General features: G+C 39.7%; 7 protein-coding genes, 1 long non-coding RNA gene and 1 pseudogene across 14 annotated transcripts in view; 4 read left to right on the forward strand and 5 right to left on the reverse strand.

Moving 5' to 3' along the window:
* Positions 1-3,930: 3,930 nt before the first annotated feature.
* Positions 3,931-10,525, forward strand: unc45a (unc-45 myosin chaperone A). The gene is made up of 19 exons (XM_077567177.1): positions 3,931-4,089; positions 4,188-4,380; positions 4,869-5,044; positions 5,130-5,219; positions 5,320-5,487; positions 6,092-6,260; positions 6,504-6,674; positions 6,852-7,023; positions 7,127-7,427; positions 7,503-7,597; positions 7,698-7,839; positions 7,955-8,095; positions 8,249-8,376; positions 8,486-8,552; positions 8,629-8,742; positions 8,823-8,938; positions 9,417-9,534; positions 9,624-9,779; positions 9,849-10,525. Exons 1-19 carry the CDS (start codon positions 4,066-4,068, stop codon positions 10,134-10,136), a joined length of 2,829 nt encoding a protein of 942 aa, XP_077423303.1. The 5' UTR covers positions 3,931-4,065; the 3' UTR covers positions 10,137-10,525.
* Positions 10,526-10,554: 29 nt separating this feature from the next.
* On the forward strand, positions 10,555-13,697 carry rccd1 (RCC1 domain containing 1). Of its 2 annotated transcripts, none has more exons than XM_077567182.1 (8): positions 10,555-10,831; positions 10,917-11,111; positions 11,252-11,417; positions 11,916-12,037; positions 12,284-12,388; positions 12,783-12,932; positions 13,306-13,335; positions 13,439-13,697. In XM_077567182.1, exons 1-8 carry the CDS (start codon positions 10,633-10,635, stop codon positions 13,591-13,593), a joined length of 1,122 nt encoding a protein of 373 aa, XP_077423308.1. In that variant the 5' UTR covers positions 10,555-10,632; the 3' UTR covers positions 13,594-13,697. The 2 variants fall into 2 exon arrangements, with proteins under 2 accessions (XP_077423308.1, XP_077423310.1); XM_077567184.1 differs by having other exon boundaries at positions 12,801-12,932.
* On the reverse strand, positions 12,102-15,249 carry cib1 (calcium and integrin binding 1 (calmyrin)). Of its 2 annotated transcripts, none has more exons than XM_077567187.1 (7): positions 15,102-15,249; positions 14,775-14,809; positions 14,581-14,680; positions 14,314-14,467; positions 14,124-14,242; positions 13,956-14,044; positions 12,102-12,346 (listed from the first exon to the last, which is right to left on the reverse strand). In XM_077567187.1, exons 1-7 carry the CDS (start codon positions 15,150-15,152, stop codon positions 12,340-12,342), a joined length of 555 nt encoding a protein of 184 aa, XP_077423313.1. In that variant the 5' UTR covers positions 15,153-15,249; the 3' UTR covers positions 12,102-12,339. The 2 variants fall into 2 exon arrangements, with proteins under 2 accessions (XP_077423313.1, XP_077423312.1); XM_077567186.1 differs by lacking the exon at positions 12,102-12,346 and adding an exon at positions 13,698-13,886.
* Positions 15,250-17,979: 2,730 nt separating this feature from the next.
* On the reverse strand, positions 17,980-22,747 carry LOC144053150 (titin-like). Its single transcript, XM_077567263.1, has 2 exons — positions 18,391-22,747; positions 17,980-18,211 (listed from the first exon to the last, which is right to left on the reverse strand). The coding sequence occupies exons 1-2, from the start codon at positions 22,745-22,747 to the stop codon at positions 18,177-18,179; spliced, it is 4,392 nt and encodes a 1,463-aa protein (XP_077423389.1). The 3' UTR covers positions 17,980-18,176.
* A 14-nt stretch (positions 22,748-22,761) lies between these two features.
* LOC144053156 (immunoglobulin-like and fibronectin type III domain-containing protein 1) lies at positions 22,762-24,822 on the reverse strand. The gene is made up of 3 exons (XM_077567278.1): positions 24,807-24,822; positions 23,063-24,651; positions 22,762-22,773 (listed from the first exon to the last, which is right to left on the reverse strand). The coding sequence occupies exons 1-3, from the start codon at positions 24,820-24,822 to the stop codon at positions 22,762-22,764; spliced, it is 1,617 nt and encodes a 538-aa protein (XP_077423404.1).
* A 1,666-nt stretch (positions 24,823-26,488) lies between these two features.
* On the forward strand, positions 26,489-27,735 carry gdpgp1 (GDP-D-glucose phosphorylase 1). The gene has a single exon (XM_077567185.1). It carries the CDS (start codon positions 26,668-26,670, stop codon positions 27,733-27,735), a length of 1,068 nt encoding a protein of 355 aa, XP_077423311.1. The 5' UTR covers positions 26,489-26,667.
* On the forward strand, positions 27,671-38,362 carry LOC144053110 (ammonium transporter Rh type C 1). Of its 4 annotated transcripts, none has more exons than XM_077567181.1 (12): positions 27,671-27,748; positions 28,598-28,658; positions 32,326-32,518; positions 33,414-33,564; positions 34,188-34,335; positions 34,421-34,587; positions 34,656-34,793; positions 35,304-35,440; positions 35,523-35,647; positions 35,723-35,796; positions 36,912-36,979; positions 37,946-38,362. In XM_077567181.1, the coding sequence occupies exons 2-12, from the start codon at positions 28,616-28,618 to the stop codon at positions 37,977-37,979; spliced, it is 1,278 nt and encodes a 425-aa protein (XP_077423307.1). In that variant the 5' UTR covers positions 27,671-27,748; positions 28,598-28,615; the 3' UTR covers positions 37,980-38,362. The 4 variants fall into 4 exon arrangements, with proteins under 4 accessions (XP_077423307.1, XP_077423306.1, XP_077423305.1 ...); XM_077567180.1 differs by lacking the exon at positions 27,671-27,748 and adding an exon at positions 27,749-28,517; XM_077567179.1 differs by lacking the exon at positions 27,671-27,748 and having other exon boundaries at positions 27,750-28,658.
* Positions 38,363-49,905: 11,543 nt separating this feature from the next.
* LOC144054296 (uncharacterized) lies at positions 49,906-61,451 on the reverse strand. The gene is made up of 4 exons (XR_013294641.1): positions 61,335-61,451; positions 60,295-60,465; positions 58,445-58,673; positions 49,906-50,094 (listed from the first exon to the last, which is right to left on the reverse strand). It is a non-coding gene; the product is annotated as an uncharacterized LOC144054296 (long non-coding RNA).
* A 4,868-nt stretch (positions 61,452-66,319) lies between these two features.
* Positions 66,320-70,346, reverse strand: part of LOC144053692 (beta-1,3-galactosyltransferase 1-like) — an 8,239-nt pseudogene continuing 4,212 nt past the window's right edge. The window contains exon 2 of the transcript XR_013294492.1: positions 66,320-70,037. The product of XR_013294492.1 is annotated as a beta-1,3-galactosyltransferase 1-like (transcript). The remainder of the gene's footprint in view (positions 70,038-70,346) is intronic.

The following is a 70,346-nucleotide window of genomic DNA, read 5'->3' on the forward strand; positions in this document are numbered from 1 at the left end:
ATAATGTAGCTTTGTATTAAATAAGAGTAAATGTCCCCAAAGCAGATGTCTGTGTAGCCAGGAACCAGGTGAGTCGGACTAACGTTTATCATCATCCCACATCTCATATGGGCTTTGAATAATTTGAATTTCGTAAGAAATACATATATTATGCTTCTCTGTACCCGTGCATGCGCCAAAATTTGTCAACAAGGATCCTCCTATACGTACATATACAGCTCGTAGGCAGTTAGTATAGGGCCAGGGGTAGGGCGGTGGGTGTCACAATTTTTAAACAAGTTAAAAAATAATAATAAGACAGTATGTACTGCTTTGAAGACCCCCTTTTTATTTTATCACTCAGTTCCTTAGACGGGTAGACCCCAATATTAGATTTGGCAGGCATCTTTTGTTGAATTACAGTTATAATTTAAAGAATGAAACTGGCTGAATTCAGAAAGTGTCGGGGGGGAAATGGTGCCTCATTCAAGTGATCCCCACCTCACAACATGATGGCATTACACAGGCACACCCAATATTTCCCCAGAACTGTCTAATCACAAACACAATACACACGTTCGTCACTCAAATGCAGGCACGTGCAGAGGGGGCGGTGGCTATGGGTGCCGACACTGATGCCATTTATTTATTTATCTATTTTATATATTTTTAAAAAGTTTGTGAAAGTAGTTTTGTTGCCTTTCAAAACAAAAATTCAGAAACATACTTCACATAAAACAAATTATTATGGGACGGCTGAGCGTAGCAAGCAGCACATATTACTATCCTAGAAAAAGGGGTTTATTATGGGACTGCTGAGCGTAGCAAGCAGCACATATTACTATTCCTAGAAAAAAGGGTTTATTATTATTATAGCAAATATTCTTATATTATCTTCCACCGATTTTTCCGCAAGAATGCGGCCCGTACCGTAGATCGCACCGGGACAAATGAGGTATCAAACGATGCGGCTCGATCGGACTCGGTGCGGCATTATTTTTCTAGGAATTCCCACTTACCATGGCGACGCAATACCCCAAAAACTACCCCAAAAAGTGCCATAGGAATGAATGGGAAATGGAAAGAAAAAATCACACATCAAGCACCTTTTTCCAAGACACGATGCACACGCATACGTTATCCGACCGATATGAATTTTAGCTCATTTTGTAGGAATTTTTCCCATCTTTAGCTCAGTGTCGAAATTTTTTTTAAGGAATGAAAGCTCTCCACCCTGTGCGGGTTCAAAGACAGTGAGCATTTTAACACACTCTGTTTAGAGTGGCGGGAACAAAGAAAAGTCTACTTCTATTTGGAAAAGTTTCACTTCAACTCGTCACCATGGCCACAATCTTTGCTCACTAGACATCAAATTCTCACATTTTGTAGTCACGAGTGTCTTCTTTCAGACAAACTAACTTTTAGTTGGCTAAGGTGTCATTTAGTACCTTTATTTTCACCTTAAGCAAGAGAAGTCGGACTAATTCGCCTGTCTTTTGCATGTTAATTTCAGGCGCCTTCCTCTCTTCATTTCTGATAAATCATAAGTTTTCAACCTGCTCTCATTTGGTCATTTTTTATCCGATTAAGAAAATGAGAACATGCTCGTGTTCCCCAAACCCTTGCCGTTCTAACGAGCCATTTCTTGAATCTGTATCTTCAACCGTTAAGTCGTGAGAGGCTTTTGTTCAAGGGGTGCTTCTCTCATGCAATCTCAATGGAATGTGGGGCGCGTGACGGCTCCAAGTCAAAAATGTGTGTGCGCTCTTAAAGTGACAGTGACATATTTTTAGATTATGGTTAACTTCCACATTTCTTGACCGATTCCAGTAATTTAAATTTTAAACTGTTCAGCTCATTTACATTTTTTGAAATACATTTTCAGGGACAGTGAGATACTTTTAGTTGATGTTCATTATGGTTAACTTCTACATTTCCTGACCGATTCCAGTCATTTAAATTTTAAACTGTTCAGCTCATTACCAAAGAGTCAGCAGTCCCATTCAAAATTTCCGCGGGAATTTTTCTAGTTATTATTATGTTATCCTTGATGACGTCATACTACGGGACGCACCCCGTTTTGCCAGATCGCTCGCCACTACACTTACGGTCGATAAATTGGTCTCTCCGTTTGTATTTACATAGTCTTACTCACTGTAAACAAAAGCCAAGGTCATAGAATGCAGAAAACTCAAGCAAAACCAATGCCTTTATTTTGATAGATCTTGTAGCCATGATCACAGAGTATGCTTTGTGCTAGCCTAGCTTCAATTGAAATGCAGTGACATAAGTTCTAATGAGCCTCGCAACTATGATGAAGTCTGACATTTGGGCGCAGTTACTTCTGAGGACGCGGGGAAGATGTCCCCCTCAATTTCATAAATACCACGATCCTTTCCATCCACTTTCTCCAGTAAAACTAACGTTCATCTTCCATTGGGACAGGCATGGAGCTTGTGTAGTGTGTACAGCTTCTGCTCTAACTACTGATGCGTTTAATGTACACAGAATATGTCGGAATTTGTAATACTCACTAAGAATTTTAATAAAATCTTCCTGAAAACTCCAACTTGTAGCATGTACTCAATGATAGCTGAATTGAAATATACTTTAAAATGTATGTGGAAATTGCTACATGATCTTTGTTTTTATTTTAACTAAGAGCTCATTTTGGGGGTTTTGCCGTCAGAGTAAGGTCCAAATAGGAAACAGGTAGAAGTGTGTTCAGAAATTAGGGGGACAATGAAGAACCAAATAAAAAAAGAAGAAAAAACAACAACAATCACAGCGTTTTATCAAAATCAAACATTGTAGCTTGCTGAGATGTGGCAGTTACAGTAATTGTTGGGTACAGTCCCAATAATGATATATTAACATCTACACTTGCAGAAAAATAATAAAAGGCATTTGCTCTTACCTGAATCAAGCTAAATGTAAAGTAAGGCATTTTTTATGCTACTTGCGCTATAAAAAAATCCTAATTGTGTTCCTTAAAATGTAAATTTCATATATATTTTACATAATCGTTTTTATTCAAGTAAATTTGTTGTTCATAAATGATTCTTCATACACAAATGTCAAAACGTTTTTATGGTGATTGGCATTGGCATTGCAGACAAACAACAGTTTCATTATGTTTGATTTCTTTTTTAGCCATTATTTTACAATGGTTATCCCCCCCCCCCCCCACACACACACGTACGCACACACATATCTACATAGACACCCTCTAACAATTTCCTGAGCTATTCATCTACTTTAAGCACCCCCCCCCCCCCAACCCTCCACACATGCCGGCTCCGTGGTGTCATGGTTTCAAACCCCCAAGTGGTAGTAGATAATGGGGGGTGAATTGTGTAGTGCCTGGCGATTTGATCCGTATCACGATTCAATTCGATTAATCCCGATACGAATCTATAAATTGATCATTGCTATTTTTTCTTTTACTCAAATTTAGAAAATACTAATCAGTAAACTTGTACATGTACAATGTAAGATTTGTATGAACATTTATTTATCGGAAACTTCAGGCTTATAAGCCACTGTATTTAACAAATAGGTTGCAGTCTGTTTCATGTTTGAACAGCACTGAAATAAAATATTAAGGCTTAATGTTTCATTAATATAACATTCTTTCATGCTTAAAGTGTGAACTCTAACCCAAAGTAAGACATTTTGTTGAATATTTCCACAAAAAGTGATGTTTAAAAATCTATTTGGCCTTCATATTGAATTGATTTTAGAATTGCGCACTTTAATATACCTAGTGGTAGTAGTGACTGTATTTTATATTGAGCTACAGAGGCTTTTAGATTTTTGCTAATCACTGTGCTAATATTTTGCAAAAAAAAATGTTAACTGTAATATATATATTTAATAACTACAGCGTACACTCGGGATTTCCTTTTATGGTAATGTCCTGTAAAGAGGGGGTGTGGTTGGAATGGGACGTCATCATTTCGCGCCAGACACCCGGAAGCGTAGCTCGTTTGTGAGTAGGTTAGCGGTGTTTACGAGTCATTTTTATGAGTAACTTTAAATCAGTTGTCATATACCCAACGCCGAATTGTGCGGAGCAACTTTAAGATGAGCGAGACAGAAAATGAGAAGGTAACAATGGAACACGTAACTGCAGACGCATTTGTTCGATTAGCATTGTGACCGTGAGCTCTTGTTGAATTTTTTGACCATTCGTTATTTTTCTTCAGGGTCCTGCAGCTCTGAGGGAAGAGGGGAACAACCTTTTCAAGGCCGGGGACTTGCAAAGTGCTGTGTGTTGTTACACCAGAGCACTGAAGCTGAGTGACAACAGTCAAGAAAGCGCTGTACTTTACCGCAACCGCTCTGCATGCTACTTGAAACTAGAGGACTATAACAAGGCAGAGGCGGATGCCTCCAAATGTAATATATTCTTTCTTGTGCATGGTGTAATATCTATCCATCTATCTATATATATATAATTATTGTTTTTTAAATATGATTATACTTTATGCAAAATGTATTGGAAACGTCTTTCTTAAAATACACCTAATCTGAAACCCGATTCAAACTTTGGGTAATTCAATGTGATTCAATGTGTTTCTTGTAGCTCGGCAATGTAAACACCCTAGTTAAAACAAAAAAAAAGTTTTTTTTTTTTTTACTACAGTAATTAAATTTTACGCTATTTGTAATTATTGCATTTATGTATTGCTCTATGTGCATGTCTCTTGGCTATCAAAAAGTCAGGATAATTGTCTTTGTAAACTAAGGCAGGTTTTAATATCCAGTACAGTAAGTACAGTTCTGTTACTGGATTGCATTACATTTTGCAGGTGAACATAATCTTATGGCCAGTGTGTGTATGTGTACAATTCACTTTTAGTATTTTTCGTTTATTTGTGCTTTAGCTCTTGATGCTGACCCAAGTGATGTGAAAGCCAGGTTTCGGAGGGCTCAGGCTTTCCAGAAACTTGGACGTCTTGACCAGGCGTTCGTGGATGCACAGAGGTGTGCCCAGCTTGAGCCCAAAAACAAAGCCTTCCAAGATCTCCTCAGACAGCTGGGGGCAAATATCCAGCAGAAGGTGATGTAATGCACGTGATTATTTTGTGATCTTCAAAAAAAAAAGAAGAAGAAAGAGTGCTTTTAAAAAAATCTTATCTTTGTAGTCGCTTCAGTCAAACTCGACAGATGCGCGTGTGCGACAGATGTTCTCACTTCTTGTTGCTACATCTGTGAACGATTCTGACAGACAAAAGGTATGTTTGCCCTCACAGGCAAGAACGCACAAAAGATAATGATTTTTTTCTTCTTCTCGTGGTGTAGTTCTGCCCAAATAATGTTGTCAACTGATTTCAGGCTGCACAGAATCTAGTGGTGTTATCTCGAGAAGACGCAGGAGCTGAGCAGATCTTCCGTAATGATGGTGTGAGGCTGATTGACCAACTTCTTCATTCAAAGCAGGAGGATGTTGTCCTTTCTGCTCTGAGGACGCTGGTTGGCTTGTGTACAGAACATCAGTCCAGAGTAAGTCAAACATTTTGCATCCATTCCTAGTGGACTTTGGTGAAGAGTTGGGTCAAACCTTGGACTTACAATCATGCCAATGGACATATGACTCCAGTTAATTTAAGAAGCATGATTTTGGAATGCGCGTGAAAGCCAGAATACCCAGAGAAAACAAACACAGGAAGAACACGTGCAAGCTCCACCCAGGGGGGTCTATGCTGAGATTTAAACGCAGAACCTCTTGACTCTGAGGCAGTTATGCTAATGACCACTAATTTACCATGCTCTCCTCCCAGCAAGTTATACTGTTTTTTTTTGCAAGTATTATACTAAACTTTTACAATATTTTTTACCAACAGTTCATACACTACATACATTAGATCAATTACCCCAATATTTGAAACGTCTTGTCCAACTTGCAATTTCAACTGCATTAGGAAATCCAGAAAAACCTACAGTCCATTGCTGTTGGCTATGTCCATGATGGTGTACTTCTATTTTGTGGACTTATAATGAATTAACATTATTTATCCACATTATTCAAAGACAATGGCCATCTACCTTATACCACAGGGTTTTGCCTTTTTGTTCTTAATGCTGGAATGTATGGTTTTATTCTTAGACTATGGCAATAGTGAATGAGCTGGGCATGGAGCAACTGTGTGCAGTAATGGGATCAGGAGACTCGGCTGTTTCTCTGGCCACCTGCCACCTGCTGCAGGTGATGTTTGAGGCGCTAACAGAGGGCATGAAGAGAGAGATCAGGGGAAAGGAAGAAGCCATACTTCCTGGTGAGGTTACTTTGGACTCCAGTCATTTTTTTTGTTTCATTAAATGCTTGTTTCTCTTGATTGTTGGAATTTGACTTGAAATTTTAAAGAAAACGTGAGAACTCAAACAGGAATACAGAAAATTGTTACTTAAACAATACCTGCATAATATTTAAACTTTTTATAAATATAAAAGACAGTATTGGTGAGGTGCCTTCTCTCAGGTATGTTCAGTGTTTGTTGGCTGTATTGATTTTAAAACAGAACCATCCAAAGAGCTTCGCTCAATGTTGCGTCACCTCTTGGAGATGTTGCCGGCATCAAATGTGTCAGGACCTGGCAGAGACAACGCCATCAACCTTCTAGTCAAACAAGTACCCCGCAAGTCCTTAAAGAACCCAGACAACTCCCTGACACTATGGGTGATAGACCAGGGTATGTCCGTATCTAAAAGTATTTTATTTCTATTAAGAATCACATTTAACAATTATGAGTCTAGTTGCTTTAATAAGAGATGAGGAAATGGGTGTGCATGCTTGCCATTAGAAAATGAAGGCAATTGGTATTTTGTAGTGCCATGTCTTTACGCAGTTCAATTAATTCCTCTTGCAGGCCTGAAGAAGATTTTGGAGGTGGCTGCATCAGTGCCTGAGCTCTCAGAAGGGCCAACACTCACAGAGAACTCCCACATGAGCTGCTCAGTCTTGCTTAGCAAGCTTTATGATGATCTTCAAAGTGACAAGGAGAGGGAGAACTTTAACAAACTGTGTGAAGACTACGTTCAGTGAGTTGGTCACCCAAGTTTCGCAAAATGATTCCAACTCTGTGACTAAATAGCAAAGAAAATTGCTCTCCCTTTAACTATTGCTGTTTCTATTTTTATTTAGACAACACTTTAACCAAACGGGCCTTGAAGCCAAGCTGCGAGCCATCCAGACCGTATCTGTGCTCCTCCAAGGGCCAAGTGACGTTGGCAACCGAACCTTGGAGATGTCAGGAATGATGAATGCAGTTATAGCCTTGTGTGCCTCAGAAGATGTAATCTACCAGCAGGTGGCAGTAGAGGCTGTTATTCATGCAGCAGGTAAAGCAAAGAGGGCTTCATTGATCACAGCCAAAGGCGTAGCGCTTCTCAAGGACCTCTACAAGAAAAGTGAGAATGACAGGATACGTGTGAGAGCCCTGGTGGTAAGAAAGCTTTCGTAGATGTGAGCGTCCATAAATGAAGAACGGAACTATCATTGGTCTCTGGTGGTTATTCAGGGGTTGTGCAAGCTTGGATCAGCAGGAGGGACCGATTTCAGCATGAAGCAGTTTGCAGAAGGATCAACACTAAAGCTATCCAAACAATGCCGGAAGTATGTATGACTGCTTAATTTTCCAACTGAATACAATTTAGGACTAAGTTGTTGTTGGGGGGGGCAGATAAGTGGTGGTTGATGGATACTTCCCTGTTAGGTGGCTTTGTAATGAGTCTCTGCCCCCTACATCCCGTCGGTGGTCCGTGGAAGGTCTTGCCTATCTCACCTTTGATGCTGATGTGAAAGAGGACTTGGTCGAACACAAGAATGCTCTTCAGGCCATGTTTGAATTGGCAAAGGTTTGAGTGAGACATGTTTTTAGTATCTGAATTTACTATACAATAGTTTTTTGTGTAGTACGTGAAACTACAATCAGTATACTACACATACCAAGCCTTTTTTTTCTTCTTGCAGTCTGAGGACAAAACAGTGCTCTTTGCTGTAGGCTCCACTCTGGTGAATTGCACCAACAGCTATGAGGTGGAAAAGCCTGACCCTCAGATGGTGGAGCTGGCTAAGTATGCAAAGCAGCATGTGCCAGAGGAACACCCAAAGGTATGCCAATACCCTTTTTAAAATGGTTATCCGTATCCGCTTCTATTCCTGAAATATCTGTTAAGATGGCTAGATCCAACGCTTTAACTGTGTATTATTACATCAGCCTTATCCTGTAAAACAAGATAATGTGAAACATATCTGATCTGTCAGGATGCAGCTTCCTATGTAGAGAAGAGGCTAATAAGATTGCTGGAGGCTGGAGTGGTTTCTGCGTTAGTGTGCATGGTCAAACATGAGAGTCCGGCTCTCACAGAAGCTTGTAGAGAATGTATTGCCAGGTATGAAGTTAGTCTGAGTCTTTTTTTATTATTTATTATTATTTTTTTTAAATCTTTGTGCCACCCATCTGTACATTTACTCAGTCTGTTTTTCCATGTTTCATGAAAGGGTGTTCTTGGCTTTGGTGGAGCGACAGGAAGACAGAGGCACTGTAGTGGCACATGGTGGGGGAAAGGTACGTTACACTGATAATCTTATTTGACCCCTACCTGAGGGTTAATGTATTGTATGTTGATTGTTTTCCGAAATAGGCTCTCATCCCACTTGCATCTGATAACACTGAAGTAGGAAAAGTGAAAGCAGCACAAGCACTTTCCAAAATAACCATCACATCCAATCCAGAGATTGCCTTTCCCGGAGAAAGGGTAAAAAAAAAAAATTGACTAATGTACTCTGCTTTTAAAACTACATTTGGTGTTAAAGTAATCTTGTGTTGCTATTTCAGATTTATGAGGTTGTGCGCCCCTTTGTCAGCCTCTTAAATCTTCATTGCACCCTGCTACAGAACTTTGAGGCACTCATGGCTTTGACGAACCTGGCCGGAATCAGTGAGAGACTCAGGTTGGCCACTAGGGAGAAGACTCTCCTAAGAAAGTCACATGAAATGGGAAAAAAAAATCCTCTTGTCTACAAATCTATATCGTCCTGTGTGTGTGTTTTTAAGACAAAAAAGAAAAAACACAGGGTCACATGAAATGGTTTCTCCTACAGATAATCCAGCCGCTGTTTTTTTTTAGTAGCACACAAAAGTGAAATATATACATAATGTATACGTTCTCACGGTAATCTCGCTCTTTTTACCTAAAAATTGTCACTAAAGGGAGCTCTGCTATGTAAGTAAAGTACAAGTAGATGTTACCAGTACCACCAAGTTCGGAAGCCTGTATTAAATAATGTACCGTTTTAGGCCCTTTTTCTTCTCATTAATTTCTAAATACGTATACATTATATCAACTATGTATGGTCGTAACTTTTCCTCAAATGTAGTAATTACACAAAGTCTGATATGGGTTTGTGTTGCTGATTTTGTTGTTCACAGACAAAAGATAATAAAAGAGAAAGCTGTGCCAAAAATTGAAGGCTACATGTTTGAAGAGCACGACCTGGTCCGAGCAGCTGCCACAGAGTGCATGTGTAACCTTATCCTAAGCACAGAGGTTTGGCATACAATCCGTGACGCAGAGGCACGTTCTGAAAGCTGAACTGGAAATCCTAACGGCGAGTTTGCCCTGATGTGTACGGTCAGGTGCAAGAGCTGTACCTTGCCACTGGTAATGATCGCCTGAAGCTGCTTGTCCTCTACTGTGGCGAGGAGGACGAAAGGCTTCGAAGAGCTGCTGCAGGAACACTGGCCATGCTGACTGCCGAGCAGCCTGAGATTTGCGCTCGTATCACCACAACCGTGAGTCCCTCATCTCTACCTGCTCGTTGCACTCAAAATTGCTGCTCTCATGATTCCTGTTTTTTTCAGACCACCCACTGGCTGGAGATCCTGCAGGCACTGCTGCTCAGTGAAATATCCGACTTGCGCCATCGTGGAGCAGTCATCGTTTGTAACATGATTCAAGCCGAGAAGTGTCTGGCAGAGACACTTATTGAGAGTGAAATCCTGGAGATTCTGTCTGTCTTGACAAAGGGAGGACAGGGCAAACCAGAACCAGTCTCAAAGGTAGCTCAGAACTGTCTGGATAAGGCAATGGAGTATGGCATCATCATGAGTAGAGAGGGAAAGGAAAGACTGGAAGTAACTAAAGCCTGAACCACCTCCACTGTGTGAATCTGCATCCTATCAGAGCAATATCCAGCACCTAAACACTTAAGCCATTTCAACTGTGCTGGTCTTCAGTTTTGTATGAATTACAAAGCTCCTTAAAGACCAGAATATTCCTAAATTTAGTCAAAGAAATGACCCCCCCCCCATTTTTTTCACAGCTTTTATACAAGTTTCATTTGTAATAAATACTCTGTATTTATCACTCTATCACAAATATGTTTATGTATGTTGATATATACAATGCATAAAAAAATAATCATGTTTCACTTTTCATACTTGCTTTTCTACACTATTTGAAAATTGTTCATCGTTTGATCGCGTGTGTGTGTTCAGGTGCTGTAATGCACATTGCACAATAAAATGAAGCACTACCACTTTAAGGAATGACTTTGTGAATGCGCATGCGCAATACCGGTCACTTTTGCTGAAAGTCTGCCCTGCACTGTTCCACAGTCCTGGCACAGTAACCTCAGCGGTTCTAATGCGCTGGTTCGGGTTCGGCTTTAACGCCTTTGGACAGATACGTGTAGGAGAACGTGTTGTTGATAAAAACGACACCGCCGAAAGTGTTAAAGTGACAACGCCAGTAGAGTTGAAGTGTCATGTTGACGAAAGCTGCGGTTCGAAAATAAATGGACTCCGAGCGAGTTGGAGTCGAAGAGTAACCCTTCACTCGAATGGTGAGTTAAAGATCAAACGTGTCATTTGATTGTAAATGCAGTATCACAATCTCCGAATAATGACTTAATCTCGCTATGTTGCTAGGTGCCCGCTGTTTGTGCTTTACAGGTTTCAACGCTGCCAGTGGGATTTGTGAGATAGGGTGCACGGACGCCATTGTCGGGGAGTCTTTCTTAATCCTCGCCTTTACAGACAGAGTTGAGTCATGGGACCTAGACAACGAGAAGAAGATCCCAGTATGGAGCATGGAAGTCAAAACTGCACCCGATGGCGCTGCAGGTAACAGCTACTTTACTGTACGGTCAGGGGGGCGTTTAAATGAAGACGCTATTTGCCACAGCGCCACCCTCTGGACTGCCTTGGGTGTTTGGCCCAACGTTGCAAAAATCTTCACTGAAATCCCATTTGTTGGTTTCCAGGTACGCCACTGAATCTGCCATTAATCTCTGATGGTTACATTGCCACAAAACCTCCCTTCTACCGGCCAATATCTCCGCACCTGAAGGCCACCAGGCTGGCACTGGGTGCAGAGCACAGCGTTCTCCTCAGTGCATCTGGAGCTGTGTATACCTGGGGACTGGGCAGGTATCACTCACACACCTGTCAGTTTTGATCATCTAGAACAGTGTTTCTAAGCCTCTATTGAGTCTAGGTATATATTTTACTTAACAAATAACAAGTGGATACACAAAATAATTATGTACTTTACTGGCAAAATTAGATGAACAAAGCTACCTTATTTGTACTAAGGATAACATTTTTGACCAATGAAATGAAATCAGGTAATTTCCCAGAGCACACCTTGTGAGCTTTTTCTGCAATTAGGTTTGGAATTACTGATCTCAAGCAGCCATTGATTCCCAGTGACACTTGATTTGTCCAAAAATTGCAATGTATGTGCTGCAGAGGGTACACGATTAACCTGTTCATCCACCATTTCATGTCATTAGTTTTTTTCCCTGCATGTACCTGTAAAATGTTCCTTGCCCCAATAAAGGTTAGGTATCCCTGATCTCCATAACACATTCATTACAGTATATATATGTATATTTTTTTAATCATTCTTTTTTTTTTTCCCCTCAGTCACGGTCAGTTAGGACACAGTGGTCTCTCATCCGAAGAGCATCCCAGGGTAGTGGAGGCGCTTTGGGGCATGACCATGAGCTGCGTGGCTACAGGAGGCTGGCACACTGTTTGTGTTAGTGGTAAGATGATCTCATAATGAAGTCAGTGTCATTTTAAATGTCTCAAATTCTATGGCAACTTTGTTTGTTCTCTTTAAATATTTTATTATGTGGAGCACATTGGGAAAAAGTTCCCCACGGGGAAAATAAAAGTATATCGTATCGTATCGTACATTGAGGTACCTTGTGTATGAAATGCACATATATACATAAAGCTGACTTGCTTCATCTGCTATGCATATAAATGGTATACCAATGTATTGACAGATGGGGGTGACTTGTATGTGTGGGGCTGGAATGAGAATGGCCAGCTTGGTCTTCCCTCACGGGCTGCGAAGGCACAGAAACATCAAAATAGTCAGACAATAGCAGGTTGGTCAACTACTTAACAAGACTATTTGAATGTGATTTTTTTTTTTTCGTGCTTACTATATCTTAGCAACATGGAAAATATTCTGGGCTACTATACATACACGAGAAGCCAAAGGAACAATAACTTAAAATACTGAATATTTATTATATTATGTCATCCATTCTATTGAGTGTTGGGGTGATGTCCTAGGTTTTCAGCTGCTGTTTACTTGTTGCATGCGTGAGATTCAACATGTATCATGAAAAATATCAACAGCAGGTACCTATTGAAGAATTCATACCTGTATTACAATGACTGTGGTTATATGTGAGTCGTTGACAATACAGTTGGATAAAAAGAATCCAAATGAAGCTAGGTTTACCATCTATTGATCTTTCAACTGTTATGTTACAGACATGTCTTCCTATAAAGACACGCCGGAGGGAGAGCTGGACAAAGAAGTGTTTATTTCCATCCAGGCATTCCCAGCACTAGTGGATGTCACTCCATCGTGTGACATTAAGACAGTTGGCTGTGGCTCTCGACATACAGCTGCAGTGACATGTAAGAAATCTCACTTCCACATGTCCACATCAAATTGTTATTGGAAAGTTTTGTTTTCATTAGGCTGACCACAATTTGTTTTAACAAGTAATAATCCAACTTTTTAATTTATGTCTGTTCACAGTTCGAGCAATGCAGTGCACCTTGCGAATTTTGAACTAAATCAAATAGGAGTCGATTTTAATTGCAAAATGTTTGTGCACAGACCTCTCTTTAAAATAGTCACAAGTAACAAAAATATTAAATTATCAAACTTGTACACACACACACGTTTTTGTTTTTTTTACACATCGCATTGGGTCCCCAGAAGAGCTGACGAGAAGAGTGTGTCAGATTTGAACTAACGTTTTCAATGTGATCTTTCTCATTTTAGCCACAGGTGACCTCTACACCTGGGGTTGGGGTGAGTTTGAGTCAAACTCTTTATATACGCATCAACTGAAATGTACATTTAAATTCACAAAAGAGGCAACTTCCTTGTCCCCCCCCCCCCCTCCTCCTCTCAGGCCAATACGGACAGCTTGGATACGAGACATCCTATTCAGATGAGCCGCGTCGTGTGGAGTTCTTCAGGGAACAACAGATGCGAGTTGTCGATGTGACATGTGGGCCGTGGAATACTTTTGCTGCTGCAGTCAAGGAGGAAGTAGCTGCCACTTAAATTCTTCCTCATACATAGACTTTGCACTATATCAAACAAACTGATAACTTTAAGGCTTGAATTACAAGTATTCAGTATATGCTCAATAAAAAGCTTGGAAATGATGGATTTTGTAAAACATTTTATATGGAAATATAAAGAGAGATTTAAAAATCACAAATGTGTGATATACATATAAGAGTAAAGTCAGTAAAGTCTATAGATAATTTACAGCAAATAACTATATAACTGATTATAAACAATAATAAATGTGGGTGGTGAACTTCTGTCTTCACAGCACAATCTTGAAGGAACTGTGGATAAGTTTTTGGAAATAAGTAAACCGTTTAGACAAACATTTATAATTAGATTATTGTGCTCACCTGACAAAATCCGGTGACCTTGAAATAACGTGCTGAAACTCAGAGAGGTTCACGGTCCCATCCTTGTCAATGTCTGACTCATCAAGAATCTAAATCGCATCCAGTAGAAACTACAATATTATTACACATGTCTATGTTATTTTATCTTTATTGCGGGATGTCACTCACGTTATTGATGAGTTGTCTCATCTCCTCAGTGGTTAGTCTTGTGTCGTCAGTCTCTCCAGTCAGGCAGTTGACAAGTTTCTCCAGATCACCGCAGTCAAGAGTTCCATCATCATCAAAGTCTAAACATGAAAAAATAGCATTAAATATAATGTTTGTGGTTTGTGTGAACCAATCACGTGCGAACTTTTACCAAATATACGGAAGGCGTAGTGGGACTTGATTTCCAGTGTAGCTGAGTCACTGAAGGCACTCAAAAGATCCAGGAAGTCCTCAAAAGTGAGGCTTCCATCTTTCACTTCAGATGTTGAAAACACGTGGCAGATTCTCGTTCTAAAGGGGTTGGACTGGAACAGCAATAAGTACAAGGGTCATTGCAGTTTAGTAAAAACTGGGGCACTTACTTCTAACCATATGAAACAAACGCTTTTCGCTATAATGAGTGTTTGAAGCTTTTTACCTTAAGTTCTGGAAGGGTGAGGACCTTCTCCATGGGCACCCTGGCATTTGGAAGGTCTTTCTCATCTTTCGAGAGTAGCTCTGTGAATCTTTTATGTGCCCTGGTAATACGTCATACCATAATATTGTGTTACATAAGGAATGTCGTATGAATTTTGCCAGCGTGTAGTATATATACAGTATATGGGCACTTACAGAAGAATTTCTTGTTTTGTTAAAAACGTCAGCTCCTAGAAGCAAAATGACAGTCACCACAACAACAACAAAAACTTTGGAAATTATGCATTACACGGCGATAACAACATGTTACTTTCCAACAAGCAAGAGAACGTCAGATTCAGAAGTATGAGATGCCACTGTTGGTTCAAATTCAAAATTGGGCTATACACTAATATAGCTTAAGTTGGCTAACGTCGCTGTGTGGAACAAGTGTCAGGCAGTCAAGCGTCGATACCATTTAACGTTAGCCAGGACGGTGTCGTCGTCGTTGTTTCTTTAGGATTCTAATATGTGGCCACTTACTTGGTATTCTGAAAGCAAATCCTTTCCAAGTTGACTCGCCGTTGTCCCCATCTTGTACTGTACTTCAAAACGGTAAACTTTTCTCTTGTAAACAGTGGTGCCACTTTACTTCCGGTGTTGTCGTTTCCACCCTCGGCTTAACCCTTTCATGCTTGAGAGGCTACAAATGCAGCTGCTAGCTGGAGTCCAACAGGTGGGCAATGTATACAATAAGCTAATATGCTCAATAAAGTCTCAAAGGGCATTTCTAGGGATTGTGAGCAATAGAAGCTGTCAGCCTTATTATTATTATTATGGGACTGCTGAGCGTATTTATTATTTATTATTCATTATTTTTAGACCGGAACGGTTTGCTTGAGGCTGAGATTTGTTCCCAATGTTCCATTAATCTTATATCGTTGTAACATTATATTAATAAATTTGTAATTATAAAATGAAAAATTATGAGAACCAAGTCGCGTTTAACCAGAAAAAAAAAACGTGTCATCTTACAACGTGACGCCTTAGTTTTTCCCTTACAGGAATGACAAAAGTCATAACGAACATTTCTGCTATTTCCACATTGCAACGCTTCATTTCCATGGGGTTTTGTATTGCTTTTGCTTGTGGCTAGCATACAAACTAGACATATTGTTATAATGACTGTGTTAACCAGGACAAAAAATAATTTTGTTGTTTACATTTTCCTCAAACGTTTTGAGGGCAGAACTTGGACACTCAGAGTGGGACAAATTCGACTTAAATCCCTTCTCGAATGCAGCATAAAACCGCCATTGCATTTTGATTTATGACGTAATTTAAACAAAGTATGATGTGCAAAATATGATGGGAACAGTTTGGCTTTAGCCACACAGGTACTTCTACTCAACAGGTGGAGCCATGAGTAGACGCACCTGTGGATAAAGCCAATACTTTCTTGACATTGATTCCCCATCCCTGATCATAAACAGTAGCAATTGGTGAGGAGTTCAGGCCAGATGTGTGACATTTGCTCATAATAATAATTATTAACTCATTCACTGCCATTGACGGCTATAGATGTCAAAAATTCATTTGAACTATTTCTACTAGTTTAACTTTTTTGTTAACAAGAGTTTGAAAACCTAGGGGAAAAAAATTGTACATTTAGAACAGATATAAAAAATTCTATTAATCGTGAGTTAACTATTGAAGTCATACAATTGATTCCAATTTTAAAAAAAATTATTGCCTGACACGATTTAAAAAAAGAAAAGATAAACAAAAATGAGGGGCGTCAGACGATTAAAATTTTTAATCGTAATTAATCGCATGACTTCACTAGTTAACTCACAATAAATTGCAAATTTTATATCTGTTCTAAATGTACAATAAAAAAATTCTAGGTTTTCATACTCTTGTTAACAAAAGTGGAAAAAAACGTTAAACTAATAGAAATAGTTAAAATGAATTTTTGATGTCTATAGCCGTCAATGGCAGTGAATGAGTCAATAGGAGTGTTAAAAAAATCGATTTGGCAATATATCGTGATATTATAGTGTGCAATTCTCTAATTGATTTAATATGCGGCCGAACCGATGTTTAAACATACATTTTTGATGGAAATATTCAACAAAACATCTTACTTTAAGCATAGAAGAATGTTATATTAATGGAACATTAGGCCTTAATATTTTATTTCAGTACTGCAACCTGTTTGTTAAATACAGTGGCTCAATTATAAGCCTGAAGTTTTAGATAAATACGTTTTTATATAAATCTTACAGTGTACATGTACAATTTTACTAATTAGTATTTTCTAAATTTGAGGGGAGAAAAATCGCAATAATCAATTTATAGATTTGTATCGGGATTAATCGGCATCAAATCGAATCGTGACCTATGATTCGTGATACGGATCAAATCGCCGGGTGCTAGGCAATTCACACCCCTAATTATTTATAATTAATTTAATTAATCAATGTATTATTTGATGTGCCGCTGACATATTCGATTTTTTTAGGTATTGGTTTTGCATCAGTTTCTACAGTGCTTGTCCTTATTGGGTCACAAAGGTGACTGGAGCCTATACCTGCTGACTTTGGGCGAGAAGCAGGATACACTTGACTCCCCCATATTCTTCTGTACATTAAAGGATCTTTGTGCAGTTTGTCACTTTTTTACTCGCGTTTGCCACCTCTGGCCAAAAGTGTAACTGCAGCATCTGTGTCAGGTTCCTTCATGGTGCGCGTGCGAGTACGTGCACGATGTTAAAGCGACAGCCACAGTTGACAAATGAGGTAAAAAAAAAAACTCCGCCCCTCCCCAAAGAAACTATGGAGTGTGCAGGGTCCTCACACTCTACTATAAAAGGAAGATAAACGCTGATAGGTGCAGTTGCAGATGCAGTCAGAGTAAAACAGTCAGGGCTCTTCGTACTCATCTGGGCATTGGTAGAGCATGCATGATGTAGAAAAAGCTTTAACATTCAATTTTTAAATGGCACAATGCATCTTTAAGCAAGTATGGGAATGAATTCCACCTGCAAAGTTTCAACAGTTATTGTCCTCAGTTCCAAAACGTAGATGTTCTTAATAGGAAAGGTGATGTAACACGGTGGTAGATATGCCACTGGCTTATCTTTCATGGAACGTGTTGCAGGCTTCAAATTCAAAATAAGTATTTGCAAAAAAGTTGATTAGTTTGAACATGAAATATTTTGTCACTGTAAATTGTATTAAATAGAGGTTGAAAAGAATTTGCAAATCATTGTATTCTGTTTTTATTTACACAATGTCCCAACTTCATTGGAGTTGGGTTTTGTCAAGGGATGGTGGTTTGAAACGGATAAATTACTTGATTGCTTGAATCAATAAGCGTAACACTAACTAATGTTTTATATTCAGTATCAACTCCAAACTTAAGTAATGATTTTTATTTCATTTAGTTGATTAAACTTACAAAAATGCTATAAAACATGTTAGATTAACTACAGCACAATATGTGGGAATACCAAATACAAAGAACTTGTACTTTTTTAAATTGAACAAAGTTTGGATAGCTCAGCAATTATTCAACATGCGGAAGAGTTCAGCTCAACTCTGGAGGAGAGCCAAACTAAGCTCCCGGGTTTGTTTCCCATTCTGTTGAATCTAAAATAGAACAGATAAAAACATAATTAAACAACAGTATACAGTGGAACAAAGTGCTGACTTAATTACAACAGTTGTAATAGTTCTCTCTCTGTTTAGGTCTATCAGACTGAAATACTTATTTTTTATAACGATCTTACTAAACAGAACATTATAAATGTGCTTTCCGCATACTTTACCTGCCATTCTTGTTCCTTCCCTCATCTCAGCCGGAACGCCGATGCCAAATTCATTTTCAGCAGTGACTCTAAAGTAGTAGATCCCTCCCTCCTCCAGGTCAGCCACCTTGTAGGACAACCGGTGGCATCTGTTCGTGATTCTTGTCCATCCCTTTCTGCTGATGTCCAGTATGTCAACAAGGTAGTTCTTAACAGAGGCTCCTCCCTCATTCTCAGGGATGTCCCAAGTAACTGTGGCAGAGTTCTTGGTAACATCTTTAACAGCTAAATGTGTTGGTGGACCAGGAGAATCCAGAACCCTCACACTTAGAGACAAAGAGGCATTCCCAACACCATTTTGCAATTTGACTATGTATTTGCCTGTATCATCACGAGTCACTTTTTCTACAGTAATGGAGGTGACAGAGCTGGTGGTGTTGATCAGTCCTCTGATTCTTAAATCCACATCTGCTTTTTCCCAGGTCACACTTGGAACAGGCTTGCCAGTGAAAGGCACGGTAAGGGTGAAGGCACTTCCTTCCTTAACATGGAGAGTCTTCTTCATATCAGTGCTAATGTCAAACCTGGGTTCCTCTTCTCTCTCCACAGCCACATAAGGATCCGTTTCAGGACTGGCATCACTGATGCCTACCTTATTTATTGATCTAACAACAAACACGTATTCTGCCCCTGAGGTGAGCCCCGTTACTTTAAACTCAGTATTGTCTGTGTTATGAGTCCCAACAGCCCAAGCTTCTTCTGTGGATTTTCTGAATTCAACTTTGTACCCAGTGACTGGTGCTCCACCATCAAACAATGGCTTGTTCCATGAAAGAGTGATTGAGGACTTGGAAGAATCGAGAAGTGTAGGCTTTCCAGGAGGGGAAGGCAGAAATTTGGGGTCTTCTGCCATGGCAAGGGGACTTGGTAGACTGGGTTCACTTATTCCTGCAGCATTCTCGGCAAAAACCCGAAATTCATATTCACATCCTTCATGTAAGCCAGAAGCTTTGACTCGTAGGTCGTAGACAGCCTTCTTATTAACACGCAGCCAACGAATACCCTGCTTGTCGCGCTTCTCGATAATGTACCCGCCGATTCGGCTTCCGCCATCAGATACTGGTCTCTTCCAGCAGATAGTCATAGTGTCACTCGTCGTACTTGTGACCTCAACATCCGTTGGAGGAGATGGAATGGTGAAGGGGTCAACTGCCTTGATTGGATCACTTTCCAAAGTCTCCCCTTCACCATACTTGTTCACTGCCCTCACCCTAAAGAGGTATTCATTTCCTTTGAGCAGCTTGGTTATTTTGCAAGTAGTTGCTATCAAGTCACCATAAATAAGAGTCCAGGCTACACGGCTGGTTTCACACTTTTCAACAATGTAATGCATGATCTCTGCCCCGCCTGTCTCATGAGGGGGTCCCCATGATAAGGTGACTTTATCCGCTGAAATTCCAGACACTTCCAGGGGTCCAGCTGGAGGGCCAGGCCTATCCAAGACCCTACATGTAATTGCAGTAGATGTAGTACCCGCAGTACTTTGTAGCGTCAGAATGTACTGTCCAGAGTCTTTCCGAACGCTTTCCCGGACAAGCAGAGATGTATGCGTCTTTGTTGCTGTAATCTCAACCCTACCCTTTGTGCCAATAGTTCTACCATTCTTAGACCACAACACTGTTGGGTTGGGGCGGCCAGAGACGTCAGCATCTATTCTTAGAAGTTCACCCACTTTAACAACCAAAACCTGTCTAAATTTGTCCTCTACGATAATTTTAGGTGGCTCCACATCATGCTGCACAGTGACAGGTCCCGTGGTCTCAGAGGGTGCGCTGAAGAGCTCAGCGGCATTCTTTGCAAGGACCCTGAAGTCATATTGCTCACCCTCTGTGAGGCCAGTTACCTCCAAAAAGGTGTTGAGTAAGTTGGTGAAGTTACACTTGAGCCAACAACTATCCGGAAGCTCCTTGCACTCTACAATGAAAGTAGTTATTTTAGCCCCACCGTCGTATTGTGGTTTGTCCCATGAGAGGGAAACTGAAGAGTTTGTTATATTGGAAACTGTGAGGTTGCGTGGGGGATCACACTGGTCTCTTGCTGCAACAGGCTCAGAGGTATTACTGCAGGGGCCTACACCAACGATATTCTCAGCATAAACCCGAAATTCATATACGAGGCCTTCTTCAATACTTGTCACTTTGAATCTGTTCTCTGTCACTGGGCCTCTGTTTAACTTTGTCCATAGAATACTACTTTGATCTTTGCATTCAATATGATAGCCAATAATAGGGCTGCCACCATCACTGCTTGCAGGGCTCCATGTAATGACCATGATAGACTTTGAGGCACTCACAACACAGACATTGGTTGGGGGACTTGGAACCTTGAAAGGATATTGGGCAACAATAGGTTCAGACTCAGCAAAAGAGCTCTTCCCATAGCGATTCTCTGCAGCAACACGAAAGTGATATTCAGTGCCCTGTGTCAGACGGGATATTTTTATAGAGGTCCTGGCAACGGTGGCTGACACAGTTTGCCATATTGTGCTGCCTGTATCTTTCTTCTCAACAACATAATTAGATATTTGACACCCCCCACTATAATGCGGGGGCTGCCATATCAGAGCCACAAAGTCAGCACTCACTTCTTCCACAGTGAGGTCACATGGAGGTCCAGGTTTTTCAAAAACATTAACATGAATTTCAGCAGACGTAGTTCCAGCGGAATTGGCAACGGTTACCTCATACAACCCGACATCTATCTTTGTTGCATCTTTGATTATAATTTGAGATGACATATCAGATGTACACACATTTACCCTGCAGGTCTCTTTGAGTATGTTGCCATCTTTCTTCCATGTTGCTGTTGGCTGGGGTACACCCTTAAATGGCACATCAATCCTTAAATCATTCCCTGCCTTCACACTGAATGTGCTGGACAACAAATTAATAACAGGCTGAGAACTTGTGTCTTTTACAGTAACAGGTGTCAACAGGAGCTTTGGTTCACTCTTTCCCTTTTCATTCACAGCACTAACTCTGAAGAAATATTCCATTCCTTTTGTCAGTCCATTAATAACTGTTTCCAGTGATTTACTTTCAGAACAGGTTGTCCACTTGTCATGGCCCTTTGCTTGCATTTCTACAATATAACGTGTAATTTTGCTTCCTCCGTCATGATCTGGCTTTTCCCACGAGAGCTGTACACTGTCACCGGTGACATCACTCTGTGTGATTTTCCCAGGAGGAAGAGGCACTTCAGACATTTTAACTGGTTCTTTTGTTTCAGCTGCTTGTCCACTTCCATACTCGTTTACAGCCAAGACACGGAAGTAATAAAAACATCCCTCCTGGAGGTTGTCAATTTTACATGAGTTCCTTGTGCAGTTGCTACAGACACTCGTGAATACCTTTCTTGCCTCCTCTCTCTTTTCCACGACATAATGAGAGATCACTGCTCCTCCATCAATGAGAGGAGCCTCCCAGGAGATGAACACAGAATCTCTCTGTACATCTTTTACTTGCAGGTTTTTTGGTGCACTGGGAGTATCCAACACTCGAACATTGATGAATGCTGATTTTGAGCCCTTGCAGTTAGTAGCAGTCAATAAATACTTCCCACTGTCATTTCTGTTTACATTTTCAATCAGCAACAATGTGTAGGAGCCTGTCACCTCTATTTGTGCACACTCACTGAGAGGACTACCTTCCTTTGACCAATGGACTTCAGGTTCTGGCTTTCCTCGTATGGCGACATAGAGACTTAATGTTGAACAGGCTCGAACATTAACTAGCTTTCTCAAAGCCGAGTCCAACTCAACTTCAGGATGCTCTAATTTCTCAGCTGCAACCACAGACCCTGGTAAGTCCACAGGCTCACCAAATCCATTGGCATTTGTTGCATGTACCCGAAAGTTGTACTCTGCATTTTCTCTCAGACCTTTTATGGTGTCTTTTGTATCTTCTGTGTATGGTGTGCATGTGATCCACTCATCATCTGCTGCTTCTTTCATCTCAACAACATATCCAGTAATGGGCGCTCCACCATCATAGATAGACTTGGACCAGGATAGAGAGACAGTACTGCATGAATGGTCTGTCACTTTGAGGTTGGTAGGGGGACCAGGAGGGTATGATGCATCATACACTTTAATATAATCACTTGCCTCACTGGATGCACCAACACCAGCAGTATTCTCTGCTGATACTCTAAACTGATAATAATGTCCCTCAGTGAGTCCTGTGCATCTGAAGCGCAAGTCATTCAATCTTCTCTTGTTGCATTTAGTCCACCTAACACCGTCTTTATCGCGTTTCTCCAGGATGTAGCCATCTATCTCAGAGCCCCCGTCCGTCTCAGGTCTTTCCCACGTCAACATTACAGAGTCTCCAGTCACAGCACTGCCTATTGGGGTTGAAGGCGCACTGGGTGTTTTAAAAGGATTTTGTGCAATGAATGGTTCGGATTCCAGAAATTCCCCTACACCAAATTTGTTCACAGCACAAACACGGAATATGTATTCTCTCCCGGGTGTCAGCTTTGTTACTTTGTAACTGACAGACTCAACATGGGGGTCAACCCCTGTCCATGTTACACGGCTTGTCTCCCTTTTTTCAACAATGTAGTGTGAAACACTGGCACCGCCATCATTTAAAGGGGGGTTCCATTGAAGATTACATTTTTCAGCACTTACAGCTTTCACCCTCAAAGGTCCGTCTGGGGAACCGGGTCTATCCAGTACCTTCACAATAACTGGCATAGATGTTGTTCCATCGATGTTAGTGAGACTGAGGACAAAACATCCCCCGTCCACTCGTGTACAGTCCCTGACATTCAGTGTTGTATGAGTGAGGGTGTTTTTTATATCCGTCCTAGGTGTGGCTTTGTTGATTTCTTTACCATCCTTCATCCATCTTACATCAGGAAGCGGCTTTCCAAAGTAATCAGCTTCAATTGTAAATGTTTCGCCAGCCTGAACAACAATTGGACTCTTGAGCTTGGGGTCCATGATGGCAGAGGGTCCTTCAATTACATCTTCGGCAAAAATGGTTATACTTTCAGAGGGTTTGCTCCAAACACCTGCACCATTTTTGGCTGTTACTCTGAACTCATAACTTTGGCCTCCCGTCAGACCTGTAACTGTGAACTGATTTTCAATAACATTTGTAAAGTTTGCTTTCATCCATCGGCCATCTGGAAGCTCTTTCTTTTCAACAACATAGCCTGTTATAGAGCTGCCACCATCATTGGCAGGTTTTGCCCACTGGAGTGTGATATTCTCTTTTGTAATAACAACCGCTTCAGGTTTACCAGGTGGATCACAGGGATCTCTCGCCACATAACAGTCAGAAATCTTGCTTGATGGACTGAGTCCAGCAATATTTTCAGCAAAGACTCTGAATTCATATTCAATGCCTTCTTCCAGGCCAGTTGTTTTGAATCGGGGGTCAGGTATGGCAAATTTGTTCAGCTTGGTCCATAATATGCTGTTTTTCTCCTTTCGTTCCAGGTGATAGCCAGTGACAGCGCTACCTCCATCGCTGCTTGGGGTTTCCCATTCAACTAACATGCTGTATTTTGACACTGTGGACACAAAAGGTGTACCAGTAGCCATAGGCACGCTAAAAGTGTACTGTGCAAGTACGACCGAAGATGTGATGGCTGCACTCTTTCCGTACCTATTTTCTGCAAACACTCTGAATTGATACTCATTGCCAGCCTTTAGTTTAGTGACTTTGATTGCAGTTCGCACTGTCGTTGCTGATACTGTTTGCCACCCCATGTTAGTAATGTCACGTTTCTCCACAACATAGTTGTCAAGCTGACAGCCTCCTGTGTATTCGGGTGGCTCCCAGGAAATGGACACATAGTCCGAACTGACCTCATCAATTCTCACAGGCCCTATGGGTGGGTCAGGCTTTTCAAGAACCACCACTGTGATTTCTCCTGTATAGTTTCCAGCATTGTTGCTAGCTGTGATAGAATATTGGCCAACGTGCTCTCTGGTAGCGTGTCTGATATGAAAAACTGTCATTGATGATGTGGTTGAGATCTCCAGCCTGGATGTCTCTTTGACAGTCTGTCCATCTTTTTTCCATTCTATCTTTGGGGCTGGATTCCCCAGCACTGGTATGTCTACTTTCAAATCTTCACCATTTTTCACCGTGAATGTGGTAAAAGTCAGTTGAAGGGTGGGTTTTAAAGCCTTTTCCTTTGCTGCATCAGTAGCAGACTGGTCTTTAGGGTTTTGTGTGCTCCTTTCAACATATCCTGTGGTCTGTCCTATAGAAACACATAGCAAATAAATAAAACATTGTGTAAGACGTAAGGCCTATTTGATTAATTTCACACAGTGATTGGATGATATATTGAGTTTGTAATTATATTTTAAAAGCACTGTTATAAATGCATATTTATAATGAAAACTTTATGATGACTATGTGTGCTTTGCATACCTTGAACAATGGCAGAGGTGGATGGCTCAGGATCAGTATTACGTGTCAAATTAAGGAGATGAGCTGTATTGCTTCTTTCATTTCCTGTCTACAAAATAGATACAGTTGTCAATGAAATTAGATTAATGCACCGATGCGTTAATTCTCACATGATCCCATGGAAAACCTATTTCTTTAATATACTAAAGGTATTTTTAAAAAAGTAGATACACTGTATACATACATTGTAGTCGAGGCTGACAACTTAACATAATGACAGATTTAACAACATACAACAATTATTATGAATCCCAAAGAACCAAAAACTAAGCAGTGCCCAATGTACAAAATGTCATCATATTTTCTGCGCAAGTTTAAGAAAAAAACTTACTTGTTTGTCTGTTCCTCCCTCCATCCTTGTTTATGTCCTTATACTAAGCAAAAACAAAAGAAATTCAACTCAATGCTGTTTGAGGTATGTAAAATGAAGCTGTGCTCCCAAGCAGCCAAACACGCACAACTCAACTCCAGCAGTTACTGCCTGCTTTATCTCCAAAAGCATGCAGTTACTCAAGCTTCTAAAATAGCCAAATGACTGATTGGCCAGCTGCTGCATCTTCTAAAGTTAGTTGAGCCTGTGTGGGTTACAAAACAGCAGAGTCATTCTACCAGTGATATTTGAGTCCATGTTTCATAAACTGTATAGGGCACAAAAAATGTGCCAAAGTGTTTTTCTAAAGCTGAAAGGTTTTAAATACATTGTTGTTGTTAACATGATATATGGGTGAATACTATATTTTTTAGAGTGACATACTATTTTTAATTAATCACTTTACTGATTACATGGCCATTTTCACATGTCCGTATTGACCAACATAACATTTGCATCTAAAATATCACCAAAGAGATTAAAGATTTATTATTTCCACGAGTAAGTGTGTCACTGATTCCATAAAATATAATAATTTTAATATCTTAAAAATAAAAACATTTATTTGGGTCCCTCAGTTTAATTTACCACCCTGTCACGCTTACTAGTTGTGTCTATAAATTACTGACTGTGGCTGTAGTGACATCACTAAGAGAAAGTGATATCATTTGAACCTCTGGAGAAGCCAGGAAGAAAGAAGTTCTGACGATCTTTTTTTTTTTTTTTTTAAGTTATTTGTGTTGTTTTTTCATGTTAGATAAGACCCATCAAGCTCATCCCAACCACCCGTCACACAATATTTATAGGGAAGACTGTTGTTGTTTTTTATTTATCAAGATGTATTTTTTTTACATAAGGGATATGGTTGTAACAATACGCCAAAGTTCAGATTCAATTCATATCTCGATTTCTGACCTATTGTTCGTTACACTTGACAAACGCAATCTTGCTTCCGTGACAGCAACATCTATTCTCATACTTTTATTTTGCCATCTCAACCCGGAAATGTAAGCAACAATGTAGAACAATTAACGGAACAAGACGTTATAGGAGCGTACAGTAGTAAAACGAATTAATATATAAAAAGTGGTTTGTTTAATCATACCTGACAATGCTGTGTTTTTTTGTTTTTAAATATAATATTAAAACATTTGTTTACTTTATGGTATCGTGCTGATGATGGGAACTAATCGAGAACTCCCAGCCAGAAGACTGTGAAAGTAGCTTTTATTGTGTCAACTCAGACCGGAAATATGAATACCAACGAAGAAGAACTAACGGAACTATTCAGGAAATAACCGAAAGTCAACATTAGTAAAACGTGCTGAAGCGATCGTATGGATGATAACTAAACAGTGAACATCCAACTAGAAGTGTGAAGATTACCCCCCACCCCTTTTCATTTCAAAGCTTACGTTACGTCGAGAACCGACCATGCCAGTCCAGTTTGTCTATGGGAACAAGGACTTTATCAAAGATGTGCGCGTCAACACCGATAACATATCCGTGTTGGCATGTGAATCAAGGTTTGATTCAGCCATCCAAGATGGATGGACGGACAGGATGGAGAAGGGGGTCCTTCGGTACCATTTGGGGGACTTACAAACACGAATTCTGCCCGGCCCGTGTGGCTTTGTGGCCCAGTTAAATGTCAAGAGAGGAATGGAGAGAAGAAAGCCGCAGGAGATCCTCAGTATTCAGCAGAATTTCAACACCAAGCAGTTTAATTTTAACAAGGTCAATCCAGATGAGATCATATTTGAGATGATTAAGGAGTCCGAGGAAGAGCATGAAATTGCCCATCAGCCATATAAGACAGTTGTGTTGGTCAACGTCAGTCCTCTGGAGTTTGGACACTGTCTTTTTGTTCCAGATCCAGCACACTGCTCCCCCCAGCTCCTCACAAGGCTTGCCATTCAAGCTGGTATCGAATCGGTGCTGCTCAGCTCCGATCCAGCCTTTCGTGTGGGCTTCAACAGTCTAGGAGCGTTTGCATCTGTTAATCATTTACACCTCCATGGATATTACCTGAAACACCAGCTCAATATTGAATCGATGCCTGTTCGGCCACTTCTTCCTGAAAAGGGATTTTACACTTTAGTGGGATTTCCTGCAGGTTTTCTGTTCTACACAGAATCCGAGGCAGTGAAGGATGTTGCAAGTGCCATCTCTCATGTCACTGACTTCCTAGTGGAGGCCAATGTCGCTCACAACCTCTTCATGACCAGAGGATGTCCGCCTTGTGAAGAGGATGACAAGTTATTAAGAAGAGGCGTACGCATCGCCGTGTGGCCCCGAGTATCTTGTTTCGGTACCAAAGAGGAATCTACTCTCAACGTTGCTCTATGCGAGCTTGCTGGACATCTACCGTTTAAGAACAAGACGGACTATGAGCTCGCTACTGAATCGCATGTGATAGAAACCATTCAGCATTATCTTCTTTTGCACGACGAATTTCTTCAATTGGAAAAGCAGCTGACTCAACATTTAATGATGCTGTAGAGTTTTGGACAAGGCATGTCAAGTAATGTTCAGTGCTTATGATACAACTAAATGACATAAATCTACACATTGCCAAGAGTGTGTGCGCAGTCATTTTGAAAGAGATTCGATATGATGTTGCTGCCAACAATTTGACCAACATTTGTTTTATTTCCACACATTGGTCATTTTTGTTCATGGGCCAGATAGATAGACTAGATATATTTTATAAGTGGTTATGATATGTGATTCGCGGAATACTATGCGTGGGGACTTTCTGTCTACCTCATTTTGTATTATTGACAAAAGTATATTGAAAAACATGGCCGCTTTTGTTGTAAGAGAAAATCTTGCCGGTCAATGTGTAGACTGATACAAATTGAAGTTTATAGCATCATCCCAGTAGAGCTTATCATGTGCCTGAATGGCATCGCTAAGGTGGTGTGATCCAAGCCGACTCAAGTGATTAGTGCAGCGATGTGTGTTTTCATCTGATGACAAGCTTGTTTTTTTCCTCTCAGCATCCAATGCTGCTTTGTCAAAAAGGGTTATTTTCATAATTAATACAAAATCAAGGGAGTAAGAATTAATTGTCGTCACACTTTATACTACAGATTCATTCATGTCTGGTTCTAATTTGTTTGTCATCACAAGGGTATTAAAAACAGCTAAGAGGGAAAGTGTAATGATGACCATACAACATGTTTTTTTGTTGAGTTTTTCTGGATACAAAAAAAACACCCTAAATTGTGAATATATCAGCATCAATAATCCAGCTGTTTTAGTCTGAATCTCCCACTATGGTGAGTATTATTATTTTTTGGAGTTCCTTAAGTGTTTCTGTACAGTGGTTAACTTTTTTTGTCTTTTACTTGTATTACAGGTATGGAGAGTGTGACGCATGAAGCCTACTTGCTTTCTGCTTCCATATGGATTATCAAAAGGTAAGTTTTACCTTAATGTGCTTTTATTTAGGTTTCAACTAGGGGAAAATCCAGCTGTTTCTTTGAATAGTTTGACTCAGGAAAGGATTACAGTATTCAAACAACATTTCCATTTGCTTCCTATGAAAGGGACAAAAAAATGATGGTTAAATTAAAAAAAAAAGGTATACACTTAAATCTACACTACAGTATATGGTCCTTAAAGCATTTTACAAAGGCTCACTTGCACCCATTCACACACATATTTGTACACTAATGGGAGGCTGCTGCTATGCAAGACCCTGCCAGGTCCACCGGGAGAAAATTGGGTTCAGTATCTTGCTCAAGAACACTTCACCATGGTGAAGATCTCAACCTTTGGTTTGGGAGACAACCGCTCGATCTACCACTGAGCCATGGCACCCCGTGGTTGGCCATTACGGTCGTTTTAGAAAACCTGCAGGACTCCAGCCCTTGAGGATTGTGTTTGCCCACCCCTGTTTTAGAGTTGATTTGCATGATAGCAGGCTCATTTATCAATGAAGGCATGCATGGTCACAAGGTATTGGAGCCACCTCAATTGGTACTTCGAAATTTCTGAACAATCACGTTTGCTGGACATGACCCTGAACAGCATAAGAGGTGTTGTAAATAGTAGGGGTGGGAATCTTTGAATGTCTCACGATTCGATTCCGATTTTTGGGTGTGCGATTCAATTCAGAATCGACTTTCGATTAAGAACGCTTTTTGATTCAAAATGATTTGATTGACAATGATTTTTGCTTCAATCTATAGATGTGCAAGGAATTGTAATCTACTCCAGTCTGACTCGCTAATGCTAATTAGCGCGCTACTCGCAGCACTTTTATCACTCAAAAGAATGGCTGCAAAAAAACAACTTTTATTGGAATAACTTGATTGTGACTTTTTCCTTCTACTCTCTAATGTGGCTACAACTTAACAGTGTATTAGACCGCGTGGAACCACACTGCCCCTCAGTGGCCATATCGGTTACCACATGAACAGCGCTCCAAATAAAGGCACACACAGACAAAGGCAAGACAGTATAAAATAATTTAGATAAAATCGATTTTGAGACATTTAAAATCGATTCTGAATCGTACTAAATGAGAATTGCGATTCTTAAGAGAATCGATTTTTTGGCACACCCCTAGTAAATAGATTAGATGGGCAACGATTGCTGCTCGTCTCTCTTTACACGCAAGTGCACCCTCTCAAATTTTTTACTTGTATTTTTATTTTTTTTAACTACATGTGATATTTATTACATTTTAATACATATGCTTGTTCCCACATCTTTCACCACATCTCTTGTGCTGCTCAGGTAAGCAGCAAAATCACTTTAGTTGTTACTCCCGAAACTTTAGAACTGTGATGCAGACGCGCTAACCAATGAACGGCAACTATGTGGCCCATTGTGAATCATTTTCGATACATTTAACACAATCAAATTAGTGTTGAAAATGTAAAACTGGCTTTGTAAAATGGATGGTCAGTTACAGGATTACACTCACTCCTTGACTTTTGCCGTTTGTCAGTGGACACCTGTGTTCACCTTGAACCCGGCGCTGTAATGGTTGACTGAGTCAAACCTGTCAAGCACCTTTCTCATGTCTTGTGGGAAACACGTTATTTACAGTGAATGCTTCACAAGGTCTGACTTCTCAAGTCATGAGAACAACCCCCGATCCCCACATGAAATCTCCATGACATCACGTGTATACACACACACACGCACACACACACACACACACATGCATCATCACACCCATCGCACTGTGATGTTGTGGGAGGAGTTTACAAGAATATACACCCATGTGATGTTTATATGTTTGTTTTCTATTGCAAGCTTTATTATGTTTTCCAAAAATTGCAACTATTGTTTCCTAATTTAGACCTACAATCGTATATTTTGAATATTTTTTTACTCTCAACTATACACAATACCTGTTTTAAAATCTGAAAAAAAAAGTTATTAGGAAGTAAAATAATCCCCCTTTTGATACCTGAAAAGTGTACTTACTAAGTACACCAATGAAGTATTTGTCCTCGCTTACTTACCAACCACTGCATGTTCGGTTTTCAGCCAGTGTCAAAGGACCGTCATGGTGGGCGTGTCCTCTCATCTTTGCTCACCTTCACTTGAGCTTGGCTTTCAGTTTGTCAGGAACTAGAAAAGAGCACATCTAAATCGAATGATTGGACTCTTGAGCATATATTAGGCAGATCAGGCAAAAAAAGAAAAGAAGCTAAACCTCCAGAATGGGCTGCATTCAAAGCTTCAGGGAATTCTGTGATCGTTCGAAAAATACAAATGTTCGTCTTAGTCTTCCAGCTGTGTGTATAGTGTGGCAAACGGCCATGATTATCTTGTTTGGGGTTTTTATCCGTTACGACGAGGAGTCTAATCCACACTGGATAGAGCATAGGAAAGAGTTCAATATATCAAGTGACATTGAGAATGACTTCTACTTCAGATATCCAAGTAAGTGACTTCAATCTGGCTTTTGTCTCGACTCGTATCCAATCAGTGTCAGTGTGTCACCTTTTTAATGAACTCATTCAAAATGGCTTCCATACTGGAAGTATCAATTTGACTATTTTCAAATTTCAAAAAGCAGACTGAAATGGAATCAAATGCAATTGCTGACATCCACAGGTGATCATTTCTCTTGAGATTCGCATTGTCACCCAGCTTTTCCAGTTTCAGTGTTTTCCAGGAGTTTGAATCACAACTGCCCACAAAAGTGTCAAGGGGCTGTTTTTGTTACTGTTATGATCATTGAGGCAAATTTGAAGATTTCAGCTGGATGCATTTGAACACTTTTGACACTGCTGTTTGTCACAATTTCTCCTAATGTTTCACAGTGACAACATATTGTGCCAGTAGATGTGTGCTCATGTTTTTTGTAAATGACACCGGCCGGGTGATGCTGGTACCCACAAGAGAGCAATTACCAGGATTTGTTAGCCAGTTCTGCCTTTAAAAGATAATAATGATCACTGTTTTTTTGGGTGGACACTTTCAGAGCAGTATTCATTTAATATGCTTGTTTATGTTTTTAAAACATTGCTGCATCATATTTTTTTTTTTTCTTAAAAAAATAATAATACTGTACTTGGTACAAAATGTTATTTTGATTTGAAAATAACTACACTCTAAAAAGTGAATTGTTTAACCAATTTAATACATTCATTTTGGATTAACTTAATTCAAGTGAATATATTAAATTTAATGAACTCATAAACGTAATATATTCACTTTGGATTAATTTAATGCAGTCGTGTGTTTACCAATTGAAGCAATTTTATTGAATTCAATTTTGTAATCTTAATTTAGACACACATGTCATTACGTTATTTTTTTTTTTTTTTTACCAAGCTCTCTTATGAATGTAAATATATGTAAGTTGACTTTTAAGACATTTATTATTTTAAGTGCAAACTTCTAAGACTGAACACAATCCATTCCAGGGATGCCGTTTCACTTTTCAGTCTGTGCAAATTCCCAAACAATTATTCTCCTAGAAAATAATCTTTGAAAGTCATCTGTAGTTACAGGGTGAAACAACTGCAGCTCTAAAAGCTTTATTAACTGTACTGACTCAGTAAGTTTATTTATGTCATATAATGTAAAAATAAGTTACCCATTATTGTGTCTGTCAAGGCTTTCAGGATGTCCATGTGATGATCTTTGTGGGCTTTGGCTTCCTGATGACTTTTCTCAAGCGCTACAGTTTTGGCGCCGTGGGTTTCAACTTCCTCATCGCAGCGTTTGGCCTCCAGTGGGCGCTGCTAATGCAAGGCTGGTTCCACTCCCTGGATTACACTGATGGAAAGATCAAAATCGGTGTTGAAAGGTACGTTTGGCTAGTCCGACTTCCTCTTCAACCTAATCGTAAATACTGGATTATACAGTCATTTAAAACAACAGTAGTTGTTTTTTTTTTTTAATTATTTGTATATATTTTCGAGTTTCCACCAATTACGCTTCCACATAAAAAAAAACTTGCCTGTACAATACATAAACATTAGATTTAATTATGTTTCTTACTATGGTTATCTGGTTACAAAAATGATGATGCTTATTAGGGGTGGGAATCTTTGAATGTCTCAGAATTAGATTCAATTCAGATTTTTGGGTCTGCGATTTGATTCAGAATCGATTTTCGATTAAGAAAGATTTTTGATTCAAAATGATTTGATTGACAATGATTTTTGCTTCAATCTATAGAAGTGCAAGGAGTTGTAATGATCTACTCCAGTCTGACTCGCTAATGCTAATTAGCGCGCTACTCGCGGCACTTTTATCACTCAAAAGAACGGCTCCACGCTGCAAAAAAACCAACTTTTATTGGAATAACTTGATCGTGACTTTTTCCTTCTACTCTCTAATGTGGCTACAACTTAACGCTGTATTAGACCGCGTGGAACCACACTGCCCCTAAGTGGCCAAATCGGGTACAACATAAACAGCGCTCCAAATAAAGGCACACACAGACAAAGGCAAGACAGTATAAAATAATTTAAATAAAATCGATTTTGGGACATTTAAAATCGATTCTGAATCATACTAAATGAGAATCGCAATTCTTATGAGAATCGATTTTTTTGGCACACCCCTAATGCTTATATTATAAATACATATTATGCTATAGTATAACCTCACTTGGTATTGTTTTTTCCTAGACAACTGCTCAATACTGTATTTATTTACATATAGTGACTCGTAAATGTTTTGTTTTTCTTTTCAAGTTTAATTAATGCAGATTTCTGTGTGGCGGGCTGCTTGATTGCTTACGGAGCTGTGCTTGGTAAAGTTAGTCCAGTCCAGCTGCTGGTTTTGACTCTGTTTGGCATCACATTGTTTGCTGTGGAGGAATACATCATCCTCACTGTCATACACGTAAGTACGAGGACTCGTGTAAAAAAGTTTTGTTGTCTCATTACTGTTTGGAATATTACATCTATTTTAAGCAATAGCCAAGCGAATCGGGGAGGGGGTTCAGGGTTTGAATCTCTGCTCCGACTTTCCTGGAGTTGCTTGTGTAGGTTTTCGCTCACATTCTGAAAATAGACAAATTGTGATTTTGGTAGTATACAGTGACAAATTTGAATTCCTGTGGAGTATGTACATGTAGGGGGCGGCGTGGCTCAGTGGTAGAGTCCTGGGTCTGATCCCGGGGCCCTTGTGACCATGTTGAAGTAGCTCTTGAGCAAGATTCTGAACCCCCAGTTGCTCCTGATGCTGTGTCATCGGTAGGTGGCTGAGGAGTCAGTGTGAAGCACTTTGAGACTTCCTTGTAGGTGGAAAGCACTATATAAGTGAATGCCCATTTGCTTGTGTATTAAATATTGTAAATGTTTGGGCATTTATATACTGCCTTACAGTTGCTAGTGGTTTACAACCAGACTTTGTGTGCTTGATTTATTCGAATGTCAACTTTCTAAATCTGGATATAAAGTAGTCCAAGGTTAACAGGTCAAATGAAGCGCTTTGTAACCGAGTACCGCTCGTTGAACCCGAAGGCTCGAGATGCAGGAGGCTCCATGGTGATCCACACATTCGGTGCTTATTACGGCCTCGCCATCTCGTGGATGCTCTATCGACCCAACCTGGACCAGAGCAGTCGGCTGCAGGGCTCAGTCTACCACTCTGACGTCTTTGCTATGATAGGTAGGCCGGCGACACCAAACGCTGCATGACCACATTGTGTACTTTGACGCGGTTATCTGCCTTCTTCCCAATATTCAACGGGTAGGAACTCTCTTCCTGTGGATGTTCTGGCCCAGTTTCAATTCAGCCATCGCCGACCACGGGGACGGGCAGCACCGAGCTGCCATTAACACCTACCTGGCCTTGGCTTCAACGGTGCTCACCACTGTGGCTTTCTCAAGCCTCTTCCAGAAGCACGGCAAACTCGACATGGTAAAAGTCACTGATGCGTTTGCTGAGAATCGATTATAGTAGACACATTTTTTTCTTCTTCTGCCCAGGTTCACATTCAAAACTCCACTTTGGCTGGGGGTGTTGCGGTGGGAACTGCAGCAGAATTCATGCTGATGCCATACGGGTCTCTGATAGTTGGCTTCTGCTGCGGTGTCATCTCCACATTGGGTTATATTTTCCTCACGGTATTCTGCACATCTACTGTAGTTTTGATCTGGATTTGCATTGTGATGTTGGCCGAGTTGGTTCACCAATTGTATGCTTCTATCCTTTGTGGGGAACAGTACGGAAGTCCCATTTATGTTCCATTACATAGCAATGTGTATGAAGTTATTGTTTATTAGGTGTACTAATACTTTTGTCTCTATCATATGTCATTATAAACCCTTGTGTTTTGTTTAAGCTAATTTGTGAAAAGCAAAGTTTTAAAATTGCCCAAGTACAGTAATTCTAATTTTCCAAATTATTTTTAATTTAGAAATGATGTTATGCTTGATATCATTTATGGAAGCATGGAAGGAGAACCGGATAAAAGTGCAGATTGGGTCTATTTTGAGTCACCATGTTGATAATGGTACAATCAAATCAAAATGGCGTCCAGTCTGACTTGATTGCTAACAAACAAATGGACCCAAAACATTGACAGAGGTCGCTGAGCTTCACTAATCCATTCCTACATAACACTTGTCTTCCAGCCATTTATGGAGAAGCACCTGAAGATTCAGGACACGTGTGGAGTCCACAACCTCCACGCCATGCCCGGGCTTATAGGTGGCATCGTGGGCGCTATAACCGCTGCAGCTGCATCCGACTCGGTGTATGGTAAAGAAGGGTGAGAAGCATGTCAGGATCATGGAGTTTTAGATGAAATGAGGCCACACTGAATGTTTTTCTTTTCTTTTCTTATATGAAAGGCTGATTAACACCTTTGACTTTGAGGGCGATTTTGAAGCGATGACCCCCACAAGGCAGGGTGGTCACCAGGCCGCAGGCATTTGTGTAGCTGTCTGCTTCGGTGTAGGTGGAGGCATCATGGTTGGTAAGCAACATATACCGACCGAAAGTCCCTTAATACTTTTGGTGCAGTTGGATGATGTCTTTGTAATCTTTACAGGTTTTATTTTAAGATTGCCCATCTGGGGGGACCCGGCTGATGATAACTGCTTCGATGATGAACCCTACTGGGAGGTTGGCAACTACACCAGTCAATGTCATGAGTGTTTTTCACAAATCACAATACGTTTGACTGATTTGAGTATCGTGTGACCAAGAGTCAGTGATGGTGTCACGGCTACCCGGTGTTGACACTAGTTGTTAACTCATTCACTGCCATTGACGGCTATTGACGTCAACAATTCATCTGAACTATTTCTATTAGTTTAACATTTTTTCCACTTTTGTTAGCAAGAGTATGAAGACCTAGAAGAAAAAAATATATTGTACATCTAGAACAGATATCAAATTTATGATTAATCGGGAGTTAACTATTGAAGTCATGCGATTAATTACAATAAAAAATTTTAATCGCCTGAAGCGATTAAAAAAAGAAAAGATTATTAAAAATTAGGAGCGTCAGGCGAATACATTTTTAAAATCGTAATTAATTGCATGACTTCACGAGTTAACTCACGATTAATCACAAATTTTATATCTTCTAAAAGTACAATTAAAAAATTGTAGGTTTTCATACTCTTGTTGACAAAAGGGGTAAAAAATGTTAAACTAATAGAAAAAATTAAAATGAATATTTGATGTCTAGAAACGTTAATGGCAGTGAATGACCTAATGTGCAGTTAGGATTGTGTCACAGTCATATCAGTTATACGTCACTTGAAATCTAGTATGTATAGTCAGTGTAAAAGAGAAGAAAATCTGATGCATGCATTAAATTGGATTAGACATTTCGACCTCCTGAGTTAATCCATCCTAAAGATGTGTTACCTCCAAGTGTGTCAAAAATAGAACATGCCTCCTAAAACTTTACATTTAAAGTTAGCAATTATATTTGTCTACTGAAATATAGTAGTTGTTGTTTAGAGATAAGGTAGTGAAAAATGAAAATTCGGCAAATTGAAATGGTTTTGGAATAGTAGTTTTTAAGAAGAATACATTTAACATGTAATAGTGTAAATAAGAACCAGCACAAGTCACAGCAAGCAGCTTGATTATTCTCCGAATGACCCACGCTAAGACCATCGTGTACACTACAGTGTTGTATATTTTTTTCAACTTTCCGGGCTGAAAACAAAGTTGACGTACTACTACTTTCTACCCCTGAATGATGTTGTTGAAATTGTCTGCAGGTGCCTGATGACGAGGAGAGTATTCCACCAGTCTTGCAGTACAACAATCACATGCTCAACAAAGATGTGTAAGTGTTTTACTTTGTAGGCCAAATATACTCAAAGTACTGTATTCATATTCAAACAAATAATTATACCACATACCATTGTTAGTTCAGAGAATATCACAATTGTGTAACATTATGCATCTTCAGTTTCCTATTTCTGTTTGGGAGACAAGAGAAGAAGAATGAGTGCAGTTAGTTTGGTCAGTTTTCCACGTGATAAGAAAAGCAGTGCTTGAGAAAAACATTTAGCCGCACAGCCTCAGCCCACTTATAAATGCGGGAAGTAATATCAGTGGAAAATTCCATGGTTCTAAAACTCCATAAAAGAAACCTATATTCAACCACCTGTCCAGTAAAAATAAATACTGTACTGACAACAGTGCAACTAACAATAGCAGTAAATGCAGGACCAAAATAATGGATATACATTATATAACTGAGATTCAAACGAGATGATGTGTAAGTATGGCTGTTTTAAAATTTGCTTAACTGTTATATACAAGCATCCCAAGTGTAATATTGCATTTTTGAAAAAAACATTTTTAATACCAATGATACGCTAAGGTTTAACAACTAAAAACACACAAACAGTAAGAAAGCTAGCATAATATTTCAAGTGAGGTGCTGTTGTTGCTTTTTTTATCCTCTTGGTGGCAGCACTGGTTCACTTAATGCATGCCTCCAAGATGGGCGAAACCACACGCGCATACACACACACGCACACGCTATGTTGTTGGCGATGCTATGCATGCTTACGCTAGTATGTTTTGTGCTTGTGTTGAGCATTTTTATTTTATTTTTTTACTGCATCGTACACACATGCACTGACACGTACATACACAAGTGACCTTGGAGATGCAACGTATAATGTGTAAATTACATCATTCAATGAGACATATATAATTTTATTTGTTTAATTTGATATTTTATGAGGACCATTAAGTGGAATCTTGTGTGTTGTTTAATTATTTATTTATTTATTTATAGAACGGAGTCAAATTTCACCTTGGAGCAGAACTGACCCAACGTCTGGAATATGAGGGTTTGCTGTCCTGGTTGGCACATTTTTATAATCCTGCGGTTCATTCCATATTTTTCAACACTCCAAAAATTATGTGTCCATCCAGTGCGTATATTTACGTAAAATCGAAAATTTACGTCAAGTAAAAAAAAATAGAAGCAAACACCAACGTGTGAATATCAGTCATATTGTCAAGTTGATTTCCACAATGCCAATTCACAATATGAATTATGAAACAAGACACGATGAGTTTATTGTAAATTCTTTGCCGAGCGCATGTTGATTTGTTGTTGTTGAGAATGATAGATTTCAATCTGCAATTGTTGTGTATGCCGAATAAAATGTGATGAAATGCAAAATTGAAATAGATCATTGAAACTCTTTCTGCATTGTTCTCTTGTGGTCATTGGTGGGTCGGATGCATGAAAACTGCCACACTCAGGATTTTAAATAGGGATGTTCTATACCACTTTTTTTTCCCAGACCAATACCAATATGAGTACTCAACTCCTGCATAGTCACCGATACCAGTGCCAAGTACTGATAACACGGGTACTTTTGATATAAAAAATTTCCCTCCCAAAACCCACTGACAGATAATTCTAAAGAAAGACTTATCCCAATAAATAATTTTCCCTTAAAATTGCATGAAATTAATAGCAACTTTCTATTCTTCTAATTTCTAGTTCCTGGTCATAAAATGGCCACAAGAGGTTGACCTGGTACCGATACTCGTCCACCCCTAATTTTAAAACACATCATCATCAGGTTAAAAGTATTAGGGAAAAGGGCCAAAGTAACATTTACTCTTGCACACACAGGTTATTTGATGACATTTTTGGGTTTTGTGTGTGTCCGTCTGTCATCTGGTGAAATGAGGAGTTCTGTTGTGTGTGTGAGGTAAATAAAAAAAAAAATTGGCCTATATGTTCCTGTTTTGCTACACAACTCATGGTATGTAAATAAAATATTTGCTGATAGTGTCAGAGATGTAGGCCTGTTAAATATAAATATATTTATACACATATATGAACTAGTTTACTGTAATTTATTATTTATTTAGGACAGTGAAAGTCTCTCTGACAGTGTCAGTGAAGACGATTGATGTTTTTGTAAATGTCCTGCTTTGAGTTTTCAATGAGTAGACAAGGTGTGCCCACTAGATGTTATCACAAACAAATGCCCTTCCCAAAAATAATTCCATTATACATAAAAAGAGGGACAATTCCTTGAGTTAAAGGATCTCCAGCAAGTGCTTTCCCCAGGGGTCGGACAGACTGTGAAGAAAGCCCCCCCCTTACTGACCAAACATGCACTTGCCTTTTCATCGTGACCTCAGTTCAAAGGGCAGGAAGTGATAAAGGTCAAGGTCAGTGTTTCATTACTTCGACCTGACCAGTGGTGACCAACCTACTGAAAGCGGGCATTTCTGTAATTCTTAGTGCCATGTTTCCCACAGATGAAAAGCAGCAAGGTGTTTATTTCTGCATCCAGTATTAATCAAACCCGTTGACTCATCTCGTCTCGCTTTTTTTTTTTGCCTTTAGGTTCCTGTTTGAGTAAAGAAGGTAATGATGCCACAAGTGCTTCAATTAAAGGAGATGTGGACCTGCCGGGGGAAACGGTTCCCACATTGCACTATTGATAGCACCCAGTACACACACACACACACACACACACACACGCACACACACACACACACACACACACACACACACACACACACTGGACGCTTTTCATTGGACGACAGTTCCCGCTCCAACTTGACTCATGTTTATTCTCCATCTACTTAAAGGACAAACGCAGAACTAATTCAAGGCGTTGTTTACATGATAGCTAGCTTCCTTAAAGGTGCAGGTGCACCAGGCCTCGTGAGACTCAAGTTGAGCGTCTTTTGGGCTCAAACGACCACGACTTGAGCGTGATGAGAACCTAAGGTGAGAGTGAAAACAATGAGGAGGCAAAGGGGCATTGAAAGGTGGTAGTTGGGAAGGGAGGTGGGGGGCGGGGGGGGGGGAGCAGAGAACAACGCCTCACTTTCATTGCTGACTGCTTGTCATCCATGCTCTATCATGATGTTTGATTGACAGCTGGGTGGGGAGCACGGTTAATGAGGGGGTGGGAAAGTGGTGTGCAGAACAAGGCCTCCAGAATGGAAAGTGCACAAAACATACTTCCAAACTAGGAGCCACACAGACGCTCATTAATGATAAAGAAGACGCCAGTTTAAACTGCATGCCAGCGATAGTGTTTGCAGGTTGAGATTAGTTTGTAATCCTTTCCACATGGCAATAAAATGTACAGAAAGGCAGAAATACGTCGTGGGAGGGCGCATTCGCAGCAAAAGTAGTTCTGTGAAACGTCGGAGGTGTGTCCTGGGTTGCGGCAACTTGCGGGTCAACATCATTCCCTCAGAAAATAATGGAAGTATACAATGCTACCTGGATTTACCAGTTTAAGAAAAATAGCGTCCATGCGTGTTTTGGTTACTCTGGTTGTATTAAAGCAAGCTTATAATAGCTCTCGGGACCTTTCAGTCTGAGACACTACGTGACTACGGCATACTTGCTTCTGCCTGTAGGAGGCGGAGCTTTGACATAGCGTTAAAGTTAAAATTTCAAGATGTTGAAAGGCATACTTGGATTGTTATGCTGCAGATGGCATTACCTGCTTGCACATGATTCAGGTCTTTGAAAAAGTTAGCTTACCAGTTAGCCTTTTTTTTTTCTTCAGTTAGCTTTGCGCAAGATAGCAGCTTGTATGGCAAGCGAATATATACAGAAGCAGTGAAGAGAAAAAAAGGTTGGTAGGATTTTCACTTTATTCTCAGAATTCTGACTTTTAATCACAGAATTCTGACTTTTAATCACAGAATTGTCACTTTATTCTCATAATTCTGACTTTAATCAGAATTCTGACTATATTCTCAGAATTCTGACTTTAATCACAGAATTCTAACTTTAAAGTCAGAAAGTCATGATGTTTATTGACAGAATTGACAGAATTCTGACTTTAAACTCAGACTTCTGAGAACCAAGTCAGAATCCTGCCAGCCTTTTTTGTTGTCTAATCCTCTTCCGTAGATGTAAAATTAGTCCAAAAGGATAAGCGCTTCATAAAATGGATGGTATCACCCTGGGTCCTGTTGACGTTCAGATGCTTTTGACTCCTTTGCACTGATGCAATTATAGTTTGCAATGGGGGTTATGCGCCGTTATGTGACGTGGAGTATTACTGCTTTGTTGTGGTTGGAATCTGCTTTTCTCAACACCTAAAGTTTTGTGTGCCTTTGTGGTCAAATTCTCAATTGGTCAACATCAGGGGTGTTTTTGACTTTAGAAGTCCTTGGCCTAGCTCAAGTCACCTATTTAGTCATTAAGCTTAACCTAACAAGTTCCACTGTGTCCCCCCCCCCCCCCCCCCCCCCACACACACACACTTCAATTAACATTGAATTCCTTGAAAAACCTTGAATTCAATTCATTTCACACGTACAGGGTTTAACAGCAGCTGGTGATGCATTCAGGAATCCATGTTGTGACTCTAACAACGCGAGCAGTAAAAGGCCGAAATGAAAGCCGCTGCAAGTCCATAAAAGTGTTCATAAACTATATTAACTAGGGTTCTCAAACTTGTGGCCAGGGGGTTGATATTTTGTTGCCCACTACTTGCCATCAATGTTTAACGTTAGGGCAGCCCCTATGTTTTTTGTTTTGTTTTGCTTTGGTGTGTTTTGCCATTGTTTTATGTTTTAACGCTATTTCTAAAGTGGCATCAAGTGAAAGGAAAATATATCCTAAGGAAAATATATCCAGTCCCAGTCATATCTTTTTCAAAACCTGCCGTGAAGAGAAAGGTTGGTGACAAGAACAGACAATTTCAAGAAAAACAGGAGATGAGGTATTTTTTTCCGTTTTTTTTTAAAAGCACAAAGACACCCAAACATGCGTTCAATGCACAGAAAAACAATTTCTCAGGAAATCAGATGTTTTTACTCAACTAGACATGGTGATATAAAGTACCAGGAAGGAGAGAACCGGGTCACCAGTCTTGTTCACAGGACCTGTTAATGTTCTGAGCTGTTATTAATAAAGATGAAGAAGATTGGATTAGTTGTATTTTTTTAATTTTTTTTTGGAATGCTTGATGCAGCCCAGACACACTCTTTCTCAAGTGGCCCACACAAAAAATTGAGTTTGAAACCCATGTTGCCCTTTCTTTTTTCTCCACACGTTTCGAAGGCCTTATGATTCACACAACACACAAAAATCAATGAAACTCCCACCTGTGTGTGCCCCAGGTATCTCCCCACTCCACTAATTGTCAACAGAGGCTGTTTAAGTGTCCCGGTCAGACCACAGTGGCGAGGAACAGCAGATTAAGCATGATCCTATTCGAACCCCGCGAGCCCCTTCGTACGCTCTGTTACACCAGCATTTAAAAGGAGGAGGGGGTTCCATTCAGACCTGTGATATGAATCCCAGACGTATGGACGAGAACAGAGCTTTGGCACCCCGTTTTCACAGAAAAGACCCCTTTTTTGGCACCCTCTAATTCTGGTTGCTACGGGTGCCTGGGTTCAATGGCGCGCTCCCGCTGTGAGGGGACAAAGCCTCTCAGTCATCCAGCCATGGTTGCTAGGGGAGGCCGAATGTATGGGGAGGGACGGGCTGCTGTTGTCCCAGACCAAATGTCTCTCTTAAGGCGGGCGAGAAGGAGTGATTGACAGGTGGCTACACGCTCCACTGCAGATCACCCAGGAGGTCTGAGGGAGGTGACACTATAGGTCTGACTGGGTGTGTGTGAGTACTTGGGTGAGTTTTGCAGTGAGAGCAGACGGCGTATATGATGGATTTATGTAAATACATTTTTTTTTAAAGTAGCATCAAATGCTTCTGCTCTCGCTATCTCTTCTCCTTGTAGCCTCACTCTTCCTCCTCCCGCGCTCTCATTCACACACATATATTCTGTCTTCATTCCTTTCTAATTGTCCCTCCACCTGCTCCCACTGCAGATCACAATGTCAACTGCAAACATGCTCCATGGAGATTCCAGTCTAACTTCATCTGTCAACCTAACCATCACTATTGCAAAGACGAATGGATTTATGATCCCCAATGCAGCCCAACCTCCACCTTAAACTCGTCTGTCACACCTAAAGCACGTCCCTGTACTATTCAAACATACTTCTCTTCCATTCCAGACTTCCTAATATCCATATTGTTGCCCACAAATACTCATTTCTGTCCTGAGTCTAGCTGTTCATCAACTTAATCCCTCAATAGTTCCCACAATTCGGCAGTGCACATCACCCTTACGTTGAGTTCACGCTGACTGCGGAACGGATGCCGCAAGGAAAAGAAAGCATTACAAGTCTGCATGTCAATTACCACTAGCTGTTGCGGTTGCAAAGCTGCGGATGGTTTCCGCAAGGTTTCTTTTTTTTCCGAATTCCGCGTGCGAATTTTCATGAAGATGAAAAATTACACGAGCTGGACAGGAAATCAGGCGTCTGCATCAAGGTAGATCGTATATTTCAAAATAAAACCGTTTGCCAAGTTTTTTTTTTGTGTGTGTGTGTGTGGGGGGGTTGAAAGTTAGCTAACTAGCTTGAGTCAAACATTTAAAAGACAAAAAAAAAACGAGTTTAAAATTAATTAACATGACAAAATAACATTGTTTAAACATACTTGCTCATGGTAGAACATGTATGGTAACATGGTATTGTTTACAAGTAGCGCTTTATATACAAAATTGTTAACGGCTGAACTCAACTTTTTAGCCTGAACCCCGTGATCTTGTAGTCTTGCGGATGCAGATTTCCGGACACGTACAGCTCACACAACGCACTCGGTGTGAATCGCAGTCCGTACGGATGCCGTACAGAAACCGCTCCGCATGTGTCACGCAGTCAGTGTGAACTCGGCGTTACTCTTGAAGATGGGCACAAGCACACTTTTCCTTTATTCCTCATGCAACTTCTCACCCCCTAGAATTCTATTGAACAACCTGATCCAAAACTCCATAGCCACTTCTACTAGATGCTTCCGTACTTACACAAAGTACGCCATCAGGACAAATGCCTTTCCAATTTTCATCCTTTTGAGTGCCTAATTTCTTCATTACCAATCTTTTTTTCTTCTTGGTCCACCACTCTTGCCTCTTCTACGTTTCCTTCGCTTTAATTTTACTCATTCATCAGCTCCTCAAAGTATTCTTCTCATCTATCCAGTCCCTACCAGCCTAACCTGCTGCACATCCTTTAAATCTCAATCTGTTTGTCTGGCCAACCTGTAAAGAAATGTGTCACCTTCTTTTCTGTCCAACCTGCATTATGCCTCATTTGGCCATTGCCGCCTCCATTTTTTGCTCTGCCTCACATCTCCTTTAAGTCTTGTTCCCTTCACCGACGTGTCTATTACAATCTGCACCAATCCAGAGTCACTCCCCGCCTGGGATGCTCAGAACTACTTGTTCGAGCTCTTTGCAGAATTTCTCGTTCTCTTCTAGTTAACACACTCGCTGTGGGGCATAACCACTAATTACAGTAAACAAAACACCCTCAATTTCAGGTTTCGACTTGATCTCAGACAAGACCTACTCCTACTTCCCCTCTACACCATGGTAAAACAATTTGAACCCTGCCCCTGAACTTTTTGCCTACTGCCTTTCCATCTGGTCTCCTGGATACACCTTTCTCCTAATCATCATGTCAACCAACTCCTCCACTTTTCCTCTCATATTGCCAATATTCAACTTCAAATCTGGCCTTCGTTTCTAAGGAGACAGTCCCTGAGCAAAGGTTGCTTTGGAGCATACTTTGGTAGTCTACATTGCTTTGCTCTTCCACTACACTTGTTCTACGCTGATTTGTTTGTGAACGCCAATTTGCCATTGCTTATCCGGTCCACACAGGCGACATGAGGGACCCAAAAGCCTGCGAAGGATCCAGAATATGACACAGCCTACCAATGTGGACAAAACTTATGAATAAATTTAAAAAATCTATACTTTGTCATAACCTTGATATTTAACTCATTCACTGCCATTGACGTCTATAGACGTCAAAAATTCATTTGAACTATTTCTATTTAACATTTTTTCCCACTTTTATTAACAAGAGTATGAAAATCTAGAACACAAAATATTGTACATTTAGAACAGATATAACATTTGTGATTAATCGTGAGTTAACTAGTGAAGTCATGCGATTGATTACGATTAAAAATTGTAATCGCCTGATGTCCCTAATTTTTAATAATCTTTTCTTTTTTTCTTTTTTTATTGCGTCAGGCGATTAAAATTTTAACTACAATTAATCGCAGGACTTCAATAGACTCACGATTAATCACAAATGTCATATCTGTTCTAAATGTACAATAAAAAAAAATCTAGGTTTTCATACTCTTGTTAACAAAAGTGGAAAACGTGTTAAACTAATAGGAATAGTTCAAATGAATTTTTGACGCCTATAGTCGTCAATGGCAGTGAATGAGTTAAAAAAACTACATCAGTCATTAATTTATTGCAAAGTCTTTTGCCAAGTAAATAATTATTCTGTTAAGGGGATACTTGACTCATTATCAGCCATTTTCAGCAACAAAAAGTAAATATTTTGTCTATAATTAATTTGAGAACTTCATTATTTCTCATGTACATTTAATAACTTTCAAAACACATTTTGCCACTTGCTGTCGACTGAAAAGGCCATCACAGGTGCTCAGAGCTCAGGAAACGACCAAACACAGCTCACCTGGATTTGGTCATGTGACATGCACAAACTGAGCTATGAGTAGTCGTTACCTGAGCACTGAGCACACGTGATGTCATTTTCAGTCGACTGTAAGTGTCAAAATGTGTTTTAAAGGTATTAATTGTACATGAAAAATAAGAAGGTTATTAAATTAATTACAGACAAAAGAAACAACTCCTTACTGCTGAAAATGGCTAAATGAGTCAATCCCTTTAACTAATATTTGTGAGAATAAACATTCAGTGAATGTCTGATTGGTGATGACAGTGAAACAAACACATCTGATTGTGGTCCAAATATTCAATCATTGAGTTTGTGTTGCTTTGCATGTAGGAGGATTAGTGAGTCATTGTCTTGTGTGCAGACGGCAGCTCCCCCTCCAGGGCCGTGCGACAGACAAAGTGCGGTGTTCTGGATGTAAAAGGGGTCCACCGAGGACCCCGCCTGTTCTCGCATAAATGCCTGAGACTGTCTGGGTTCCGCACTCCCAGACAGAGAACCCGTCCACTCGTCAGATGCCGCCCATCCCCATCCCCGTCTTCCCAACCCCCTTCCCCTTGACCTTGACTCTGTCACCGTGGCCCTCCAGACAGTCTGGGGTCAAAGGCTAACACAGCAGTCACACATCAGACACGGTTCGAGTCCCCTGTGTCCATATAAATGCTGAATGATAAATCGTCAAAAAAAACAGCCTGTTGGAATGTGTCTTTTAAATTCCTGTGCTGCGCTTACAGCTCAAAATGATGGCGGGGAAATATAAACGCACACAGTTTCTTTTCACATTTTTATTCCCTAGTTGGGTGAATGGTTAAATATGGACAAATAACATGATATATTATTAGGGAATCATCTTGCAGGGTGAATGTTAGCTGTCCCCTTTGGCTGTGAATGCTAGCCAATCACAGTGGAGCTATTAGCACGTGGCAGCAATTGGGTAACTTCCTTATTGTGTCGTGATGATAAACCAATACCAGCTTGTACCACATTTGCGCACATCTAAGTTGGTCCCTTGAGCGCATATATATATATATATATATATATATATATATATATATATATATATATATATATATATATATATATATATGTATGTATATTTATGATGATATATGATGAAAATAGTTAATTTAATGTTTCCTTTAATGCCGCAATTTTTTTAAACATGCGATTAATGACCGTCCCTTACATTGAAAGCCTGTACTGGGGGAACTCCAGTCGCAATGCAGCACACACACATCCATGCCAAAATTAAGTAGTAAAAAAATTAAAATAAATACATTTTAAAAAGCATATATTTGTGGAGACTGGGGTCAAGTTGTATTTTACAATTTTTATCATTAATATTTATTAGCTCTTGAAAATAAAAAGGCACTGAGCTGTCACCAATGTCTTACAAATGCAGTTATGCCATCTAGTGGCAGAAAAATGACCTCAACACAAATCAATATCACACCTGTTTTTTTTTTACAGTACAGTACTTTTATTTTAATTTTTACTTTAACTCAATTTTATGAATTATTAGGAAACTACTGTATCAATGACTAAAAGATGCAGCCATATTTCTACTAGTTTAAAAAAAAAATCCCCCACTTTTATGCTAACAAGAGTATGATACTTCGAAAAAAATATTTTATTGTACATCTTATCTTATCTTATATTATATATTTGTGGTTAATTGTGAGTTTACTATTGAAGTCATGCGATTAATTACGATTAAAAATGTATAATAATTTTCAAAAATCACCCGTGTGTGTTTGTGTGTGTGTGTGTGTAATGTATAAGGGATGGGCTATAGTACTGAGACCAGCAGGTATACATGCCACAACTGAGCATTTATTGCCTTTGCAAAGGAAGAAGCTTTGGAAAATGAGACAAACTCAAATACATATTTATATAAAGATTGCTAAAGTAATCAAAAAATTCCAGATTATTCTGGACTATCTGAGAGGAAACCTTCACAAAGAAAGATCCCCTGTTATTTCAACGCCTGTGTCCATTGATAGGGCAAGGGGACGCGTCCCCTGCACTAAGCGCGTGTGGAAGTGGCACCACATGCTTGAGGAAAGCCTTGTAGGATACGTTAAATCAGATGGATTGGGAGTTTAGGCCGAGGCCCAGACTCAAAAGAATGGGCCACTATTCACACGGCGGGAGGAAGGCCGACTTCAGAGGAGTTCACAGGCCCCCGTCTCCATTCTTATGCTAAAGTTGGCTTTCACCAAGCATAAACAGCTCCCAGCAACTTTCCTTCCAAAACGTGGAGACTGTGGACAGAATTCATTCAACTCTTTTTCCATTGGTTCTTACCGTACTCGCATCTGAGCTCATCTGCAGAGAATGGCTTGCTTTTGTAACCTATTATGTTCAGTATAACACTTCACAAAGTGGAATACGCTCCTGTTTTCTTCTTTTGCAGCTTTGTTGCTATTTCTTCATCACAAGTTCCTGCGTTTTTTTCTTCTTCTGTGCACTGTCACCAGGGGAAGGGCTGGAAATAGCCTCGTAATTAGCAGCCCTTGACCTTTGACTCTGGCTCCTGACCTCAGTATCTCTCTGGTCTGTTTATTGTCCTCTGGGGAACATCCTGATCATGACCCCTGACCCCTGATGTCCTGAAACTACTTCACCAAAACAAATAAAGACACGCGTTAAAAGGTTGTTTTTAGCCTAAATGGTCAATACAGGTGATGAAAGTCTGGATTGTTAAAGGCAGTACTTATTCGTGGAGCACACAAGCTTGAAAACACACCGGAAGTTTTTCATGATTAAAATCACTCCAGTGGAGCAGTTTTATTAATGCGTTTATTTCAACATTCCAGAGGCTGCTGTCACTAATTGATTTGCGTTCAACCAGAGAGGAGTTGCCACAATTATTGAGATGGAAAACATGTGGCCATGCACACCTCCCCATCATGAATCCATGTTGTTAGTTGAGAAAAAAAAAGTTTAAAAAAAAAAAGTTTAAAAAAAAATCATATTTGCCATTTTATTTTACAATTCAGTGGTTTAGTGTCCACGTGTTATTGTGCATAGCCTATTTGTGTGCAAAGGGAATTGAAATATCAAAATCCTTTTTTTTTGTGCTTATTTTACAAATGAACTTGAATTAACAATATTACATTATTAGTTTCATATTATATTATCGGTTTAACTACACAATATCGTAGGAGAAGTGAGGTACCCTGGACTGCAGCATACAGTATTAAATTGTTCATCTAGCCATTAATTCTCCAAACCATTTAACCTCACTAGGATATATATTATATTATAATGCATTATATTATGTTATGTCATAGGCTATGTCTATTTACAATCTTATTTTTTGTCAGTGGATACATTGTATGTACACTGTCAAATTTAAAAATGTTTTCAAATTTCTCAAACTTCTAAGAAAGCTGTTGAAATTTTAAACATGCAAGATAGACCTGGAATTTTTAATACACTATTATTACGTTGCACACACTGTAGAGATGAATAGGCTACCCATAAAATTGCTTCTGCACATTTCTTTGGGCCTTCTATCAATGTATTTCAATTAAATACACGTTTACGGTCTGTGGTATTAATGTATGCATTGCACTTGTTTTTCATTTATTTAAAGAAACGTACGTACAGTATAGTCCAAATCGTGTTGACCTGTGCGCGTGTGGGCGAGTGTTGCGCGTGTCGGGGTGCGTGTGAACCATTATATTGTACTGTTCCTTCACTCTCTTATTATAAATCTCTTCGCATGTTGTTTGTTTGGATGGAAACAAGGTGTCACACACCACGTAGGCCAAATCCGATCAATCCATTCCTCTTTTTCGGTTTAATTTACTATTTTATTCAGAGACTACTACACGTACAGGCAGCACCTGTTTATTGAACAAAATATTTCAGTTAATTCAAACTGTCTAAAAAAAAAGGCGACAAGGAAAACCACGTATTAATTCTTGTACAGCGCATTTTCTCCGACAGTTCCTTTTAATAAAAACGTATTAAGCTTTTGAGAGGAGATGTGCGTGCCTGCACGGTCTCATTAGCCACCAAAATAAAATACATGTTCTCTATGTGTTTAATTTACACCGTCGTGCTTTTATTATGTTTACGTCAGAATAAATATCATTTTTCGTAATTAGAAGTAATATTCCAACCATTTAATATGTTCTTTACAACCACATTGAAACACATCCATTGTACACAAGTTTTGCGATCTTTATTTGATGAACGTATTTTACATGACAATTAAGTGCAGTAAAGATTTAATCGAAAGAACATCGTAAATTGAACAGAGTTATCAAAGAAAAGAAAACGGCGTGATGACATTTTGGTCCTCAATATGCGCTGCAGGCTGGAGTTGTTCCACGGCTTGTCATCTTCATCCTGACAGCATAAAGAGGAGAGAAAAAAAGCAAAGGAGCACATCAACTTTTCAAGCCTGCATAGTCAAGACAGTACAACAACAATATACAAAGAAACGAAAATATACGTTTTCAATACATTACATCGATGTGCATAAATGCTAGAATTAAACATTTAAAAGCGTTATCGTAAAAAGAAAATCAGCAGACATGTTTAAAGTCCTATATTATTGTTATTATGATTATGAAGCCTCTATCTACATGTTGTTTTTCTCTCCCATTTTCCGGCTTTATCACGGAGGGATTTCAAGGCTTTAATCCCCACGGGGAAGCAGGCCCAAGTCTTTCTCTGTCAATTTTCACCCACTCCCCAATTCACACGAGCCTTTTCTCCCACCAGGCCCACAATGAAGGATTTGTCCTTGTTCTTTGTCCACCTCTGATATCTTTTTTTTTTTTTTTGCCCGCTCCTTTTATTTTCTGCAGACAGCATGCAGCATATGCAAATACACACTCCTTTATTCGTGGGCCACCGCCCCCCAACCTCCGCCCCCTCCCCCGAATGAATGCAATCTTAAATGAGGCCACACGTTCACATATTTACAGAGGGGGGTATTGAGACATGCACTTATTCTCGACCGTTTCTCCATTTATAATACTTTTATAATACTTGGATGAAATGGCAAATGGCACAAATGACCATATCCTTGAAAATACAGACATGTGGCATAAAATAGCATCTGGATTTTATTCAATTCAAATTTATTATTAGGGGTAATTAAAAACTGCCCTTGCCCAGATACTTCTGGAGCTATTCAATTCTGCAGTTTCTTTTATTATTAGACGTGTACATTTGAGGTTTTGTTCAAAGAGCCAGCATATCTTTTACACAGCAAAAATTGGAGTGATCAAATTTTAAGGGTCGCATTTTTGGGAGTTGATTTGAACTCCTGAAGTTTAATCTGGACATAGTTAAATAGTGTCCATGAGAGTAGGTGTTATTTTGTTGGTCACCTAATGTTGTATTAACTCTGCAGAGATGTCATTAAGCTCCACCTCCGCACCTGCACTTCTCCACTTTGAGAGAGGCATTTTCCTCCTCCTCGAAGTTTGCAAACATTAAGTCATTTACACTCGAAGAACCGACTGCACAGCAAAAACTGGAGTTTAAAGTTTGGTATTTTCAACTCTGGCCGTGTTAATTCAACACATTCATTAGTTAATATTAAACATGCCACTTGTTTTGACTGTTAAAAAAATAGAACACTAAAAGGTCCAGTATTTAACAATACACACTAGTGTAATGTAAAATCAACAGCGACCAGTGTTGACTATAGTGTTAAATGTCAACTGCCAACAGAGTTGTTTTAACTCTATCTCAGTGTATTTTTTTTTAAGTTTGACTATATTTAGTGGAGATCAATATACACTCCAAAACAGTTGGGGCTCAAAATAATTAGTTTGGGGTAAAAAATGGACCGATCCACAACTTGGTTCAATTTGACAGAATTTTTTTAGTCATTTACATACATAAAAGAGCCCTCCAAAATGGGTCATTTTGTATAAAATAACCCAGAAATTTGTTTCATTTACAACTGGGGGAAAAAAATGTGTTGCTTTACATAAAACAACACCAAAAAAATTGGAAAGCTGGGCCAAATAGTGGATTAGTCCATTTTGGACCCAAATTGGGTTATTTTTTACCCAACTATTTTTTAGAGCGTAGACACTTTTGAAGTGTTAAATTAAAATCTGTAGGCGTTATCACGGTAGTGTGACTTGTCCCAAGTCAAATGTCCACCTGCACTCCTTGTGACTCCAAGTGAATATCTTGGCGTATTTGTCCGAAATAAGAAGGGGCACCATCTGACAAGTGGTGTATTTAGTGCCTTGCAAGCTCACAATACACATAAAGGCTGTTCACATCAATGACCTTGGATGAATGATAACAAACATAAACTGCTTTCTTCCAACAGACATAGCCAGAGAATGTGAATGGAAGTTTAGTGCATGTGTGTGTGCGCGCCGCACTGACAGTTCGGCCTTTTCATTCGTACATTACTGCGCCTGCCGGCCTCTTCCCCATAGCAACGCCAGCAGAGGTCAAAGGTTATGTAACCCCCAACACTTATGCAGGGACCACCTCCGTCTCCTCCCAAACTCGGCGGCCGCACACATGAACTTGAATTTAACAGGAGAGCTGTTGAATCCAACTGATAAACGATCACGTCCGAGCAAGAGCACAGCCAACACTCGGCAAGCTGGAATGATTACAAAGACGTATTAAAGGCACAGTCACCTAATTCTCCTCTCCTGCAGGATCTCCTCTCGGGGATTCCTCATAATCCGAGCAAGCGTCTCGACATCCTTCTTTAAGATACTTAACGCTGAGCTTTGTGCCAGATTAGTCCAAGTTGCATTAAAAGAACCCGCGTGAGCCTCGCTTGACCCACATGGGAAAGCATCCCGCACCCTCGGGTTCTGCCCGTGAGCCCAGCATTAAAATTGACAGCGTGTTAAACATTCATACGGCCGTGAGAGATCCAAAGATGAGCTCCAGCTCCAGGACCACTTTAGAGAAACGTAAAAAGCTGAACAAAAAAATGTTTACTTGACACAGCCAATCAAATGACTACCATCTTCCTCTAAACTAGTGCGCTTATCGTCGTGTCAATAAGTCACACATGCAACAATTTGTCCAATATTTATTCATATTTGATATCGAATCAAACCGAATCGTTTCATTGGTGGAGCGGCACCTTTCTTCGACAACAAATGAACAACGTAATTGTGGTTGAAAAAAAACCCTTTCACTTTAATTGTTCCTTCCTTCACAAAATGGTGGTTACAAAACGATAAACAAAACATGGTGCGAAACATACGGTCAGAACGGTTAGAAAAAGTTGCTCCTTGCTTTTTTTCTTTCTTTTTATGCTAACACCACACTTTACGGCAGCTCCCTTCGTTTACGAGCAGGACGAACGGGAGCACAAATACTCAAATATTCGTAACTACCAAATTGACATTAAACAAAACAACAAAAAATAAAAAGTCAAATATAGTTCAAGTAGTTTGTGACTGGTAAACAAAAAATATTCAAATGAAACACAAATAGACAAACAAACTTATATTCATATTTTTCCTATGGCTCTAACAATTATATATATATATATATATTAGAAAGAAATGTCACATTTACTGTGCTGTAAAGTTCATTCCAATGTATGTACCGTGACAACAAAAAAGTCATTGCATCATAACCTCTCAAACTGAGCCGCACCATATCGAATCGCAATCCTGCTTTCAAATCGAACCGCCCTTGGATTATTTCACACCCCGCATCTCGAAAACCGCACTGAATCGTCTTTTGTGGAGAGACGCACACTCCTAATATGATATGAAAAATGAGCATTTATCTGATCTTCCCATGATGTGTTTATTTTACACAAGTCAGGACAGAAAATACAATCTTAATTTGTTTCCTTTTAGCTTGTTTTGCCTTCACCCGGAAGACAATCTTCTTCTATTGCTACCTCTTTGGCTGCTGCTGCGTTAAGAGGCCTAGAAGAAGAAAAAATAACAGTAGAAGAAGAACGTCTTCCATTCAAGGCAGCGTAAGCACGATGGAAACAATTTAGGGTCGCATTTTGTTCCCCGACTTGTGTTGAACACGTAGTGGAAAGTCAGGTTGCACGAGAAACAGCATAAACGTTCCCGTTCAATAGAGACAGCAACACTGCCTCCTGGTGGACGGAGGAAGAACAGGCCTTTGAGGACCTGTGTGTGTGAATATTTTGAACCAGCGTGATGCTTGTTTCAATAATAAATGCACGTGTTTGACGATCCACAAACGCATGTTTGGCAACTCACAAGCAGAATTGAATATTGACAAATGGTAAGCCATGATGAATGCAACACAACAGTATCAAACACGTGAAAATGGCGGATATATTTGTGTGAATAATTTTGAAGTACATTTCAGATTTTTTCAAAAATCTGCACACAAATGCACACACGTACACGCACACACATGTCCTCCTAAATCCTCTTTCCTGCCCAGATGGAGTCTTGATTGAAAACACTCTTTGTTTTCAAAGATTAAACACAGATGCTTATGTTCAATCACCACCTAAATTATTTGGTATAAGATTAACTTAATGTCACATCCAGCCCAAAAAACGAAGACAAAAATATCTATTTATTCATGACATCACTTTGGATAGGAGGAAGTTGAGATGGCATCACAGCGTAGCTCTGCAACAGACTGATGATAGCATTCAAATTAAATTATTAAATTTTTTAATCGTGATTAATCGCATGACTTTAATAGTTAACTCATGATTAATCACAAATTTTATATCTGTTTACATGTACAATATTTAAGTTTTCATACTCTTAACATAAAAGTGGATAGAAATGCTAAACTAACAGAAATATAGCTGCATCTTTTAGTCATCAACTTGCGAAATTCTGCACATTTTTTAAATTTTGAAATACAACTTGACAACAGTCTCCACAAATATATGCATTATTATTAAATCTATTACTGCTAAATTTTGACCTTGGCGTGTCTGCTGCGTTACGACTGGGGCGGTCATTAATTGAATGTTTAAAAGAATGAGTGGCCTTAAAGAAAACTTTAACTCCAAATTGACGCACTCATTTTGACACCCTAATTTTTACCTTCTGGATGAGAATATTACACAACAGTTTCACAATCTGTGTGTGTGTGTGTGTGTGCGTGTGTTTGTGTGCGTGGGTTTATATCACATCATGGGGACCATTTTCTGGGTTTTTACTATCATTGTGGGAACCACGTCCAAACCCCTTTTCGAGGGTCAAAACTTGGGTTTTAGTGTTTAGGTTTGAATTGGGTCACGGTTGAGGTTAGGGTAAGGAATTGGGGTAGGCAATAATTTTTGATTGTTGGGGTTAGGGTAAGGGTCTAGGAAATGCATTATGTCAATGAGCCGGCCCCACAAAGATAGTAAAACAAACGTGTGTGTGTGTGTGTGTGTGTGTGGTGCATTACGAGCGACTATCAGTGAGATACAGCATTCGGCCTTTCACATATACGTACGTTTGTGCCATTTCAAATGTTGACACCAATCATATCCTGATGTCAAGATAAGTCAAAAGGTTTGCAGGCAACATACAATCAAATTGAGACGATGAATGTGTGTCAGATTTCCGATTGCATTCCACATGTGATCAAGTCCAAGGAAAGAGTGACAAGGTGTAGGTCGCTACACGTCGCATGAATGCATCTTGAATCGCTCTCAGAGAAAACAGCATCGCATCTCCATGCCTTTCAGACATGCAGAGGGGGCTGAATAGACTAATGAACAGTCAGGTGGCACTCCGGGGCCCGCGTCCCCCCACACCCCCCAACGCACACATATCAAACACGCATACACTTGCGAACACATTCAAACTCAGCGCCCGTCCCGACCTCAGTGCTCCGCACGACAGTCTAATGTCTCAGGCATCTGCTCATGTCTAGTCTGGAGGGCCTTTCCCACCCTGCCCCCCAGGCCGGGCCCGCTGCGGCACCAGCTCTCACAATTGTGGGAAAGCTAGCTTTTTTGGAGGGGGGGCAGGTGTGGCGGAGGGGGCACGGGGGCGCTAAACAGCTATTGAGAGGGCAGTGAGCGAGCGAGCGAGCGAGGGAGCGCGGACTTGAATGATAATGTGAAAACGCACAACGCTGTTCATTAACACACAAGCACGCCAGCTGCACATGTTGGCGGTGGACACGCATGCTCACGTGTTCCCGCTCGCTGGTCCTGATTGCAGAGATGCTACAGCGGCTAACCGAGGGGGGCGCAAAATTAGCAGCACCCACTATCAGAAATTCAACCAAGAATCATGTTCAGTTGTGACACTGTCAAAGAGTTATAAATGTCATAATATTGATATGAATGCAGGTGCAGCTGTGTCTAAAATTCCGACTCATGAAATGAGGTCAACAAAACATTAGAAGCTACGACAACCATGAAGCACAAAACTATTTGAATTGCTGAATTATGCCAATCTGTACATTGTATGTGTCATCACGATAAAGCTCCGACTGTGTGTGTGTGAGTGTGAAGGTGCCAGTGACTTTTTAATATTTGCTGCAGAGCCCAGCCAATTGAATTTTAAGATTACGCCCCTTCAAACATCGGGCAAATTTGGCAATTAATTTGACCTTCATGTACTCTGACCTATTTACAGCAGTTGGACACAAGCAACATTGGTCTCATTATTGATGACATAGAATTTTATAAACATACGTAGCTACCGGTAATGGAATTTGTAGATATATTCTCATGTCATTTCAAACAAAGAAAATCTGATTTATTATTATTTTTTATTTTTTAGAAACAATGCTTAGGTTAGCAATGCATGTTGTGCAAGGCAGACTGACCTGAATGTCATTATTTTACACACAACATTAAGTCACAGTTTGTGTAATTAAAAGAAAAATCAAACATAGTGCAACATAAATCAAACATATGTATGTTAAATATGACATGCATTCAACTACTGGTAATACAAACACATGTGACAAAGATTAAAATTATTAATACATGCATATATATTTTATGCATTTGAGCACAGGTGGGTAGATTAGCCAAAAATTGTACTCAAGTACGAGTAGCGTTACTTCAAAGTAATATTACTCAAGTAAAAGTATAAAAAGCTAAAAATGATGGGTAAAAAATGGGTCTTTTTGTGTAAAATAACTCATAAATATTGGTGAGATGCTTTACATGGGTCAAAAAATTGGGTCACAACCCAGAAAGTAGGGTCAAATAGACCCATAAAGTGGATCGGTCCATTTTTTTATCGATAATTGGGTTACTTTTGACCCAACTGCTTTTAAGAGTGTAGCCATAAAAAAAAAGAAGTATTCCCTGAAAAGAATACTCAAGTACTGAATAACTGCTTGAACATGAAGTCTGATTTATTCTTAAAAACAATGTCATCAGAAAACATAAAATGATGTGCAAATGCTGGCATCTTCGAATCATAAAATATAAAATAACTTTTTGAGCTCGAACAACAATGCAGACGTTAGCCCAAGCACGCACAAGCGTCATCTTTCAGTTGACTGCCTGCCAGACGTCAACCAGGGCCACATTTCCCGTATATAAGCAATGTGTCCGTGGAAATGCTCCCACACAGTGAGTGAAGCGGAGCGCTTACGTGAAAATACGGTAAATCTAATGTATGAATGGGCGGGTAACGACTCTAGTGTAGCCCAATATAGCGGAGTAAGAGTAGCGTTTCTTCTTCACTCATCTACTCAAGTAAAAGTAAAAATTATTGTGTTAAAACTACTCTCAGAAGTATTTTTTCAAAAAGTTACTCAAGTAAATGTAACAGAGTAAATGTAACGCATTACTACCCACCTCTGCATTTGAGACTTATAAAATGAATCGTCCAATTAATCCGTAATCTGTATTTTTCTGCCAAAATCAGCACACACAAAAAATCCCTAATTTGATGGCATTAGATGTTTCTTGTATGATTTGAGAAAATTTTGCGAGATGTATGACTGGTTGACTATCAAATGGTTTTAAATTCTCTACAATATATCGTTGAGATTTTCCAGACCGAAAAAAGTACTCAACTCTTGAGTAGTCATGGATACCGATACAAGTACCAATACCACAAGTACTTTTGATGTATCAAATTTCCACAATTAAATTTTTAAAGAAAAATCTATATAGCATTTTATGGATAATAGCAGCAAGAGGAGCCATTCTGAGTACTGACACCTTGTAATAAAACCGGGTATCAGCCCGATACGATTCCTGGTATCGGTCCTCGCCCATCCCTAATATATAGCAATACAGTCGTTGTTGTTTTTTTTATATAGAAAATGATCAGTCAATTCAACTTAATAAATGACTTGAAATTGAACAATCTAATCACATGACGAGACAAACATAAACACACATATAAAACATGCTACGTGTGTAACATGTGCACGGCGTCCATGACATGTGCCAGGTGGACGACGACATGGCGTCCGCCATGCTGCGTGCAAAGGAGCACCGTGACAAGAGAGGGTGGCAGCTTTCCTTCAACCAGTGCCAGCTCATTAATTTTGTTTGCTACCCAGCCCCCTCCCAATCACCACCACCCTTATACCCCCTCCCACTATCACCCACTAACTGCTAATTAGCAGGAAGAGGAGCGATGAAAAAGGGGGGGGGGCCATTTGCGTGTGTGTGTGTGTGACTGGGGAAGAAATAAGGAACTCATCTTTTCTTCATCCACGCTCGTATCAGTCAGTCCACACACACACACTCGCCATCCGTCCTCTCACCACTCCTACCAATCCCAACGTTACCCTCCAAAAACAGGATGATGCAACCCACCTTATACGTCAGCCATTTTAGATGTCACGGCAACATCTCGCAAGATGGCAGCCAGGATCCGAGCCGGGCCAAGTTCTTTGTCTGCCTCCTGGCACAGGCGCCGTGCGTGTCAGATGGCATCCCGTCGCTCGTGGGCAAAAAAAAAAAAAAAGAGGAGAGGGCGGAGGAAGCGCGACAACCTCGTCCTCTTTTTCGCTTCCGCCATCTTTTCAAGGCGTTAATTGAACGTCTGTAACGAGAACATCAATCAGGATTTAGAAATGGTTGGCGATGATGAACGCTCGGAGCATCCCATAAATAAAGACGCCTCGAAGAGGAAGAGGCCGAGACCGTAGCCCTTTTCACATAGCTAACATCCTGCAGTGAAACCAAGCAATTAGACAGCCAGCGCCGAATGCAAACTCATCTCACTCTGGTGTTCTTCAGGCTTCACATGGATGTGGACCGCATGGCACTCGAGGAGCCGGTTGAAAAGTTCAGCTCCCGTCCACAGGACAGCCCGGACGGCGCCCCTCATTGAGGCCGGCCGGCCACAATGTATCTCAAAGACTCTTAAGATTGGTTACAGCTTTTAAACACAAACGCCAAGTGTTTTTTTAAACCCTGTTCTGCAGAGGGTCCCGCAACACTCCACTGCATTATTAGTCGTCCTGGAGACATTAATGCAAGGACAAAGCACTCGTTTCCCTCTTTCTTTTCTTCTGTCAACAAAGCGCCCTGGATGGTTTACATTTAAATTCAAATAAAAGGTTCACTTTATGACAAGCTTACACGCCGATCTAGTTCATTGGGTGTTCACTCGTTCCATATGAATATTTATAAAGTGTGTGCCAAACAATGTGCCCACTGTGTGTTTGCTTATTTAACATCCGAGCCATGAGGCAGAAGAGGCCATTGCCTCGGGACCCAAACCGGGACCCAAACCAGTTTGAAACAAGCTATTCCTATCACTGATTTGATTAGTGGCTTGGTGATGTGCACCCTCAAAACAAACTTGTGTGAAATCCAATTATACCCAAAGATTATACACATTAGCATCTATAGCTCTGCACATGTTAATATGATTTGAATTCATATCCGTCAATGTGTCATATTCACATTTTCATTACCGTCATATTAGGAGATAAGATAGATCACTGCACGTTTCAATTCCGCGCTATTTACATTTCTCCACTTGAGTCTTTTTATCATTGCACTTGTACAGCACTACTACATTATACCATTACAAACTGTCCTTAACTCATTCATTGCCATCGACAGCAATAGACTGTATTGTATTGAACAATTTGAACTATTTCTAATCAGTTTAACTTTTTTCCCCCCATTTTTGTTAACAAGAGTATAAAAGCCTTAGAATTTTTTATTTTGGTACATTTAGAACAGATATAAAATTTGGTATTAATCGTGAGTTAACTAGTGAAGTAATGCGAATATTTACAATTACAAATTGTAATCGCCTGCTGCCCCTAATTTTTAATCTTAAGAGAATTTTTTATTTTTAATCTTTTTTTTAAAGAAAAGACTACTAAAAATTAGGCGCGTCAGGCGATTATAATTTTTAATCGTAATTAATCGCACTAGTTAACTCACGCTTTCATACTCTTGTGGAAAAAAATGGAATAAAAAATGTTAAACTAATAAAAATAGTTGAAATTAATTTTTGACGTCTATAGCCGTCAATGGCAGTGAATGAGTTAATTTTCATTTACATTGTGTACCTTCTTATGCATGTAAGGGAAAAAAATGCAGTTTACATAGTCTGCTTGTTCATAGAAGATATTTGTGCATAAAAAGCTAGCGTTTTTTTTTGAATGCAAACATTTAGCACGTTATCAAAAAACAATTCTTACCTTTGGGGTAAAGGCCAGCCTTTGCTAAATGGGAATTACGGAAGTCATTCCTACATTCGGTTATCTAGCTTTATGACAGGTATTTAACACTCATACAGCTAGATAACCAAAGACAGAAACAGACTCCCAAAGCATCTGATGCTTCTTACCACACCGGATGCCACTTAGCATCTAGAGGAGGTAAACACGTGTCATTGCATATCAGTCCAAAACGATTTACAGCATTTTGCTAAATAATCAGAACACACAGCAAAGGAAACAACAAATAATTTTTCAAACATTAGGTTCAAATATATTTTGTTCCATTTTTAAAGAGGAGCAGCTTACAAAATATAATATCGAAAGCATAATTAGGTCACTATCAATCACATTGCAGTCCAATTTAGGCCTATTAAAAATAAAAATACAGTACTGTAGACAAGTATCTGTGTGTATTACATACTCTCTTTAGGGTAAAAAAAAAAGGCCGAAAAGCAAGCCACATGGCCTATTTAACGCTAATTAATAAAGTAACAACAAAAAAATCACCATGAAAGAAATTGTCATTCAAAAGGTTGCTGTCCATATTTCTTACGTAAGAGACGTCTGATAAAAATGTTTATATTTCCACGAGTATTACCATAAATCTTTGATATTGAGGCAATTTACGAGGCCGCGTGTGTAGGCTACCTTTTTCTCTTTTTTACGTAAGCTTTGGCCAACCTATGCGATAGGCCAACACTTGGCAAACAACAATTATTATGTCATTGGCCTACTTCTTTACAACTATATTGAGTTAGGCACGTAACACCATGTTACTGACCGAAATATTGTAATAAAAGCGTGCAATATTATTGAGAAGAGAATTGTTATTACTTAGTCATCAATTACTACATGAAGTATGTTTTTATTGACTGATTATTTATGTATTTATATTTTACAAAGTCAGAGCGTACATCATGCGTTGCCTGAATGCACCACGGCAGTAAAACACACATGGTGTGAAGCAGGTAAAAACGTGATGTCGGCGCAAATCGTCTCCTTTAAAAACCTTCTCTTACCTGTTTGTGAGCTCGGGCTGTGAAGTCCTTGACCAACAGTCGACTTGAATTTCACAAACGAGTGTTTGGTCTCGCATGGGGCCCAGGTAGAGTGTCCTCTTCCATCCTCGTTCATGCACCTTCTCCCTCTCCTCCAGCCTGCGCGCTTCTTCTACTGTCACTCAAGCCGCGCTGGGATGACGTCACAAGCAGTTCACCGTGTTTGACCAATCACGGAGTCCACGGACTTCGAAGAGTGTTAAAGGTGGTGGGATGGTGCATCTCGAAATGAATTAGTTTCCCCCCCACCACAGCATTTTTTAAAAACCTTATTATTTTGCGGCCTTATTGCTAAAATAATTTTAATTTTTGCCTTAAAGCACATGGGGTGGCCCCATTGTGATTTCCTAGGATTGTTGTTAGGAATCAGCATTAAAAAATATAAACACAAAGCAAATATATAAATATATATATATATATATATATATATATATATATATATATATATATATATATATATATATATATATATATATATATAATAATAACTTGGATTCACCTAATTCAATTGTGTGTTACCACTTGAAGTGATTCAAATCAACAATTTTCTTTTTAGACTTAAGTTGGTTAAACAATTCTCTATTCACAGTGTAATGCTGTCGACATGTCCTGGTATTTTATTTATTTACCAATATACATATATATATTTACGTTTTAGTGCATCTGTGGATAATTTTTGGGAAAGATTGAATTTGAGGCATTTTAAACAGATATTTAAGGGGGGGGGGAAGCATGTATAGAACAGCCTGCAAGATTAAATGATATGCAAGTGTATCAAAAAATTAAAGAAAATAATTGGAATCAATTCAGTCACGTTGAAAAACACTGTGAAGGATAATATTGCCTGCCGGGATTTGGCTCTCTCCTCTGGATGCAGAGCGCCACTGCACCCATCCAACGCATTTCAGTGGCGGGGCACATTTTGCCTAGTTTTGCAATAAATTCTTCTTCTTCTTATAAAAAATAAATAAATAAATAAATAAAAAAAAATAATAATAATATTTATTATTATTATTATTATTATTATTAGTAGTAGTAGTAGTAGTAGTTTTATATAGGGTCCACTCTTAAAACCAACCAACCAACCAACCGACTAGACAAACAAAAAAACAAAGATTAAACAACTACAGTTAAACATTAAGAAGACAGGCATACTAGTGTTATTGTGCACACATCTCTAAGGAGGAAGTGAACGAGGCATCTTCACAAATAGCTTCTCTTTGCCACATTCAATACGGCTGCGGCATAGACGTACTCAATATGGCGTCTTTGTTTATTCACTGTAAATTTGTCTATGGTAATACTTGCCAGCGGTTATCACAAAGGGCGCCATTCAAGACTATTGAAGGGAGTCACCGTATAAAGGGGTGTCTAGCTGTGAGTCTACTAATGCTGTCTACATGTCCTGGTCATTATTTTGACGTTTTAGTGCATCTGTACATGTTTGTTGAAAGCTTACAACAGATATATAGGTAAGCAATAAATAAATACATACATAAATAAATAAATACTCGTACAGAACAGTATGCCAGATGAAATGTATAAATAATATGAAAGTGTACAGCGAATTGAATCAATTCAGTCACGTTGAGAAACACTGAGAAGGATAATAATATGGCTTTGGAATTGGCTCCCTCTGCTGGACAGATATCGTCACTGTACACATCCAACGCATTTCAATGTCGCCTAGCTTTTCAGAGGGCCAGACCACTGATCTGTATAGATTACTGGATAGCCAAGACTTTTGAAGCCGCGAGGCCGCCATATTACCACTCCTAAGAAACGTTTCTCGGCATACGATTCTATATATTTACAGTATGGAAATTGGAGAACATTTGAGACAGTACTTAGTAAACACAGCATGATTTATAATGTTTTTAATTTGTTAAACATAAACAAGAGGACTTCAGACATTTTACAACTTGCCTTAAATATATGTATAAAGTATACAGGAGGAAACTTTTTTAATCAAAGAATAATAACTGTAATTCAACAAAAGAAGCTTCTGCCAAATCTGAGCAATAAAAGAAAAAAGGGGGTGTTCAAAGCAGCACATCCTGTCCAATTGTTAAAAAATAATGACCACTATTATTAATAATTAATAATAGTAAGAATTATTATCATCAACAACAACAACAACAATATTAATTATATTAATATTAACAATTATAATAATAATCTTTAATAATAAAAACATATAGCTAAATGCACCAAATGCACAACATTAAACAAACATTTCCAACAATATCTTACAGATGAAATGTCACCCCATGAGCTCTTGTATGCAAAGCGCGACTATTGCTGCATCCATATGCAGCACAAAAGTCTGGCATTTTAACAGCAATCTCCTGTAGAAATCACAAGGCAAGATGCAACAAAGCAAACAAATTGCTAATGATTTGCAATTTAAGTAAAGTTATTTTGAAATCAGTAAGCAATTCTGCCTCTCAGTATGTAAAATTGCTGGTGTAACCTAATATTGCGTCTGATTCACCGTTGTGTTTTGTTTTGTTTTCCTTACACAAAGCAATCACATTCCCGTTTATCAAATCGGCAAATAAGACCGACTGTAGTCTCAGGTTGTCACACAGTCAGACTCTAAGCCAAAGAGGTGGGGGATGCGATGGATGACTCAGCAGCACTAGTTGGTTGATCACACTGTCTCTGCTCCATGAAGTGGACTGATGAGTCTGCATTATTGTAGCGGCAATAAAGATAGCCTAGATTGCATTTTCTTTGTTTGCAATGTTTTAGAATACGCTCTACAATCAACACCACAAAGATTGCAATGTAAAACAAAAAAACGGGAATTGCTGTTGGCTTAACTTAATTGAAAATCCTAGTGCTTTAGTTTAGCATATAAGCGGCACTCTCAACATGTCTAACCATCCAGAATTATCACAACTTTATTAACGTTTGTGAGAAAACAAACCGTGTGCAAATCAGTCAAGTTTGAAGGGCGATAACAGAGTTTAAGTTTTTTCAGACCACTCGCTTTCGCTCTTTTTTTAAAAGACTTTTCAAGCCGTGGGGCCGCCATATTACTCCTCCCAAGAAAGGTTTCTCGTCATCGGATTCTATGCATTTATACAGTATTGAAATCGGAAAACATTTGTGACAGTACTTCATTTGTAAAAACAGCATGATTTATAATGTTTTAAATTTGTTAAACATAAAAACAAGAGGACTTCAGACATTTTACAACTTGCCTTAAATGCATATATAAATTATATATATATATATATATATATATATATATATATATATATATATATATATATATATATATATATATATATATATATATATATATATATATATATTAATGAAATTACAAAAGATCAAAAGATGCCTCTGCCAAATCTAATATTGTTGTCTAAGGAACTGAGCGATAAAAGAAAAGAGGGGTGTTCAAAGCAGCACATTCCGTCCACAAAAAATAGTGACCACCATGCCATGTACAGTATATTGTGCCAGATGAAATGTATAAATAATATGCAAGTGTACAGCGGAAATAAAGACGAAAAATAAAATCAATTTAGTCACGTTGAGAAACATTGGGAAGGATAATATGGCTGGCTGGTATTTGGCTCCCTCTGCTGGACGCAGAGCGCCATTGCATCCATCCAACGCAATTTAATGGTGGGGCACGTTTTGCTGCCTAGCTTTACAATCCAGAGAAATTTTAAGGTATCCCGAGCACACCATTAATGAAGAACTTGAATGATAATATAGTACAGAGATTTAAGACCATGCGTGTTCAATTGAATTGAATCAGTTGAATTTGTTAAATGGTTACTTTTCACAATTTGTTTTGTAATGCCAAAGCTGAACTGACTGTTTGGCTGAGGGACTGCGTGTGTTTTGTGTTAGGAGTCAGTTCTTTCAACGCTATAATGAAGCCCAGGAGAAACTTAAGACTGACAATAAAATCTGTCACACTTGTACAGGGGAAACAGGGCAGCGAAGCAAGAAACACGGCTCAGTGGGAAATAAGCAGAGGAGCAAGTCTCACCACACTGCTCTGGTTTAAGGCCTTGGAAGGACTGACATCACACTTGGAGACATTCATTCTGTTCTCCAATCTCGGAGATGGCAGGGAGTGTGGTTGGGGGTTTAGAGTCATCTGCGCTGCTGATTTAGAGGTCTTTGCTAGCCTGCCGCATCACGCGATGCGGCTCTAATCAACTTTATGCCTGGGGATCTTTCTGGGGACGTCTTGCTTTGGAGTTTTCCCGACCTAAGCCACGTGTGCATGCCGTTTCATTGTGTGCCTTTGTAATTGTGACTTTAGGCTTTGGTTGTCTCGGGAGTGAAAGCGAAAACCTTATTTAACATGTTTGCTGCTGTCCGCAGTCTTAGGTCATGTCCACACCAGCACAGCTATGTTGAGAAACTTAGTTTTTTTTCATTTGTTCTGGCCTTTTGTCCACACGTTTTTTGGCAGCCGAAACCAAAGCTTTGCAAGGGCTGGAAAGTCAGTTTTCAGTGTTTGCAAGACATACACAGCAGTGCTGACGACATAATTGTCAATATTTTATATTTTATTTACAGAAGGCTCAGAATGTGCAACCAAGTGCTTGGTTGAGGTCTAGAATTTCCAACCATAATAGTAAATAATAAAAGTTTGTTTCTATCTTATTCCGTTCTTCAGTAATCAACAATAGAAAATGGTTAGTTTCACCGAAATTCTCTGTTTTGAAACAAAAAGCGGAGAAAAAGAGCTTTTTGTGAAACAATGTTATTTCATGCACTCTAGTGAATTGTACACTTCTTTTTGTCCATGAATGATGCCACAAACACCTAAATAGTGCTTTACTTCTGTAAAACGCTTTCACCAACAATGAAAAAGTGTTTTTAGTTTGCAAAATACGTTTATTTCCATTCAACAGTGTAACAATTTGACAAAACAATTTTGCAAACTATTTACAAATGTGTGCAACTGTGGTACTATTTACAATTATGTGGATGTTTCAAATACAGTTTTTCTTTTTGTAACGCTCTCCTGCGTGCAAGGAGACGCCGCTGGACTCGCACAACAGTTTACTTTCACTTTTGCATTTGTCCGTTTCGCGTGCAAACGTTACACTTTCTTGACGGCCTTTTTTTCCGGGGAATAAATATTAAGTAGCAGACTGTACACACTCCTCCGATGAATATGCATTGGACTCGGGGCACTCTTCGTCGTCCGCTTGAACGTCCGCCTGAGCGTTGTGCTCCGTGTTTTCCGGTGTCAGCATCGCTCGCCTGTGAACCTTTATAACGTCGTCATAGCCGCCGCGTCAGCGCTTCCAACTTCGGCGTCAACCTCGGAGTCACCATCATCATCATCGATGATGATCATCGTCGTCATCAATGTGCTCTTTAGCGTTGGTCGATGTCTTTGAAAAAAACGGCTCGACCGTGAGCTGCTTGCAAGCGGCCGCCATTATGGCTTCTTCAGTCAATGTCCCCTCAACACTCTAGCCCCGCCTCACGTCTTCTACTGACGCCCACCCAATCTTGTCAAAAGAGAGTCATCGCTGCCCTCTAGGGGCCAAAAATAGTCATTAGGCACAACAGACTTGATGGAAACTTTCACCTAAGATGCGGAAGGGTTCCCTCTACCCGTTTTAAAAAAAAAAATAAATAAATGGGTGGACGTCTTTTAACGTCTTTGGCGCTCCGTAGGTTTTTGCAGAACGTCATTTAACGTCTTTGGCAGTAAAAGAGTTAAGAGGTATTTTTTTTTGATTTTTTTTTTAATGTTTACACTGGTAGGCTTCAAATCATGAAATAAAAATCATGACTTCAATGTGTTCAGTTTTCGTGACAACAACATGAGATGAGCTAGCTAGCTAGCACCGGATTACGAGCTATGCTAGCTTCACGCTGGGACGTCCTCTTCTTCCAAAATGACGCGTAAACTGGTGTGGTCCGGCGGTGGCTACTCTGTTTGTGCATGGGCGTCATTTGAGTTCAACCCACTGTCGTTCGCTCAACCAATGAGGTTGAGCTTTAGCCCGCCCAAATCCTCCAGAGCCCGCCCTCTTCTTTACGAGTACAAATCACGGCGCTTTACAAGTACGAATCAGTTTTGCTCCATTCGTAGCGGTAAATTTGGTGCAAAACTCACGTCACTGGAAAGCAGCAGAAAAACCACTTGTGACTCCTAGTGGCGACTTCTTTGACTACAAGTTGTCATTTCTACAAGTACAAATCACAACTTATAAAGATACAAATTTACACTTTCAGTACAGGTACAATTTTTTTTTGTACAGGTACAAATCATGACTTTTACAGGTACAAATTTGTTTTTACAGATACAATTTTTTTTTACACATACAATTTTTTTTTTTACAGGTACAAATTTTTATTACAGATACAATTTTTTTTTTGCTACAGGTACACATTTTTTTACAGGTACAAATTTGTTTTTACAGATACAATTTTTTTTTACACATACAAATTTCTTTTTTTACAGGTGCAAATTTTTATTACAGATACAAAAAATTTTTTTACAGGTACACATTTTTTTTACAGGTACAAATCACGACTTTTACAGATACAAATTTAGACTTTTTTTTACAAGTTAGTTTTGCACCATATTTACCTCCATATTGAAGGTTTATAATAATAAATTGAGGTTTGTGTGAAAGCCACATGTGTAAGCTCTGAAATGTTTTTGGAATTATGTTTCTATCTGCTTCAGGATATGAGATAGCAATTATTTACTGTAGTTGGCATTGACAATATTGTTGAAAATCCAGGATACAGGGGGCGTGGCCGCTGGGAAGCGCGTGGGTGGCCCGGGAGGAGGGGAGGGGGTGGGGGGCTGACCGTGGCCATTACTGATCGCACTCTTCATTTTGACCGCAGATGACCTTTAGCTTAACAGTGGATGGTTACGTTAAAGGTAGCCCACATTGTGTTTGAGCAATTAACATAACTACATGCATTTAAGTAAAGCCGCTCTTTCCGCTAGCTGGCAACACGGGGGCCCGCCTTCCTGCCAAATGGCTTCCGATGTTCCCCCAGTGCAATTTTGACAGACATTGACTGCGCCAACGTAGCAAAGGGGAAATATTTACCTCACCATTCCCCGTTTCACCTCGTCATTGGAGACGTGAACGTGCGCGCGCCCCCGGATATAAGCCTCTGTGTATCGGGGTGTGGATTGGGACCATTTTGACAGATACCAGATCCATTTTTAGGCCGATACCCAGTCCTCTTATCGAATCGGAGCATCCCTAAATGTGTGCCTACAGGTTTTTTCATGTTGCAGTATATGTTAATGCAATCAAATTCCTCTTGCCAACCTAGAAATAATAACTTGGACATGTCTATTCATTACTTAAAACAATTTTGATCAGCCAAATGATACAAAAGTAAGAGTTATGACTGGATTTTGTGTTAATATCTTAAAAAGTCATTGCTGTACAGTTTGTCTTGTTGCTCTGCATGAGTTTCCAGTATTGAATTATTTCCTTGGCCTGAAAGCCATGGGACGTTATCAGATAGTTGTACTTGCATCCTTTGAAGGGCACTCGCCAGCGGTTGAACAGATCACCATTGGGTAAATTGACGGGCTTCAACCCAAGATTGGCCACGCACAGAGCCACATGCACATCCTCCAGGTGCACCCGGCGCATACACAGAGATGTCGTGAAAATTTTGAGAGCCAACTCTCCAGAGAGCACATAGCCGGACCCAGAGCAGAAGGTGGGATACTTACCACTTGCTCATTTTGTCCCGGATGGGTTTATCACCATGAATGACCATTCCGGTAAAGTAGTTCGTCTTGGGCTTCATCTCTGGTCTAAGCAGCTTCAGGATGAGATTCTCTGTGTTGACAAACATGTCACTGTCCGTCTTCATGACGTAGCTGGCCCGTGAGCAGTATCGTGCCACCCAGTGCAGTCCCATCAAGGTTTTTAGGGTCAGGTTGTTGTAGGAATCCAAGAAGTCCTGCTGGATTATGTCATGATGTTTTTGGCTTTCTTCCTGGAGCATCATTTGCTGCTGAATTCCCACCTCCCCCTCATGTTTTCCCAGCAGAAAGAGGCGGACGAGCACCACACCATGGACCAAATTCTCATTCCCCCAGGTCTGGCGTATTGCGTCCTTTGCTTCCTCCTGCACAGCCACTGTGGTTATTATAAACACCAAAAATGGTGCTGCCAGACTCTCACTACATTTGTCCGGTTCGTTGATGATGTAAGGGAAAAGGCCTTTGATTTTACTGCCATTGAAGTCTCCCTCCTCACTTTGCTTACTCGTGGCTTGCTTCGATTTTTCCAAAACGGTGTCACTCTTAATAGTGGCGAGGTTTTGCGTCCCATCGGAGGTGATGTTTTCTTCACCTTTGAACATTGTCCAGATGGAAATGCTTGTATTCACGAGTGATTTGTCTGGATGAAGTCCTCCATCCTGGGACAGCCCTGGATTGCCTGTGATGATATTTGGCCAAATGTGATGAAGCAGAAAGATCAGCAGAGCCAGCAGTGAGAGAAAAAAGATGAGGCCGGCAATCTGTGTACAACAGCGGCGTCTTCTCAACCGCATGGCTGTGGCTTTATCACTATTGAAAGTTATCTTGTGTACTGAGATAGTCAAGGAATTGTCATTTGACTTTGGAGTTGCAGGTTTGAGTGTGGGCTGTCTTGTAGCAAATCTGGTAGGAACCTGGGAGACAAGGAAGAGAATGGAACATATTGAAATCTTTTGGTTACTTTTGCCACTAACCGTGTGTGTATGTTAGCTGCAATGTCTTAAATGACGAGGTCAAATTTCATGTATGTTTGTTGTACTCTAGTCCGGACTCGACTGGGCATTCGGCTCGGACTTGTTTCGGACTCTGCCATTAAACTCGCCAAATATTTTTATCAACTCGACTAAGTCCAGCAATGTTTTTATTCCTGAAAATGAAGGTCCTCCTTCAAAAACAAACTTGAAATACAGTTTATCAGATGATAAAAATAGACCAGTATTGAC

Source organism: Vanacampus margaritifer, chromosome 6, assembly GCF_051991255.1.
Source record: "Vanacampus margaritifer isolate UIUO_Vmar chromosome 6, RoL_Vmar_1.0, whole genome shotgun sequence".
Lineage (NCBI taxonomy): Eukaryota > Metazoa > Chordata > Actinopteri > Syngnathiformes > Syngnathidae > Vanacampus > Vanacampus margaritifer.

Bases quoted from the DNA above. Each gene is read 5' to 3' on its own strand.
- unc45a (XM_077567177.1), top strand. From the start codon at position 4,066: ATGAGCGAGACAGAAAATGAGAAG. The intron at 4,381-4,868 runs GTAATATATTCT...TTTGTGCTTTAG, and splicing joins AGAGGCGGATGCCTCCAAAT to CTCTTGATGCTGACCCAAGT. The intron at 7,840-7,954 runs GTTTGAGTGAGA...TTCTTCTTGCAG, and splicing joins CCATGTTTGAATTGGCAAAG to TCTGAGGACAAAACAGTGCT.
- rccd1 (XM_077567182.1), top strand. From the start codon at position 10,633: ATGCGCTGGTTCGGGTTCGGCTTTAACGCCTTTGGACAGATACGTGTA. The intron at 10,832-10,916 runs GTGAGTTAAAGA...CTATGTTGCTAG, and splicing joins AGTAACCCTTCACTCGAATG to GTGCCCGCTGTTTGTGCTTT. The intron at 13,336-13,438 runs GTGAGTTTGAGT...TCCTCCTCTCAG, and splicing joins CCTCTACACCTGGGGTTGGG to GCCAATACGGACAGCTTGGA.
- gdpgp1 (XM_077567185.1), top strand. From the start codon at position 26,668: ATGCCAGTCCAGTTTGTCTATGGGAACAAGGACTTTATCAAAGATGTG.
- LOC144053150 (XM_077567263.1), bottom strand. From the start codon at position 22,747: ATGTTGACGTGGGAAAGACCTGAGACGGACGGGGGCTCTGAGATAGAT. The intron at 18,212-18,390 runs GTAAAGTATGCG...GTTCTATTTTAG, and splicing joins GGAAGGAACAAGAATGGCAG to ATTCAACAGAATGGGAAACA.
- cib1 (XM_077567186.1), bottom strand. From the start codon at position 15,152: ATGGGGACAACGGCGAGTCAACTTGGAAAGGATTTGCTTTCAGAATAC. The intron at 14,810-15,101 runs GTAAGTGGCCAC...TTTTGCTTCTAG, and splicing joins ATTTGCTTTCAGAATACCAA to GAGCTGACGTTTTTAACAAA. The intron at 14,468-14,580 runs GTAAAAAGCTTC...TTGCTGTTCCAG, and splicing joins TCACCCTTCCAGAACTTAAG to TCCAACCCCTTTAGAACGAG.
- LOC144053110 (XM_077567178.1), top strand. From the start codon at position 30,921: ATGGGCTGCATTCAAAGCTTCAGGGAATTCTGTGATCGTTCGAAAAAT. The intron at 34,336-34,420 runs GTAGGCCGGCGA...TTCAACGGGTAG, and splicing joins TGACGTCTTTGCTATGATAG to GAACTCTCTTCCTGTGGATG. The intron at 36,980-37,945 runs GTAAGTGTTTTA...ATTTATTTATAG, and splicing joins CACATGCTCAACAAAGATGT to AACGGAGTCAAATTTCACCT.